At 50.6% G+C, this 70,706-nt stretch overlaps 2 protein-coding genes and 3 pseudogenes across 2 annotated transcripts; all 5 read right to left on the bottom strand.

Moving 5' to 3' along the window:
* Nucleotides 1-4,193: 4,193 nt before the first annotated feature.
* On the bottom strand, nt 4,194-10,724 carry LOC141991083 (interferon-induced protein with tetratricopeptide repeats 2-like; annotated as a pseudogene).
* An 11,980-nt stretch (nt 10,725-22,704) lies between these two features.
* LOC141991146 (interferon-induced protein with tetratricopeptide repeats 2-like) lies at nt 22,705-34,917 on the bottom strand (annotated as a pseudogene).
* On the bottom strand, nt 34,380-37,707 carry LOC141991190 (interferon-induced protein with tetratricopeptide repeats 5-like). The gene is made up of 2 exons (XM_074959449.1): nt 37,703-37,707; nt 34,380-36,476 (listed from the first exon to the last, which is right to left on the bottom strand). Exons 1-2 carry the CDS (start codon nt 37,705-37,707, stop codon nt 35,069-35,071), a joined length of 1,413 nt encoding a protein of 470 aa, XP_074815550.1. The 3' UTR covers nt 34,380-35,068.
* Nucleotides 37,708-47,635: 9,928 nt separating this feature from the next.
* LOC141991249 (interferon-induced protein with tetratricopeptide repeats 2-like) lies at nt 47,636-56,035 on the bottom strand. The gene is made up of 2 exons (XM_074959583.1): nt 56,031-56,035; nt 47,636-49,493 (listed from the first exon to the last, which is right to left on the bottom strand). Exons 1-2 carry the CDS (start codon nt 56,033-56,035, stop codon nt 48,188-48,190), a joined length of 1,311 nt encoding a protein of 436 aa, XP_074815684.1. The 3' UTR covers nt 47,636-48,187.
* Nucleotides 56,036-68,314: 12,279 nt separating this feature from the next.
* Nucleotides 68,315-70,157, bottom strand: LOC141991334 (interferon-induced protein with tetratricopeptide repeats 2-like; annotated as a pseudogene).
* Nucleotides 70,158-70,706: the final 549 nt, after the last annotated feature.

A 70,706-nucleotide genomic window follows, 5' to 3' on the forward strand; every position in this document is an offset into this window, starting at 1 on the left:
TCCAACCTCTTGTGTTGATGCAGTATAAGGCCAGTGTAAGAATAGCTTATACCCCTTCCCACAGGAGAACATGCTATGCCAGTGTGAATGCATGTAATTGGGGAAGGGGTGCAGAGGTAACACGTATAACTCCATTACACCCCCCTTTTTCCTGCTCCTCACCTCAACACAGGCCACAATTCTGTCTTTTCCCAAAGCATTACACAGAGTTAAACCTCAGGGCCGGGGTAGGTAAAACCGGGAACGTAGCTGTTACCAGTTCCCAGTCTGCTTCAAAGACAGAGAATCGGACAATTCCTTAGTAAAGAAACATTTAATGCACACCGTGACAGGGTGAACCAGCCCTGCACTGGCTCGGCAGCGGTTAATCACGCTCTGTGGGGCAAGGAGGCAAAGCTCCCCCGGATCCAGCTGGAACCCGGATATAAAAGGGAGGAACTCAGCTCAGTCTGGGCGGACCGCTGAAGGGAATGGAGGCGCGCTGCTGGTTCCCACGGAGGGAGCGCTGATACTCCAAGATGCAGAGGCCAGCCAGACTGTGATGACCAATGACTCCCAGGCACCACAGAGGAAGAGGAGGCTGTGGGACCCCCCGATATGGCTAACTATAGAGGAATGGGTAGGAAGTAATCCAGGGAAACTTGATGGGGAACTGGTCATAGAACCGGGGCTTGGCTCAGTGTGTTATGGCAGGATCCCCACTGAGCAGGTGGCAGGGAAACCCTCCACCGCTAGGGGCCTGGGTTGGAACCCGGTGGCGTAGGGAGGGCCCAGGTCCCCCAAACCCAGCTGCCACCCACCGTGAGGCAGTGGCCCACTTCCCCAGCCACTCTGGCCATGGGGCCACACAGCCCTGACGAGGAGGGCGGCCATGTTGATTCTGGGCACTAGCCCCGCAGCCCTGCAAGGAAGCGCTGCCTTATTGTCTCTGGCCACTAGGCCACATTGCCCTGAGGCTTATGGTGCTCAGTTGGATTGAACTGTGGGGCTATAATGCCTGCCTCCGTTCCCAAAGGGGAACAGAGTGTACCAGCCCTGCGACACACACAAATATGGTGAACCATTTTTGGAATACTTACGAATAATTTTAAAAACAAAAGCTATTAAGTTCTTATACAGATTCCCCCTCCCCCTTTGTTGCTGTTTGTGTACATTTAAACGCAAGGTTCCAACATCCAACCTACCCTTCAGCACCCCCCTACAAACCCATTCCCCTCTGATCTTCTCTCAGGGATGATTTCTCACTCTCTATAGTGCCACCAAAGCATGCAGCTTGTGTCACCTGGATTCTTCCTAGCTGGAGCAGAAGGAAGTGTTTGAAGAGACTGAGATACCACCAGAGCCTTGTCAGCAAGTCAAAGTTTGCAACTGGCATGGGCCACTGTGGGAAGACAAGATACGGGGCTAGACGGACCATTGGCCATTCGTATGTTCTTAAGTCGGGGGTCCTCGCAGCTCGCAGTATCCCAGCCCTTGGGTTAAGAGTTTTGTGACAGGCTCAATTGCCGGTGGAAGAGAAATGTGTAGCAAGTATCCCAAGTGGTGCAGGGATTGGGATCAACACAGAAAATATCCATTCCCTGGACTTCTCTCAGGCTGTCACTAGAGGGCACTACCTTCCCCCCAGAAGCCCAGCAAAGTCAGGTTAAAAATGTACAAACCCTCCCTTCGAAAAGTGCTGCCCCATTCTCTCATGAAGTGAGACAACAGGGTCCCAGGTTAACACAGTTACAGCAGCTACCTGTAAGTTCCATAAGCCCCTTCGCCTGAGGGGAACAAATGCTTTCCTCCTGGCTCTTCCGTCCATAAAGCACTCCAAAGCGGACCAGACGTTATCTCAGTGGAGGCTCCCTAGTAAATGAAACTGGAACAGCGCTGACCTGTATCCAAAGTGGTACAGGGACTGGTCCCAGCCCTCACAGGGGCCCCACCTGTAGATCCTGCATCACTCAGCTGCTGACTCCCCCATGCTGTCTGTAACTCCTGTATTTATTTATAACCTTCCTCTCCACACAGATCATAGAATCTCAGGGTTGGAAGGGTCCTCAGGAGGTCATCTAGTCCAACCCCCTGCTCAAAGCAGGACCCATCCCCAATTTAATTGATTTATTTTGCCCCAGATCCCTAAATGGCCCCCTCAAGGACTGAACTCACAACCCAGAGTTTAGCAGGCCAATGCTCAAATCACTGAGCTATCCCTCTCAGATACCATTCCCTCAAAGCAGAGTAAGCTGGAGTGAAGGGAAGTGCAGGTAGGGTTTATAATTTTGGTGGGGTCTGTGTATTTCTCATGTGATTAAGCAAAGAGAGTTAACAGGGCACACTCGCCTCTTGAGCACCACCTGCTGCTGCGAGCAGTACTGCAGCCCTTTCCCTGCTCCTGGCACCCCCCACCTCGATTGGTGGGTCTTCAGTAGCTGAGCCCCCCAGCCACGTGACGGAATCAAAATGAAACCCTTTCCAGGTAACAGAAGTCCAGCAAAACTATCTGCCCTCACCAGCGTCTTCAGCCCTGGCTCTGAGCCCTTTAATTTCAGCCTTTCGCTTGGGCCTCCAAATGAAATTTGTCCCCTTCTTGGGGATACCACTTTGCTGGTGGGGGAACCTGGGCCCAAAGACTAGCCCAGGTTCTGACCCAGGGACACTCTGCACAGCAGCCGTGCGCCACTCACTGCAATTCGTTGCTGCTACTTCCCTGCCCCCCTCATAGCTCAGGGTTAAAATTCTCAGAGCTTCTCTCTTCCCAGCTTCAGCAAATGCGGCTAGAACGAAACTCGGGTTGTCCCCAGAGTTGCTTTGGCCAGAGAGGAGTGTGAGTGCCCCTGTGGTCCCAGCCAGACACTGCCCTGTTAGCACCCGCAGCTCCTGTCACCTGAGCCTGCTGGGCTCTGATTGGCTGCTTCCATGGGGCCGCTCTCGGCAGCCCTTTGCTGCTCTTTTCCTGGGGCAGGATGTGATAGGACCACGGGGCCTCCAGTAGGGGCCACAAAGGCCTGGTGCAGCCTGTCTCACGCGCCCATGAGCCATGGGGCCCCACTTTCAAGAAGGGGTGCCAGATCCAGAGTCTAGGACCACGGAGTGAGCCTCGAGGTCAAAGAAGCAGGCAGTGCTAAGGCCTGTCCAGAATCCAGGGAGATCGGCACCGACTCCGTGGGTGCTCAGCAGCCACTGGCAGCCCTGTGAATCAGCTCCTTCCCCCCCCCCCCACTAGCAGGTGCTGCCAATCAGCCCCTCCTGCACGCCGCAATCAGCTGTTCAGCCACACGCAGGAGGTGCTGGGGTGAGGGGGAGGAGCGGAGGCAGGAAGAGGTGGGGTAGGCGTGGGGGCTTGGGGAAGGGCTGGAATGGGCGTGGGGCCTGGGGCGGCGAAGGGGTTGAGCCCGCCCCCCGGGGAACTCAGGAAGTCGGCACCTCTGCCGAGGGATATCAGAAATACACCCATCCAGTTCTGGGAGCCAGTCCCAGCAGCCTGGTAAGCGTCCAGCACAGGTGACCTCAACCACGGCGGGGAGAACTGGCCTAACAGTGGCAGCCACCCTGGAGGGCTGTACCAATGGAGCGAAAGCAGCTCCGTGTTTGTGTGTAGACAAGCCCTTAGCAACAGACTGAAAACGTAATAAAGTGTCACAAGGCCTGATCCTCATTTACTTCTCACTGACACCGCTCTGGCACTTCTGAAACGTCAGCCTTGGCTCTTAAGTACATAAGAACGGCCATACTGAGTCAGACCAATGGTCCATCTAGCCCAGTCTCCTGTCTTCTGACAGCGGCCACCGCCAGGTGCTTCAGAGGGAATGAGCAGAACAGGTCATCATCAAGTGATCCATCCCCTGTCGCCCATTCCCAGTTTCTGGCAAACAGAGGCTAGGGACACCATCCCTGCCCATCCTGGCTAATAGCCACTGATGGTCCTATCCTCCAGGAACTTCTCTAGTTCTTTTTTGAACCCTGTTATAGTCTTGGCGTTGACAACAAAGAGATCCACAGGTTGACTGTGCATTGGGTGAAGAAATATTTCCTTTTGTTTGTTTTAAACCTGCTGCCTATTCATTTCATTTGGCGACCCCTAGCTCTTGGGTTATGAGACGGAGTAAATAACACTTCCTTATTTACTTTCTCCACACTAGTCATGATTTTATAGACCTCTATCATTTCCCCTCTTAGTCATCTCTTTTCCAAGCTGAAAAGTCCCAGTCTTATTAATCCCTCCCCATATGGAAGCCGTTCCATACCCCTAGTCATTTTTGTTGCCCTTTTCTGAAACTTTTCCAATTCCAATCGATCTTTTTTGAGATGGGGGAACCACATCTGCATGCAGTATTCAAGGTGTGGGCGTACCATGGATTTAAAGAGAGGCAATAAAGTATTTTGTGTCTTCTTATCTATCCTTCTCCTAACGATTCCCAACATTCTGTTCGCTTTTTTTGACTGTCGCTGCACACTGAGTGGATGTTTTCAGAGAACTCTCCACAATGACTCCAAGATCTTTCTTGAATGGTAACAGCTAATTTAGACCCCATCATTTTCTATGTATAGTTGGGATTATGTTTTCCAATGTGCATTACTTTTCATTTATCAACATTGAATTTCATCTGCCATTTTGTTGCCCAGTCACCCAGTTTTGTGAGATCTCTTTGTGAGAGGACCTTCCCTCTTATCCCATGACAGGTTACTTTGCTTAAGAGCCTTTGGTGAGGGACCTTGCCAAAGGCTTTCTGAAAATCTAAATACATGTTGACACTTTCCCAGCAAATCATGTTCATCAATGTGTCTGATAATTCTGTTCTTTCCTATAGTTAGTTTCAACCAGTTTGCCTGGTACTGAAGTCAAGTTTACCGGCCTGTAATTGCCAGAATCATTTCTGGAGCCTTTAAAAAAAATGGCCTCACATTCGCTGTCGTCCAGTCATCTGGTAAAGAAGCCGATTTAAATGATCGGTTACAGACGACAGTTAGTAGTTCTGCAATGTCGCATTTGAGTTCCTTCAGAACTCTTGGGTGATGCCATCTGGTCCTGGTGACTTATTATGGTTTAGTTTATCAATTTGTTCCAAACCCTCCTGTAATGACACCTCAATGTGGGACAGTTCGTGTTCTGTTAGTGACTGTCCTGGTGCTTTACTGTGAGCTCGACACGCCTGTAGGGTCCTATGTGTGCTGCTCAGCCCGATGCAATCTAGAGGCAGGAGAAGCAATGTTTCAACACAAAGAGATTGATTTATTTCTGTTTTCTCTGTAACTTATGTTTTTACTTCATTTACAATAAATCAGATCCATGACAAGCTGGGGAAACTGGTGCCATGTAAATGTGAGTCATGGTCAGGGTGAGGTGCGGAAAGCAAAGATGTGTCTATATAATTATTCCCATTACAGGCACTCATCTATGCAAATACAAAAACTCAACGCTGTTAGAAGAAACTCCACACCTATATGCTGCGTGGATGTTGGAAGGCCGCAGAGCTGGAGGGTAGGTTTGCGTAGAGACAAGGATGGTCGCACCGTCCCCTCTGAGTAGAAACAGCTGCTCAGTATCAGAAGCTAAACTGTCCTCTGCAGTGATACTTACAAAACACTTGACAATGGCTGGGTAGCTGGTGGGCTGAGGCCACTGTCCATTTTGCTGACCAGTATTGTCTCCCTGTGCTCCCCTGTCCGTCTGCTGGTTTGCTCCTGTTGTCCCTTGTTGCAGACTGTAGACTCTTTGGAGCCAGACACAATGGGGTCCTGGTCCATGTCTGGGCTCCTAGGCGTGACCACAAGACAGGTAGCTAGTAATAATTAGCAGCAGCAGCAGCAGCATGTGCCATAGTCTGAATCATTTGCAACACGAATGTCATTGTTACACAGGTGGGGAAAGTGACTCACTTCAGAAGGAGGTCTTGGTGTGTCCAGGGAAGGGAAAGGACCCCCATTTTCTCCACATCTCCAGTCTCCTGCTCTGTTGTTGCCACAAGTTGACTTCCTCCTTTATTCAAGAGAATGACTTTCAGTCTCGTGAATGAAGTCACGTATGGCCTCAGCCTCAGTGGTTTGGGAGTTCTGCTGGAATATTTCTGCCACCTTTTCCAACTTCCTTTTCAGTTGTTGCCTCTCCGGGTAGTTGTCTGGAATGGCAAAACCTGCTTTGTACATCTCAGCTGCCTTCTGCACACTGTTCTTCTTGTAGAAGAGGAAATTTCCCCAGTGAAGGCAGACTGCCTGCTGACACTTCTTGCTGAGGCTGGGCATTGCACTCACGAGATTGAGATAAATCTCTTCTCGGAAGTGAGGTGTGTTTTCTCCATACATTTCAGCTAAAGCTAGCCTTGAAAACACAGAGGTTGGATCTTTCTGCACAGCCTTTTTGAAGGCCTCAATAGCTGCTGCCAATATTTCTTCTCTTCTGCTGGATTTGGCCCCCCACAACTGCATCTTGTAGCAGATGCCAAGGTCATAGTGAAGGAGATGGTAATTGGGGTTCAGAGAGATTGCTCGCTCTAGAATAGAAATTTTTTTTTCTACGAATTCCCATTCAAAGATCTTGGCTGCACGTCTCAGGACCTCAGGGTCCAGGCTATTCTGAACAACATCTTCTAAGAGGGCTTCTGCTTGCTGTCTATCCGATTCCTTAAGGATCTCGGCTAAATACACCTTAGCTTCATAGTTTTGCGGCTGTTCAGGGATAATGTCTTCCAACTTCTCTCTGGCTTCATTCCAAGACGTAGAATTGTATGAGTGATCCCATGATGCAAAGGCTGCGATTGCCAACCCAGCAAGAAATTCCCCATTCGCTTCGTCTTCTCCTAATGCCATTTGGAAACACTCTGTGGCTTCTTTGCCATTGCGGAAGCCTGCTGCCAGGAGAGACCAGCCTTTCTGTGCATGTATCTCAGGGAGCTGAGCTGCATGTGGAGAGCGGCTCTTCAGGGAGCTGCAGATCTTTCTAACCTTGTCCAGGTAAAGTTCAACCAAATCATAGTGGGCCAAGTGATAATAGATCCAGGCGTAGTTTCCGTAAATGACCAGGACCTGCCGGGGGAAGTTATCTGGGTGATCTCTTTGCAGAATCTTTTCGGCTTCTCTAAGGCTTTGCAGAGCTTCTTCATATTGCCCTTACAGGTGGCAGAGATAAGCCTGCATGGCAAGGAGCGTGGGCTGGTTCTGGTAGTGAGTGTGGGCAATCCTGAGAGCCAGAGTTTGGAGGAGATGAACTGCATCTACCTGGTCTCTGATTTCAAAGTTCCAGGTGAAGTGGCACTGGAGGGCCTGCAGCTTCTCCTTCAGACGCAGGGTGCTGCAAAGAGAGGGAAAAATGAGACTCCATTTGGGCTGAATGAATTTCCACTATATGCTACAATCCTGGGGTAGTGATTACAGAGTGACAGGGCTTCTTTCCGGTTAAAAGCAAATTGCTAAGTGGCAACAAAGAACTAAGCCTGGATTTCAGTGTCTGACGTCCTCACTCTCCCATGCATGGGACCAGTATGAATGGGTTGAATCTAACCTTTGTGAAATCCTCTTAGTACTTCCTGTGTCCTAGAAAGCAACACTGCCAAACCCCCATGACTCATTGCAATAGATGCAGCCTGTGGTATTTGTTATGTCACAGAAAGCTCCCCGCTTGGTAACGTCAGGAGAATTTCTCAGGGGAGTGTAAAGGTTCCTCCCCCCCTCTGAACGCTAGGGTACAGATGTGGGGACCTGCATGAAAACCTCCTAAGCTTATCTTTACCAGCTTAGGTCAAAAACTTCCCCAAGGTCCAAAATATTCCACCATTTGCCTTGGATTGGCCGCTACCACCACCAAACAAATACTGGTTACTGGGGAAGAGCTGTTTGGAAACGTCTTTCCCCCCAAAATACTTCCCAAAACCTTGCACCCCACTTCCTGGACAAGGTTTGGTAAAAAGCCTCAACAATTTGCCTGGGTGACTACAGACCCAGACCCTTGGATCTTAAGAACAATGAACAATCCTCCCAACACTTGCACCCCCCCCTTTCCTGGGAAATGTTGGAAATTAGGTGACCACAGACCCAAACCCTTGGATCTGAGAGCAATGAAAAAGCATTCAGTTTTCTTACAAGAAGACTTTTAATAGAAATAGGAGTAAATAGAAGTAAAGAAATCCCCTCTGTAAAATCAGGATGGTAGATACCTTACAGGGTAATTAGATTAAAAAGATAGAGAATCCCTCTAGGCAAAACCTTAAGTTGCAAAAAAGATACACAGACAGAAATAGTTATTCTATTCAGCACAATTCTTTTCTCAGCCATTTAAAGAAATCATAATCTAACACATACCTAGCTAGATTACTTATTAAAAGTTCTAAGACTCCATTCCTGGTGTATCCCCAGCAAAAGCAGCATACAGACAGACAGAGACCCTTTGTTTCTCTCCCTCCTCCCAGCTTTTGAAAGTATCTTGTCTCCTCATTGGCCATTTTGGTCAGGTGCCAGCGAGGTTACCTTTAGCTTCTTAACCCTTTACAGGTGAGAGGAGTTTTCCTCTGGCCAGGAGGGATTTTAAAGGGGTTTACCCTTCCCTTTATATTTATGACAGGGGGAAATAACAATGTACAACGTTTGTTCAAAATGTGTTTACCTGTTTGAATGCTCCTCCAGCACCAGAGCTGCTAAGTGAGAGTATTTAGAAGTGATTATTTTGTTGTGCAGTTCACCTTTAGGGCCGAAGCTAGCTATTAACTGGAATATTTGATGCGTGTTATTCCAAGCCAAAATGTACATCATGATGTCACAAAACAGAGCCCACAAAACAAAGGGATTTCCCATGTAAGAACTTGGTGAATGTGGAGCTAAGGTTGCAAATGCAGTCTGGACCAATAATGTAAGGTATGGGGGTTAACCTTAATAGAAATGTAACTTTTAAGGAGCTGATATCTAGAAAACTGAATCTTCAGGGAGCGCTTAAACCCCCTCAAACATTGGAAATCATCTGGCTGCCCACTGGGGTCATTTATGTCCTGGGATACGTATATGTGTGTGTGGAGAGAGAGTCTCGCACTGACTTCAACGGGGGCCATTTATCCAAGGAGACAGGAAGGGCCTGACTCTCATTTACACAAAGGCTAGTTCCCAGCACGCTGGCAGCGTAAAGCGAGTGTAAATGGAAAGGCCCCTTTGCACGGCCAGGGTGCTGTGAAATGGCCGCAGGGTGTGTCTACCCTGCAGTGAGAGGTGGGACCGTAGCATGGGCTGCCCTACCCGCACTAGCTGTAACCTAGATATCACAGCTAAAGACAGCAGTGACACTTGGCGGTGCAGGACCTGCAAGCCCATCTGGCCCCCCAGGTACGTACTTGTGTTTCTAGGCCACATCCGGATCTGCGCCACTGCGGCTTCACTGCTCGGTTTAGTCCCACTAGCTAGATTAAAGCTCGCATGGGGATGCCTACCTGAGCTAGACACACCTGCGACTGCACTGTAGCCATAACCTTAGTATCAATGGGAACGGGGCCCACTCTAGTCAGCAGGCAGGAGAGAAATGTAATGGGGAGATGCTGACAGTCAGGCAGAATGTAAATATTCTGTCTCTGGCCATTTAACTGAGACAATGGAGGCCTGTTACACCACTCCCCCTGCTGTGCATCCTGCATGCAGATGTGGTTGCCCCATCTCAAAACAGATATATTGGAATTGGAAAAGGTTTAGAAAAGGGCAACAAAAATGATTAGGGGTATGGAACGGCTTCCATGTTAGGAGAGATTAATAAGACTGGGACTGCTCATCTTGGAAAAGAGACGACTAAGGGGGGATATGATTGAGGTCTATACAGTCATGACTGGTGTGGAGAAAGTAAATAAGGAAGTGTTTTTGGGAACCTGAAATATGGTCACCCTGGAACAAGCACCACACTGAACAATAGAACAACCCCCCCCCCCATCTTGTTAGACTCACAGGACTCCCCCCCCTTTGCCTTGCTAGACACACAGCCTTCCCCCCCCCCCCCCTCCAGCTGTCCCTGCGCTCTGGTCTGGTGCCGGTGCCCTGCGCTCAGGGTGGTGCTGGGGGGGCAGTGGGGTTACGTGGTCTCAGCTCCAGGCTGAGCGTTCACAAGAGCCCCCCCGCCCCCTTGCAAGCAGCTGGTTCCCCTCCCAGCAGCCTCCCCTGCGCTGTAGCTCCGGGCTCCTGCTGCTGCTGCCTTTTCTCTCTGCATCTCCTGGGCTGGTCCCGTCCCGCCCCCCAGCTGCCCCTTGGCTCCAGCTCCCCAGGGATCAGAGTTAATCTCTCCCCCCCCCCCCCGCCCCACACCAGCAGCCAGGTTTCCTGAGCTGTAGCTCAGGAAAGCTTATGCTCAAACAAATTGGTTCGTTTCTAAGGTGCCACAAGTCCTCCTTTTCTCTTTGTGAATACAGACTAACAGGGCTGCTCCTCTGAAACACAACGGAGAGGGGGCACAGGGCTGGGGGGGGGCACTCTCTTACCGGCTCCTCCGTTGATGCGGAGCGAAGCCGGAGTGACAGCTGGCCAGAGGGGGAGTTCTCCGTGAAGGTACAGCGAGGGGAGCTCGCAGGGGAGGTGTCAACAGTGACCTGCACTAGCCCTGAGAGGCACCAGCCTGGAGAGTCAACAGGACGCAGAATCACCCCAGAGTGACCGCGCCCCAGAGATTTAAAAGCCGGAGATTTACAGCCCAGAAATGCGCAGAGGGGGGTGGCAAGCTGTCTGACTTTAGCCCTCGCTGGAAATGTCCCCCCCGCCCAGCGACCCCAATGCTCCTACCTCATTGCGATCCGCTGAGTCCCAGGCAGGGGAGGTGACGGCTCCTTTCACTGCCCCGGGTTTCTTCCCACGGTGTGGAAGTGCCCGGTTCAGGGAGAGACCCGAGTTCTGCCCGGGCAGGACGGACTGTGGCCGCCCGGGCGATGCTGCCCTTCATACGCAGGGCGGGTTGCTCGCTGGGGATCTCGCTGGTTTGGCTGGGGAGCTGCCTTTCCCCAGGAAGCGAGAGTGAGCAGGAGAAAAGGAAACTGAAACTTAACTTTCACTTCCCCTTGTCATCTTCAGCGTCCGCCCAGCCCGAGTCGCCACCTGCAGCTCCATGGGTGACATGGGGCTAGTTATGGGGTGTGTGTGTGTGTGTGTGTGTGTGCGCACACACGCGCTTGCACACGTACAATCCTGGCCTGGGCTTCCCAGCACACAGACGGGGTCACTCACCATCACCACGCCGCGGCGCGCTCCCCGCTACGCCCCCAACCAGCTCCACAGCCCCCTGCCCCGAACCGGTTGCCCGTGTCCCGGCCCCGGCCAGCCCTTCCCCACCACCGAGGGGTGTTCGTATCGCCCTCATGCACTTCCAGGGCCCTGCCTGGGCACAGAGCAGCGAGGAGCAGAGGGCGATGACGGAGGCAGGGCAATTAGCCAAAGGTGAGAGCTTTGTACCTGCTCCCCCAGGTCTCCTCCTCTCCCCGAACCCTCCCCCAGCTTTATCCGCGCAGGGTGCGATTTTCCAAAGGCCACCCCCGCGGTTTAGACACCCAGGCCCCATTGGCTGCCAGCGTGAGCCATGCTCCTCAGTCACTTCGGCACTTTTGAAAATGCCTCCCCCACATAGAAATTAAACCCTCTAAAGTGAGGAAATAATAGTCAGGTTGTGACGTTATTGACATGACCTGTGACCGTATAGATCATTGTTGCAACCACTGTTATATATTTGCAGCAAATATGGTACAGAGGTTGTCGTGTGAGGTGTCTATGGAGAGGTTAGGATTGGCTGGGTAGGATTATGCTGTCTGTCTGGGCGTATCGTTGTTGTGGCTGAAGTGATGAACATTGGCTATGTACTTGTATCTCAATGTGCTTGATTCTAAGTAGCCTCAGGGAAGCATTTGGTCAGCTTCTTGAGAAGGGACTATTCTCGGTAAGTGCCCAGTCAAGAAACACTTAACGGACAGTGGACCTTGGGAGACTCCAATTCACATGAGAAGTCTTCCTGGGAATGTTCAAGGTAGCATGTGAGCAATGGCTGCTCTCCCTGTAAAAGAATTGAGTCATGCAGGGACATGTGGCTTGCCCATGTGACTCCAAACGCCATCTTGCTGCTGTGATTTTCCACAGTAAGAACAAAGGGGTGTCCTTCCACACGGCAGAGGATATAAAAGGCCCTGGAAATCCCTCCATTTTATCTTCAATCCTGTTTCTTACCTTTGGAGAGACTTTGCGACACTGAAGCTCTGAACAAAGGACTGAATGACCCATCCCAGCTGGGGACGTTCTCCAGAGACTTGATTTGAACCTGCCATTTATTCCATCACTGTGACATGCCTGAACCAAGAACTTTGCCATCACTGTATATCATTGATTCCATTTAACCAATTTTAGCTCTCATCTATATTTCTTTCTTTCTTTCAATGAGTAAACTTTTAGATTCTAAAGGATTGGCAACAGTGTGATTTGTGGGTGAGATCTGACTTGTATATTGACCTGGGTGTGGGGCTTGGTCCTTTAGGTTTGGGAGAACCGTTTTTCTTTTACTGGGGTATTGGTTTTCATAACCAGTCGTCCCCATAACGAGTGGCCCTGGTGGTGATACTGGGGAAGTGGAGTGTCTAAGGGAATTGCTTGTGTGACTTATGGTTAGCCAGTGGGGTGAGACCGAAGTGATCTGTTTGGCTGGTTTGGTGTGCCTTAATAGTAAAGGAAACTCAACCGTGGGCTGTAACTGCCCTGCTCTAAGCAATTTGTCCTGAACTGATACTCTCAGCTGTGTCCCGCCAGAGGCTGCATCGTTACCCAGGTTCCCTGTGCAGCCTCATCTCTTCCCTTTGTAGTGCCGCATGCTGGTGCGCTCTTCAATGACACGATCGCGTTCTATCTCCGTGGGCCCCTGCCTGGTTCACTGCGCTGTGGGGACAGTGTGGGGGTGTCTTCTGTTCAGTCCTACATGGGTTCTTACTCTCTGCTCCTCATTGCAGTGTCTGAGCGCTTTCCAGCTGTGCATTAAGTACTGTGACTCACACCTGTCACATGTTTGGTTTCTCCTCTCCCAGAGGGAGAAGCGTCTTTCCGTAGGGTTTTTTAAATATACATTTTGTTTTGTTTCAGAAGGTGGAGGATGTAAAGGGGGGAAGGCCGGTGGCTAGTTGCCATTTCCTTCTCACTAATAGGGAGGAGCTGGCTGTGAACCTGAAGGTGGAAGGCAACTTGGGTGAAAGTGACTACACAGCGATAAAGAGTTTGTGATCCTAGGGGAAGGAAGCAGGGGGAGCAGCAGCATAAAGACAATACACTTAAAAAGCCGATTTCAACAAACTCAGGGAATCGTTTGCCTGGTTCTCTGCCCTCGATCGGTAGGGGGGACTGTCCCATCATTGAGGGGTGAGGGGGGAACAGCCAGCACCCTAGGGCCACATCTAGAGCAATTTATTTAAAGGGGATGCAAAGCCGCAGTTGCTTTTTGTTGGGGGGTGTCGGTGCCTGAGGCCTGGGCTTGCGAGGGTTAACGGGCCCTGACCAGCTCCCAGCTGAGAGCCCCTTGCTGGAGATGCATAAAGGGCTCCTTAAAGGCACAAATCCCATCATGTCCCATGTGCTCCCCAGCCCCGGTCATCCGAGGCTCTCAGAGCAGCCTGAGGCCTTGCCAGCCGAATGCATTCTCCCCAGAGTGAGGCAGGCTGGCCGGGGGTGGGGCCTCACCATAGCCTGCTGTGTTTCCTGGCCCAGCTCTTTCTGATTCCTCACGCTCCCTTTAGGTTTCATTTCTCTGGGTTTCAGCTTCCTGATCTCTGTGCAAAGAGCTGGCAGGTGCCCAGGACAGGGAGCGGGGACAGCAGGAGAGACGTCACCCACCCTTCCCCTCTGAACATTCCCCTCCCCACACCCTCCTCCTGCGAACACTTGCACGACTCACATGCATGCCCCTGTGAACATATTCCCCTCCCAACCCCACACACCCACACACACAGCCACCCACTGCTGTGCTGGGGCTGATCCTGGCTCTGTGGGGCCCCGCAGAGGGTTGCAGGGGTTGGGTGGCATAGAAGCAGGGCTGCGACTGCCCCCCTCATGCCTGGTCTCTGTGCAGGGTTGAGTGACTGGGGTGCCCAGCTGGTGGGAGGGAGCCGCGTTCCCCATGGGCTGTTAACCCTCTGAATCCCTTCCTGTTGTCAGCTCCCAGTGGCTATGTGAGCAGGGAATGACTGAGATCTCCTGTAACATCTAGTGATGGGCTGGGGGAAAACGACTTCTGTATTTACATGAGTACATAAAAGGTTGTTACAAGGAGGCGGGAGAAAAATTGTTTTTCTTAACCTCTGAGGACAGGAGAAGAAGCAGTGGGCTTAAATTGCAGCCAGGGAGGTTTAGGTTGGACATAAACTTCCTAGCTGTCAGGGTGGTTAAGCACTGGAATAAATTGGCTAGGGAGGTTGTGGACTCTCCATCATTGGGGATTTTTAAGAGCCGGTTAAACGCCTGCCAGGGATGGTCTAGACTCTAGATCATACCTAGCCCTGCCTTGAGTGCAGGGGACTGGGCTAGATGACCTCTCGAGGTCCCTTCCAGTCCTACGATTCTATGAACTCACCTTCTCTGCCTCGATATCCAGCAGACAGAGCTGCCGTGCCAAAGGGAGCAGTGTTGGCTGCTGGTGGGTTACAAATCACTTTACTATTGAATGCAGGGGAATGACAGGTTGTTACCTTGTTGTATGAGTAAAGGGCAGCAGAAGTGGGCTGAGCCTGTCCTGATGCAGGCCACCACCCTCCAGTGAAGAGCTCTCGTGAAGCAGGGTGTAGGCAGCGTCTCTGGAGACCCGTGGTGCTGGAGCCAGCTCTTGTCAGTGCAGGCAGCTGAGGCATTGGGTCCCCAGGGCATTCCCCTGGGCAGCTCTCCCACTCCTGTCTGGCCGGGGCACGGGGAGCCTGGGACTCCACAGCCACAGGGGAGTTCCCAACCCACCTTCCCCAGGGTGGGCTTTGCTGAAGGGCCGCACTCGCTGTTTACAGTTGCTGTAACTACAGGGTTTGGCAGCTCCCTGGCACGGTGAGTCGCTCCTGCGCAGAGCATAAGACTAGGAGCAACGTCCGGGTCAAATTGTCGTACAGACATCCACCTTTTACCAAAAAAGCCAAAGAAACAACAAAAAAGATAAGAACGTTCAAAGCAGCTTATTTGTGTTTCTATTGCATTTGGGTCTAGTAAACAATAGAGACACCTGTACATTGTTTTTATTCTTGAGTCTGCAAAATACAAATCCTACATTTAGATAAATTACAATGGCGTGGACGTGTCCATGTGCATATTTGTTTGTTTTTCCTAAAGTTAATTAAGTCTTTTAGGAAAAATTGTCAGAGCGGCCACCAGCAAGAGTTGGTGATGAGCTCTAGCGGCCGAGCCATCGACCTGGTGCGGGACGGTGGTGCAGGGAAAGAGAGCGCCCGAGCAGTGAGGTTTCCCGCTACTCACCGAGCGCTGGGTTCAGTGGTGGGACCTGAGAACGTGGCATCGCAGAGAGCGGCGGGTGGTGGCAGAGAAGCAGCAGCAGCGCCGGGGTGACCGATGGTGGCAGAGGGAAGGGTGGCAGCAGGGTCCGTTGTGCTCAATGCACGTCCTGGGTGGGGGTGGGAGGGAACCCACATGAAGGCCCCTCTGAGCTCTGGGTCTTTGCTGACCAAGGATGGCCAACTGTGAGTGGGGTGCAGTGGAGGGAGAGGGGAGCGATGTGCTAATGGGACATTCATTCCTCAGACTTTCCCACCAGCAGCTGGGAAACTGAGGCAAAAGACACTGCCCTTTGTTAAAGGGGGAAAGGACTGAAAGGCAAAGGAGGAGTGTGTGTGTGTGATAAGAAAAGAGATCCTTATGCTTTCAGTCTCCCTAGGTTCGGCCTCCCTGTCCAGCATCTGTCATGTGGTAGGATCCCTTCTCCTGCAAAGAGGACCCCTCCCACCCTAAATAATGAGGAGTCAATCAGTAAAGGTAAAATCAAATAAAGTGTATTGAAGGGTTTATAACAAAGAGTGGGACAAATAAGAAGGGGAATAAAGAGCAAAATTGCGCAATACAGTGATTACCCCCAAACTCAACCCTACAAAACAGATATAAAATCCGTCTTGGCAGATCAAAGCGACAGCAGGTGCTTGGGACCTCAATCCTCTGGCTAACGGCAAGGCTTTGGAGAGGAGCTCCAAGGAGTCCCTTGATGTTCCTTCGGGGCCCCAGGAAAACAGAAGAAATGGTACGCTCAGGAGCACAGCGATGGACGATGACAAAGGTAAGTGCTGTTTCTTCTCCTCTCTTCTCTTTAGAGGTGAGGAAGCTGTAGGAGGAAAATCCCTAGGATGGATAGATGTCTGCAGGTAAGACCCATGACCCGTGACCGTCCCTGGCTGCCACTCAGTTGGACAGCCCTGAGGCCATGTTCGGGCCAGCTTTTTATACACTTGCCTGGGAAACCCCTTAGAAAAGGCGGGAAGCCCCTTCTGGGAAACCCCTTAGGAAAACCAGTTCTGACTGGAAGTTGTTTACAACTCCAGGAGAAATAAAAGAGCGGGAAAATGGACCTATAGCTCACGTGGGCATAAAATTCCATTTTGAAACCAACATGGATTCCTGTAGTCACAAAACATACGAAAATGAACCCACCTAACAAAAGTGTGCTGTGGGGTTGGCTTGGCTTAGAATCATAGAATCACAGAATCATAGAATATCAGGGTTGGAAGGGACCTCGGGAGGTCATCTAGTCCAACCCCCTGCTCAAAGCAGGACCAATCCCCAATCAAATCATCCCAGCCAAGGCTTTGTCAAGCCTGACCTTAAAAACTTCCAAGGAAGGAGATTCTACCACCTCCCTAGGTAACGCATTCCAGTGTTTCACCACCCTCCTAGTGAAAAAGTTTTTCCTAATATCCAACCTAAACCTCCCCCACTGCAACTTGAGACCATTACTCCTTGTCCTGTCCTCTTCTACCACTGAGAATAGTCTAGAACCATCCTCTATGGAACCACCTCTCAGGTAGTTGAAAGCAGCTATCAAATCCCCCCTCATTCTTCTCTTCTGCAGACTAAACAATCCCAGTTCCCTCAGCCTCTCCTCATAAGTCATGTGTTCCAGACCCCTAATCATTTTTGTTGCCCTTCGCTGGACTCTCTCCAATTTATCCACATCCTTCTTGTAGTGTGGGGCCCAAAACTGGACACAGTACTCCAGATGAGGCCTCACCAATGTCGAATAGAGGGGAACAATCACGTCCCTCAATCTGCTGGCTATGCCCCTACTTATACATCCCAAAATGCCATTGGCCTTCTTGGCAACAAGGGCACACTGCTGACTCATATCCAGCTTCTCGTCCACTGTAACCCCTAGGTCCTTTTCCGCAGAACTGCTGCCTAGCCATTCGGTCCCTAGTCTGTAGCTGTGCATTGGGTTCTTCCGTCCTAAGTGCAGGACCCTGCACTTATCCTTATTGAACCGCATCAGGTTTCTTTTGGCCCAATCCTCCAATTTGTCTAGGTCCCTCTGTATCCTATCCCTGCCCTCCAGCGTATCTACCACTCCTCCCAGTTTAGTATCATCCGCAAATTTGCTGAGGGTGCAATCCACCCCATCCTCCAGATCATTTATGAAGATATTGAACAAAACCGGCCCCAGGACCGACCCCTGGGGCACTCCACTTGACACCGGCTGCCAACTAGACATGGAGCCATTGATCACTACCCGTTCAGCCCGACAATCTAGCCAACTTTCTACCCACCTTATAGTGCATTCATCCAGCCCATACTTCTTTAACTTGCTGACAAGAATACTGTGGGAGACCGTGTCAAAAGCTTTGCTAAAGTCAAGAAACAATACATCCACTGCTTTCCCTTCATCCACAGAATCAGTAATCTCATCATAGAAGGCTATTAGATTAGTCAGGCATGACCTACCCTTGGTGAATCCATGCTGACTGTTCCTGATCACTTTCCTCTCGTGTAAGTGCTTCAGGATTGATTCCTTGAGGACCTGCTCCATGATTTTTCCGGGGACTGAGGTGAGGCTGACTGGCCTGTAGTTCCCAGGATCCTCCTTCTTCCCTTTTTTAAAGATTGGCACTACATTAGCCTTTTTCCAGTCATCTGGGACTTCCGCCGTTCGCCACGAGTTTTCAAAGATAATGGCCAATGGCTCTGCAATCACATCCGCCAATTCCTTTAGCACTCTCGGATGCAACTCGTCCGGCCCCATGGACTTGTGCACGTCCAGCTTTTCTAAATAGTCCCTAACCTTATGATCACAGCTTATGATCACATGTGTTTGAATGTGGTTGTGATGTTTTCCCAAACTAATGCTGCGTTCCCTTTCCCTTTCAATAGCAGTTCTCTTTTGTAAAACACAGACTCAGTGCCTGTGAGTGGGGATGTATTGTCTCTTGGAGGCGCCTGGGGCGGTGTTAAGTTTTCCCAGATTACTGCGGTGGGGGGGCTCGAGCCAGTTCTGCACACACAGTGGTGCGGAATTCCCCCAGGAGTAGTAACATAACCCAGTCACTGTCCAACACTGACCAGTTGGAAAAAGGTCCAAGGGGTGGTATTCACGGAGCTCAGCCTGCTTAGTACTGTGGCAAATGCTTCCAGCTCTGGTGGGGCCTGATGATTACACAACCGCTAGAAACGTCCCTGCTTTGTGTCTGAGTGGAGATAAGACCAAGAGGAGGTGGGTGGGCCAGAAGAGAGAAGAAACTCTGGTTATTGCAGATATCTAGAGGGAGACGAAGTCCTGTCCCTTATCCAAAAGGCCAGGCCCATCCTGCCTCCCTCTGAGGGTCCCCTTCCTCTCCTCCACTGAGATCTGGGCAGTTCAGGACACAGTCAGAGGGGGCTGGATGGACGCCTCTATGCAGGGCCAGGATTGGGACAGAGGAGACACACACAGAACTGCATGCTCAGGAGAGTTTATTCTTGTTGTGGGCTGCAGCCACTGAGGGGAAGGGGCAGGAATGTAACTAGAATAGATACACTTCGGGGAAGAGAGTTTGCAGCTGGGGAAGTGAGATCTGGTCTTTCAGGAAGGGAGAGGACTGTCCCTTGATGCAGCAAAGGCATCGGAAAGTCTGGGACCTTGTCTGATCATGCCCAAGGAGCCCAGTTCTTTTGCATCCCAGGCACTGAGCTCCCCCTTTAGGCGCAGGCGAGCGACTCTCCTCGCTAGGGTCGATACTTGCAAACGTAGCCGTTTTTCATATGACAGTCTTTATCATTCCAGTTCTTAAAATCTAGATGGCAAAACCAATCAGTGGGGCAATGGAAGGGCGAGTGGGGCCATTCCTGCCCTTACAGTGATGTCCCTCCTCATTGCACACTGCTGAGAGAAGACCCCAGCTCCTGTGCATGAGGCTGCAAGGATGAGGAGGCTGGAGATGAAGGCCCATGTGCCTCAGACAGGGACAGGCTCCATTGTTCCATGAGGGACGCTGTGTCCAGCAAAACTATCTGCCCTCACCAGCGTCTTCAGCCCTGGCTCTGAGCCCTTTAATTTCAGCCTTTCGCTTGGGCCTCCAAATGAAATTTGTCCCCTTCTTGGGGATACCACTTTGCTGGTGGGGGAACCTGGGCCCAAAGACTAGCCCAGGTTCTGACCCAGGGACACTCTGCACAGCAGCCGTGCGCCACTCACTGCAATTCGTTGCTGCTACTTCCCTGCCCCCCTCATAGCTCAGGGTTAAAATTCTCAGAGCTTCTCTCTTCCCAGCTTCAGCAAATGCGGCTAGAACGAAACTCGGGTTGTCCCCAGAGTTGCTTTGGCCAGAGAGGAGTGTGAGTGCCCCTGTGGTCCCAGCCAGACACTGCCCTGTTAGCACCCGCAGCTCCTGTCACCTGAGCCTGCTGGGCTCTGATTGGCTGCTTCCATGGGGCCGCTCTCGGCAGCCCTTTGCTGCTCTTTTCCTGGGGCAGGATGTGATAGGACCACGGGGCCTCCAGTAGGGAGTGCTAAGTGCAAAGAAGCAGGCAGTGCTAAGGCCTGTCCAGAATCCAGGGAGATCGGCACCGACTCCGTGGGTGCTCAGCAGCCACTGGCAGCCCTGTGGATCAGCTCCTCCCCCCCCCCCCACTAGCAGGTGCTGCCAATCAGCCCCTCCTGCACGCCGCAATCAGCTGTTCAGCCACATGCAGGAGGTGCTGGGGTGAGGGGGAGGAGCGGAGGCAGGAAGAGGTGGGGTAGGCGTGGGGGCTTGGGGAAGGGCTGGAATGGGCGTGGGGCCTGGGGCGGGGAAGGGGTTGAGCCCGCCCCCCGGGGAACTCAGGAAGTCGGCACCTCTGCCGAGGGATATCAGAAATACACCCATCCAGTTCTGGGAGCCAGTCCCAGCAGCCTGGTAAGCGTCCAGCACAGGTGACCTCAACCACGGCGGGGAGAACTGGCCTAACAGTGGCAGCCACCCTGGAGGGCTGTACCAATGGAGAGAAAGCAGCTCCGTGTTTGTGTGTAGACAAGCCCTTAGCAACAGACTGAAAACGTAGTAAAGTGTCACAAGGCCTGATCCTCATTTACTTCTCACTGACACCGCTCTGGCACTTCTGAAACGTCAGCCTTGGCTCTTAAGTACATAAGAACGGCCGTACTGAGTCAGACCAATGGTCCATCTAGCCCAGTCTCCTGTCTTCTGACAGCGGCCACCACCAGGTGCTTCAGAGGGAATGAGCAGAACAGGTCATCATCAAGTGATCCATCCCCTGTCGCCCATTCCCAGTTTCTGGCAAACAGAGGCTAGGGACACCATCCCTGCCCATCCTGGCTAATAGCCACTGATGGTCCTATCCTCCAGGAACTTCTCTAGTTCTTTTTTGAACCCTGTTATAGTCTTGGCGTTGACAACAAAGAGATCCACAGGTTGACTGTGCATTGGGTGAAGAAATATTTCCTTTTGTTTGTTTTAAACCTGCTGCCTATTCATTTCATTTGGCGACCCCTAGCTCTTGGGTTATGAGACGGAGTAAATAACACTTCCTTATTTACTTTCTCCACACTAGTCATGATTTTATAGACCTCTATCATTTCCCCTCTTAGTCATCTCTTTTCCAAGCTGAAAAGTCCCAGTCTTATTAATCCCTCCCCATATGGAAGCCGTTCCATACCCCTAGTCATTTTTGTTGCCCTTTTCTGAAACTTTTCCAATTCCAATCGATCTTTTTTGAGATGGGGGAACCACATCTGCATGCAGTATTCAAGGTGTGGGCGTACCATGGATTTAAAGAGAGGCAATAAAGTATTTTGTGTCTTCTTATCTATCCTTCTCCTAACGATTCCCAACATTCTGTTCGCTTTTTTTGACTGTCGCTGCACACTGAGTGGATGTTTTCAGAGAACTCTCCACAATGACTCCAAGATCTTTCTTGAATGGTAACAGCTAATTTAGACCCCATCATTTTCTATGTATAGTTGGGATTATGTTTTCCAATGTGCATTACTTTTCATTTATCAACATTGAATTTCATCTGCCATTTTGTTGCCCAGTCACCCAGTTTTGTGAGATCTCTTTGTGAGAGGACCTTCCCTCTTATCCCATGACAGGTTACTTTGCTTAAGAGCCTTTGGTGAGGGACCTTGCCAAAGGCTTTCTGAAAATCTAAATACATGTTGACACTTTCCCAGCAAATCATGTTCATCAATGTGTCTGATAATTCTGTTCTTTCCTATAGTTAGTTTCAACCAGTTTGCCTGGTACTGAAGTCAAGTTTACCGGCCTGTAATTGCCAGAATCACTTCTGGAGCCTTTAAAAAAAATGGCCTCACATTCGCTGTCGTCCAGTCATCTGGTAAAGAAGCCGATTTAAATGATCGGTTACAGACGACAGTTAGTAGTTCTGCAATGTCGCATTTGAGTTCCTTCAGAACTCTTGGGTGATGCCATCTGGTCCTGGTGACTTATTATGGTTTAGTTTATCAATTTGTTCCAAACCCTCCTGTAATGACACCTCAATGTGGGACAGTTCGTGTTCTGTGACAGTTCGTGTTCTGTGTTCTGTGTTCTGTGTTCAGTTCGTGTTCTCGACACGCCTGTAGGGTCCTATGTGTGCTGCTCACCCCGATGCAATCTAGAGGCAGGAGAAGCAATGTTTCAACACAAAGAGACTGATTTATTTCTGTTTTCTCTGTAACTTATGTTTTTACTTCATTTACAATAAATCAGATCCATGACAAGCTGGGGAAACTGGTGCCATGTAAATGTGAGTCATGGTCAGGGTGAGGTGCGGAAAGCAAAGATGTGTCTATATAATTATTCCCATTACAGGCACTTATCTATGCTAATGCAAAAACTCAACGCTGTTAGAAGAAACTCCACACCTATTTGCTGCGTGGATGTTGGAAGGCCGCAGAGCTGGAGGATAGGTTTGCGTAGAGACAAGGATGGTCGCACCGTCCCCTCTGAGTAGAAACAGCTGCTCAGTATCAGAAGCTAAACTGTCCTCTGCGGTGATACTTACAAGACACTTGACAATGGCTGGGTAGCTGGTGGGCTGAGGCCACTGTCCATTTTGCTGACCAGTATTGTCTCCCTGTGCTCCCCTGTCCGTCTGCTGGTTCGCTCCTGTTGTCCCTTGTTGCAGACTGTAGACTCTTTGGGGCCAGACACAATGGGGTCCTGGTCCATGTCTGGGCTCCTAGACGTGACCACAAGACAGGTACCTAATAATAATTAGCAGCAGCAGCAGCAGCATGTGCCATAGTCTGAATCATTTGCAACACGAATGTCATTGTTACACAGGTGGGGAAAGTGACTCACTTCAGAAGGAGGTCTTGGTGTGTCCAGGGAAGGGAAAGGATCCCCCATTTTCTCCACATCTCCAGTCTCCTGCTCTGTTGTTGCCACGAGTGGACTTCCTCCTTTATTCAAGAGAATGACTTTCAGTCTCGTGAATGAAGTCACGTATGGCCTCAGCCTCAGTGGTCTGGGAGTTCTGCTGGAATATTTCTGCCACCTTTTCCAACTTCCTTTTCAGTTGTTGCCTCTCCGGGTAGTTGTCTGGAATGGCAAAACCTGCTTTGTACATCTCAGCTGCCTTCTGCACACTGTTCTTCTTGTAGAAGAGGAAATTTCCCCAGTGAAGGCAGACTGCCTGCTGACACTTCTTGCTGAGGCTGGGCATTGCACTCACGAGATTGAGATAAATCTCTTCTCGGTAGTGAGGTGTGTTTTCTCCATACATTTCAGCTAAAGCCAGCCTTGAAAACACAGAGGCTGGATCTTTCTGCACAGCCTTTTTGAAGGCCTCAATAGCTGCTGCCAATATTTCTTCTCTTCTGCTGGATTTGGCTCCCCAGAACTGCATCTTGTAGCAGACGCCAAGGTCATAGTGAAGGAGATGGTAATTGGGGTTCAGAGAGATTGCTCGCTCTAGAATAGAAAATTTTTTTTCTACGAATTCCCGTTCAAAGAACTTGGCTGCACGTCTCAGGACCTCAGGGTCCAGGCTGTTCTGAACAACATCTTCTAAGAGGGCTTCTGCTTGCTGTCTATCCGATTCCTTAAGGATCTCGGCTAAATACACCTTAGCTTCATAGTTTTGCGGCTGTTCAGGGATAATGTCTTCCAACTTCTCTCTGGCTTCATTCCAAGACGTAGAATTGTATGAGTGATCCCATGATGCAAAGGCTGCGATTGCCAACCCAGCAAGAAATTCCCCATTCGCTTCGTCTTCTCCTAATGCCATTTGGAAACACTCTGTGGCTTCTTTGCCATTGCGGAAGCCTGCTGCCAGGAGAGACCAGCCTTTCTGTGCATGTATCTCAGGGATCTGAGCTGCATGTGGAGAGCGGCTCTTCAGGAAGCTGCAGATCTTTCTAACCTTGTCCAGGTAAAGTTCAACCAAATCATAGTGGGCCAAGTGATAATAGGTCCAGGCGTAGTTTCCGTAAATGACCAGGACCTGCCGGGGGAAGTTATCTGGGTGATCTCTTTGCAGAATCTTTTCGGCTTCTCTAAGGCTTTGCAGAGCATCTTCATATTGCCCCTGCAGGTGGCAGAGATAAGCCTGCATGGCAAGGAGCGTGGGCTGGTTCTGGTAGTGAGTGTGGGCAATCCTGAGAGCCAGAGTTTGGAGGAGGTGAACTGCATCTACCTGGTCTCTGATTTCAGAGTTCCAGGTGAAGTGGCACTGGAGGGCCTGCAGCTTCTCCTTCAGACGCAGGGTGCTGCAAAGAGAGGGAAAAATGAGACTCCATTTGGGCTGAATGAATTTCCACTATATGCTACAATCCTGGGGCAGTGATTACAGAGTGACAGGGCTTCTTTCCGGTTAAAAGCAAATTGCTAAGTGGCAACAAAGAACTAAGCCTGCATTTCAGTGTCTGACGTCCTCACTCTCCCATGCATGGGACCAGTATGAATGGGTTGAATCTAATCTTTGTGAAATCCTCTTAGTACTTCCTGTGTCCTAGAAAGCAACACTGCCAAACCCCATGACTCATTGCAATAGATGCAGCCTGTGGTATTTGTTATGTCACAGAAAGCTCCCCACTTGGTAACGTCAGGAGAATTTCTCAGGGGGTGTCAAGGTTCCTCCCCCCCTCTGAACGCTAGGGTACAGATGTGGGGACCTGCATGAAAACCTCCTAAGCTTATCTTTACCAGCTTAGGTCAAAAACTTCCCCAAGGTCCAAAATATTCCACCATTTGCCTTGGATTGGCCGCTACCACCACCAAACAAATACTGGTTACTGGGGAAGAGCTGTTTGGAAACGTCTTTCCCCCCAAAATACTTCCCAAAACCTTGCACCCCACTTCCTGGACAAGGTTTAGTAAAAAGCCTCAACAATTTGCCTAGGTGACTACAGACCCAGACCATTGGATCTTAAGAACAATGAACAATCCTCCCAACACTTGCACCCCCCCCTTTCCTGGGAAATGTTGGAAATTAGGTGACCACAGACCCAAACCCTTGGATCTGAGAACAATGAAAAAGCATTCAGTTTTCTTACAAGAAGACTTTTAATAGAAATAGGAGTAAATAGAAGTAAAGAAATCCCCTCTGTAAAATCAGGATGGTAGATACTTTACAGGGTAATTAGATTCAAAAGATAGAGAATCCGTCTAGGCAAAACCTTAAGTTACAAAAAAGATACACAGACAGAAATAGTTATTCTATTCAGCACAATTCTTTTCTCAGCCATTTAAAGAAATCATAATCTAACACATACCTAGCTAGATTACTTACTAAAAGTTCTAAGACTCCATTCCTGGTCTATCCCTGGCAAAAGCAGCATATAGACAGACAGAGACCCTTTGCTTCTCTCCCTCCTCCCAGCTTTTGAAAGTATCTTGTCTCCTCATTGGTCATTTTGGTCAGGTGCCAGCGAGGTTACCTTTAGCTTCTTAACCCTTTACAGGTGAGAGGAGTTTTCCTCTGGCCAGGAGGGATTTTAAAGGGGTTTACCCTTCCCTTTATATTTATGACAGGGGGAAATAACAATGTACAACGTTTGTTCAAAATGTGTTTACCTGTTTGAATGCTCCTCCAGCACCAGAGCTGCTAAGTGAGAGTATTTAGAAGTGATTATTTTGTTGTGCAGTTCACCTTTAGGGCCGAAGCTAGCTATTAACTGGAATATTTGATGCGTGTTATTCCAAGCCAAAATGTACATCATGATGTCACAAAACAGAGCCCACAAAACAAAGGGATTTCCCATGTAAGAACTTGGTGAATGTGGAGCTAAGGTTGCAAATGCAGTCTGGACCAATAATGTAAGGTATGGGGGTTAACCTTAATAGAAATGTAACTTTTAAGGAGCTGATATCTAGAAAACTGAATCTTCAGGGAGCGCTTAAACCCCCTCAAACATTGGAAATCATCTGGCTGCCCACTGGGGTCATTTATGTCCTGGGATATGTATATGTGTGTGTGGAGAGAGAGTCTCGCACTGACTTCACTGGGGGCCATTTATCCAAGGAGACAGGAAGGGCCTGACTCTCATTTACACAAAGGCTAGTTCCCAGCACGCTGGCAGCGTAAAGCGAGTGTAAATGGAAAGGCCCCTTTGCACGGCCAGGGTGCTGTGAAATGGCCGCAGGGTGTGTCTACCCTGCAGTGAGAGGTGGGACCGTAGCATGGGCTGCCCTACCCGCACTAGCTGTAACCTAGATATCACAGCTAAAAACAGCAGTGACACTTGGCGGTGCAGGACCTGCAAGCCCATCTGGCCCCCAGGTACATACTTGTGTTTCTAGGCCACATCCGGGTCTGCGCCACTGCGGCTTCACTGCTCGGTTTAGTCCCACTAGCTAGATTAAAGCTCGCATGGGGATGCCTACCTGAGCTAGACACACCTGCGACTGCACTGTAGCCATAACCTTAGTATCAATGGGAACGGGGCCCACTCTAGTCAGCAGGCAGGAGAGAAATGTAATGGGGAGATGCTGAGGGTCGGCAGAATGTAAATATTTTGTCTCTGGCCATTTAATTGAGACAATGGAGGCCTGTTACACCCCTCCCCCTGCTGTGCATCCTGCATGCAGATGTGGTTGCCCCATCTCAAAACAGATATATTGGAATGGGAAAAGGTTTAGAAAAGGGCAACAAAAATGATTAGGGGTATGGAACGGCTTCCATGTTAGGAGAGATTAATAAGACTGGGACTGCTCATCTTGGAAAAGAGACGACTAAGGGGGGATATGATTGAGGTCTATACAGTCATGACTGGTGTGGAGAAAGTAAATAAGGAAGTGTTATTTACTCCTCATAACCCAAGAACTATCGGTCACCAAATGAAATGAATAGGCAGCAGGTTTCAAAGAAAGAAATGGAAGTATTTCTTCCCACGATGCACAGTCAACCTGTGGAACTCTTTGTTGTGAAGGCCAATAAAGAACTAGAGACATTCATGGAGGACAGGTCCATCAATGACTATTAGCCAGGATGGGCAGGGATGGTGTCCCTGCCTCTGTTTGCCAGAAGCTGGGAATGGGTGACAGGGGATGGATCACCTGAGGATTCCCTGTTCTGTTCATTCCCTCTGGGGCACCTGCCGTTGGCCACTGTTGGAAGACAGGACAATGGGCTAGATTGACCTTTGGTCTGACCCACTGTGGCCGTTCTTATGGACTCTGTGGATGCAATGTCTGTTCTTTGTTCTGGAATTGGCCTGGATACAGCTGAAACCCTAAGAATTGAAGGCATAAACACACCTGAGAGTTATTTCTATGAGACTTTCTGATTCCTTCCTTTTCTTGAACTCAGAACAAAAACTGATGACACTATGTTTTTCAGTTAAAATGTAAAATTGCACAGCAGCCATTGCTCTACAACCCAGCACGGGACAGAACCTGCCACCCCTTGGGAGTTAAATGATCTCCTCTCACCTAACTCTCATTCTCCATCCTTTCTGACCTCTGTGCTGCTTTTCATACTGTCAACCATGACATCCATCCCAACCTCCTGGGACCTCATGAAGAGGTTACATAAGAGTGGCCCTATTGGGTCAGACCAAAGGTCCATCTAGCCCAGTGTCCTGTCTTCTGACAGTGGCCAATGCCAGGTGCCCCAGAGGGAATGGACAGAACAGGGAATCATCAAGTGATCCATCCCCTGCTGCCCATTCCCAGCTTCTGGCAATCGGAGGCAAGTTACACTTAGAGCTTGGTGTTGCATCCCTGCCCATCCTGTCAATAGCCCTTGATGGACCTGTCCTCCATGAACTTACCTAGTTCTTTTTTGAACCCTACTATTGTTTTGGCCTCACAACATCCCCTGGCAACCAGTTCCACAGGTTGACTGTACGTTATATAAAGAAATACTTCCTTTTGTTTGTTTTAAACCTGCTGCCTATTAATTTCATTGGGTGATCCCTAGTTATTGTGTTATGTAAAGGACTAAATAACACTTCCTTATTCACTTTCTCCACACCAGTCAAGATTTTATAGACCTTTATCATATTCCCCCCTTAGCCATCTCTTTTCCAAGCTGAAAACTCCCAGTTTTTTTAATCTCTCCTCAGATGGAAGCTGTTTCATACCCCTAATCATTTTTGTTGCCCTTCTCTCTACCTTCTCTATTGCAGTATATCTTTTTTGAGCTGGGGCAACCAGATCTGCATGCAGTATTTAAGATATGGGTGTGCCATGAATTTATATAGGGGTATTATCATATTTTCTATTTGATCTATCCCTTTCCTAATGGTTTTTAACATTCTGTCAGCCTTTTTTGACTGCCATCGCACAGTGAGCAGATACTTTCAGAGAGGTATCCACAATGACTCCAAAGTCTTTCTTGAGTGGTAACAGTTAATTTAGAACCCAGCATTTTGTATGTGTAGTTGGGATTATGTTTTCCAATGTGCATTTCTTTGCACTTATCAACATAGAATTTCATCTGCCATTTTGTTGCGCAGTCACCCTGTTTTGTGAGATCCTTTTAACTCTTCTCAGTCTGCTTTGGACTTAACTATCTTGAGTAATTTTATATCATCCGCAAATTTTGCCACATCACTGTTTACCCCCTTTTCCAGATTATTTATGAAAACGTTAAACAGTCCTGTCCCAGTACTGACCCTTGGGGAACACCGCTACTCACCTCTCTCCATTCTAAAAACTGACCATTTATTCCTGCCCTTTGTTTCCTGTCTTTTCATTGGTTACTGATCCATGAGAGGACCTTCCTTCTTATCTCATAACAGCTTCCTTTGCTTATGAGCCTGTGGTGAGGGACCTTGTCAAAGGCTTTCTGAAAGTGCAAGTACACTACTTCCCCTGGATCAGCCTTGTCCATATATTTGTTGACCTCCTCCAAGAATTGTAATAGGTTGGTGAGGCATGATTTCCCTTGACAAAACCCATGTTGACTCTTCCGCAACAAATAGGATGTATTAGCAGGAGCGTCGTAAGCAAGACACAAGAAGTAATTTTTCTGCTCTACTCCACGCTGATACAGCTTCAGCTGGAGCATTGCGTCCAGCTCTGGGCGCCACATTTCAGGAAAGATGTGGACAAATTGGAGAAAGTCCAGAGGAGAGCAACAAAAATGATTCAAGGTCTATAAAAGATGACTTATGAGGAAAGATTGAAAAAGCTGGGTTTAGTCTGGAGAAGAGAAGACTGGGAGGGGACATTTATGCACTTGAAAACGGTTATAAAGATTGTTACAAGGAGGAGGGAGAAAAATTATTCTTGTTAACCTCTGAGGATAGGGTAAGAATCAATGGACTTAAATTGCAGCCAGGGTGTTTTAGGTTGGACATTAGGAAAAACTTCCTGACTGTCAGGGTGGTTATGCACTGGAATAAAGTGCCTAGGGAGTGTGATGGCGTGGCTGCCTGCCACTGGCAGAAATGGGGTTAAAAGCAGCCCTACGGAGAGTGAGCTGTAGGCAGCCAATTAGAAAGGGGCTGAGAGAAGCAGACAATCATGACCTGGCAGGCGCATATAAGAAGGGCTGCACGGCATAGCAGAGTTCAGTAGCTGAATGGAGTTTGTGGGGAGAAGACCAGGCTCTGAGCAGGAAGAAGGAGTGCCAGCACCTGGGATAGAGCAGTGCTGCAAGCAGGGGCTGGGGGAGCTAGAGAGAGCTCTGGGCTGGTTGCTACAACCTGCAGGCTGAGGACCTGAGGTATGGGCAGAAAAGGGTGCTGCAGCTACATGGGAAGTGGCCCTGGGACAATGGACTGAAGTTGCCACTGGAGGAGTGGCTGAACAGAGACCGTGGGTCCCCCGGAAGGGGGAGAACACAGAGGGTGGCAAGCCAGGGGGCAGTGTCACTGAAGAGGACTCTACAGTTCTGGGAGCGGCGTGGGTGTCACGGAGTCCCCGGGCGATGCTCTGGAACTGCTCCCTACAAAGCCAGGCAGGACTCTGGGGCAGTCGCCTTTTTTCAGGACACACAGCTTCCACCTTCCTGGGTCTGACCTCGGAGCATTCAGCATCCTCTCCCCTCCGTGCGCTTCCCCCAGCGAGCCTGCCCAGGCGGGGTCCTGGGGAAGCCAGAGGGTCCTGCCCCCCAACTTCGCAGTCGGACGTGACTCTCAGCCAGCCAGTAAAAACAGAAGGTTTATTAGACGACAGGAACATGGTCTAAAACAGAGCTTGTAGGTGCAGAGAACAGGACCCCTCAGCTGGGTCCATTTTGGGGGGCAGTGAGCCAGACAACCATGTCTGTACTTCACTCCATGTCTCCAGCCAGCCCCAAACTGAAACTCCCTCCAGCCGCACCTCCTCTGGGCTTTGTCCCTTTCCTGGGCCAGGAGGTCACCTGATTCCTTTGTTCTCCAACCCTTTAGCTCTCACCTTGCAGGGGGGAAGGGCCCAGGCCATCAGTTACCAGGAAACAGGGTGTCGGCCATTCTCTGTGTCCAGACCCCTGCACACACCTGCCCTCTAGGGCTCTGCAGTGATCATACACCCTTACTCCACCACCAAGATACTCAAGAACTGTATAGGGGAAACTGAGGCACCCCCACACTATTCAGAGGAAACATTAAGAAGAGTCCCACTTCGTCACAGTGGGTCCTGGATCAAAAGTGATGGCAACAAGGCACCACCAGAGGAGGGGGCCCTGGTGAGTAGAGCTAATTCCTATCACAGCCAGCAGGAGGCGCCACAGTGGCGAATCCCATCCCATCACAGGGAGGTTGTGGAATCTCTGTCAAAAAGTAGGTTAGACAATCCCCTGTCAGTGATGGTCTAGATAATACTTAGTCCTGCCTTGAGTGCAGGGCACTGAACTAGAAGACCTCTCGAGGTCCCTTCCAGTCCTATGATTCTATGAAATTGTGTTCATCTGTGTCTGATAATTCTGTTCCTCATTATAGTTTCAATCACTTTGCCTGGTAGTGAAGTGAGGCTTACTGGACTGTAATTGCCAGGATCACCTCTGGAGCTTTTTTAGAAATTGGTGTCACATTAGCTATCCTCTAGTCATCTGGTACAGAAGCTGGTTTAAATGATAGGTTACATACATAGGTTTTAGGACTGGACATTTCATTTCTGTTTAACTAGCTTCCTCATTTTTGTGTAGTTCCCCTTTCTGAAATTAAATGCTCCTGTGTTGGACTTCTTTGGTGGTCCCCTCCCCCCAGATATGTTCAATTTAATTATTTTATGGATGCTATCACAAAGCGGTTCAGCTAGATTCACCTCTTGGGCTGGATCCTGTGCTCCCGTTTAGAACTAAATCAAGCATGTAGAAGCACTTGTCCAGACTCTAGGGAGATGGGGATAAAAATCTCGGAGCAGAAGGAATTATGGTCCTTTTATCCTGTTAAGATTCTCAGGGGCAAAGATTCCTAAACACAAGCAAGAGATCCGCAGGACTAACCTGGGTTAGCCCTAATGGACACATCGAGCTGGCATATTTCATCAGCTCTGGCACCATGTGAATCCTAAGACTGCAACACGTTTTTGTGTGTATGGTTACTTGTTTTAACTTTGTAAATAATGCTCTTATTTCTTTTTCCTGGTTAATAAATCCTAGTTTACTAGAGAAATGTCTACAAGTGTTGTCTTTGGTGTGAGATCTAAGGTGCAAATTGAGCTGAGTGTAAGTGAATGGTCCTTTGTGAGTGAGACTAACCTGAATATTTTGTGATCTTTGGTGTAAAGCAACCATGTGCCACAGAGCAAGCTTGCCTGGGTTGCAAGAGAGATTGGAATGCCCCAGGGGACTGTCTGTGGCCCCACGGTAAAGCTGCCTAGAGCCTGAGGGGTTCAAACTTGTCACTTGGTTGGTGAAATCGAAGTATAGAACTCCCAGCCAGTTTGGGGTTTGTGCTGTGGTTCTTAAAAGTCTGCCTTGAGGCTGGTATTCTCACTCATGAGCCACTCCAGCAAGTGTGACAATAAATACGCTTCCCCATGGCCCTGCGGAGCCGCCTCCGGGCTCTCACGGCACAAGGGGGCTTGGAGCTCCGATGGACACAGTTCTCCATAGCCCTGCAGAGCCACCCCTGTGACTGGCACAGCCTCCATCCCTGACACAGAGGGTCGCTCAGGGCCGCATTGCCCTCTAGGCCCTGCCCTCACCAGCCACACTGCCAATGGGTGAAGTTTTCCGCAGCCATTTTGGCTGCTATCTCCCATTACTCTCAATGGGGCTGAAGGCAGCAAGATGGCTGCCATTTCCCTACAGGCTGTCTGCACGTGGCAGGGAAGTTGCCTGTAATGAAGAGGGCAGCCATCTCCGACTGTGTTCAGTGAGACCCAAGCCCGGTGCAGCAGAGTGACCACCTTTGTTGGATGGAAGAAAGGGGGAAAAAAACCGCAGGAGAATTAAGTTATGGATGGTCATCATAAGGGCCGAATCAATGAAATAAGGGACAGTCCTATAAAATAAAGAACGGGTGGTCATCCTAACACTGAGAGGCAAAATGTCTGGCGCTCCATGAGGGTTGCGTTGGGGGCTAGCCAGGACATGGTTACGTCTCAGGAACAGCAGAGCCCTGTAAAGGGAGGGTGGAGAAGCTCTCGGGGGCAGGAGGCAGATTTAAGGTTTGTAGGGAATGGGGGGGTAGGAGGCGGGGCGGGGGACAGGAAAGAGGCTGGTGGTGCAGGTGAAAGGATAGGGATGGGATGGGAGAGAGATGGAGGGGATCAGCTTGTGTGTCAGCTGGGGGAGAGCAGGAAGCCGTCCCGGTGTAAGGGGGCTGCTGGCCCCGCACTGACACTGAGTGGGGTTGTTTGGCTGCCCTCTGCCAATAGCGGGGAAGGGCCACGGAGAAATTAGAATCCTGAGACTGGCAGTCCCTGGGGCCAATGGGCAGGGGTCAATACTCTAGGTCAGGCTGATTGACAGGGCGGGCAGGCCAATGAGGGAGTCAGGAGCCTGGGGGCCTGTCCTCCGTGTGCGCTGGAGCTCCCTGAGCCAGGGCAGGGCTGAGCTAAGGGGAGAGCAGCCGCCAGAGCTGGGCAGGAGGCAGAGCTGCAGCAGCCAGGGGGCCGGAGCTGGGGAGCTGGAGCGGGGGTGGTGGTGGAGAGGATGCTGGAGCGGGGGCTGGCGCTGGAGCCCGAGCAGCCCGGGGGTGGGGTGGGGTGGGGGGGCGCTGGAGCCGGAGCACCCTGGGTTTGGGGGTGTTTACACAGGGGAGGAGCAGGAAGGGCTGGGAGAGGAATACCCCACAGCTGCTGGGTTGAGGTCCTTGGACTGGCATCCGGGGCAGAGGGCGGGCCGGATTCCCCCACCAGTCAGTGCTGGGGTGACACATGAGGGAGAGCCCCTGGGGGCGGTGGGGGCCGTCTGGAGCAGCCTGCGATGACACCCGGCCGGGGCAGAACGTTAACGTGAGGTGATCGGGGGGGCTCAGGGAGAGGGAAGCGCGGCTGCTCCCAGCGCGTGAGAGGCCAGGGCGTGACCAAGGGGCTCGACGGGCTGAGTAAGCACGGGAAGGGGCATCCGAGCTAATTCCCCAGATGAGCCAGAAGACGGTGCTGCCCAGGGGTGAGTAGCACCAACCCTGTCACGCCATCTCAGCTCTCCACTGTGCCCACAGAATGGTCGCTCTGGTCCCCATAAAACTGCCTGAACCCCCGTAGCTGGGTCTACGTGGCTCCTTTCCAGCTCTGAGTGGTGATACATCCATCCACAAACAGCTGCTGGGAGGGGCCCCCAACCCCGGACAGCCCTGGGGCAGGTACCTGCTGACTGCCCAGGTTTGCTGTGGAAAGGGATTGCGGCTGGAAGCAGGGCACCTGCTCTGCGTGCAAAGCAGCCCCAAACCAGATAAGAGCTTTCCTGTGTTTTGCCCCTTCCCCAAGCTCCCCGTGGATCTACGCCCCGTCCCCTCCAGCATCCCCCGACAGGGCAAACCTGCCAGTTCCAACCCCCCTCTCACTCACTCACACCCAGCCTGCCCTGGCTGTCTGCTTATCCCTTCATCGCAGCGCAAAGGGGCCCGTGGTGTTTGGACGCGCCTGGCCAGCTGGCAGCGCTGGGGTGAGCGTGTTCACCTGCACCTGATGGGGTCGCTGTGCCTGAGGGGTTGGAGCACACAGGACCCCTGGGAGGGCTTTTGAACGTGCCAGGTAAGGAGCCTTTACCCCTGCCCCACCCCTTTGTCCACCTCACCCACCTGAGAGTTTAGGGTCCTTTATGGTAATCCCTTGAGTGCCCAGCAGACCTCAAAGGTACCCCCTTAGCTGTCTAAGCGTCTATGGCTGCTTTTCCAAAGGGCTAGCAGTGTCTACTGAAAACCATGGAGAATCTTCCTCACCCTACCCCATTGAGAACAATAGAGGATTCCACCGCCCACCCCCCACCCCCCTGAGAATACTGCAGGGGTCTTGGACCCCAGCTGAGAACAATGGGAGCTGCTGTGTGCTGAGCTCTTTGGTAAATCTGGACACTCATTTCCACCAAGCGAGCTTCTGAAACTCCAGCCTTGGCTCCAGCTCTATTAGTGACTGTCACGGTGGTTTACTGTGAGTTCGAAGCGCCCGTGGGGTCCTGTGTGTGCTGCTCACCCTGATGCAATCTAAGGGCACGGAAAGGAATGTTCCAAGATGGTGTAATTGACTGATTTCTGTTTTCTCAGTTACTTTTATTGTAAATGAAATAAAACCATAGCAGATCAGTGACAAGCTGGGGATGAAGGTGCCATGTCAATGTGAGTCATTGTCAGTGAGAGGTGCTGAAAGCAAAGATGGGACTCATGATATAGACACACTACAGGCACTCAGCCATGCAAATACAAAAACTCAACGCTGTTAGAAGAAACTCCATTCTTATTTGCTGCGTGGACGTTAGAAGGCAGCAGAGCTGGAAGGTAGGTTTGCTTAGAGACAAGGATGGTCGCACTGTCCCCTCTGAGTAGAAACAGCTGCTCAGTGTCAGAAGCTAAACTGTCCTCTGCGGTGATACTTACAAAACACTTGACAACGGCTGGTGGGCTGAGACCACTGTCATTTTGCTGACCAGTATTGTCTCTTTGTGCTCCTCCGTCTGTCTGCCGGTTCCCTCCTGTTGTCTCTCGTTGCAGACGGTAGACTCTTTGGGGCCAGACGCAATGGGGTCCTGGTCCATGTCTGGGCTTCTAGGTGCTATCAGAAGAAAGGTAGCTAATAATAATGATAAGAAACAGCAGCAAGATGTGCTGTGGTCTGAACAATTCAGGGAACCCAGAATCATTTGCATCACGAATATCACTGTTACACAGGTGGGGAAAGTGACTCACTTAAGAAAGAGGTCGTGGTGTGTCCACGGAAGGGAAGGGAAAGGATCCCGCATTTTCTCTCCTTCTCCAGTCTCCTGCTCTGTTGTTGCCACCAGTGGATCTCCCCATGTACCACGGACTTTCATTCTCTTGAATGAAGTAATGTATGGCCTCAGCCTCTGTGGTTTGGAAGCTCTGCTGGAATTCTCCTGACACCTCTTCCAACCTGCTTTTCAGTTGTTGCCTCTCCAGGTAGTTGTCTGGAATGGCAAAACCTGCTTTGTACATCTTAGCTGCCTCCCACACTGACTTCTGCTTGTAGAAGAGGAAATCCCCCCAGTGAAGGTAGACTGCCTGCTGACACTTCTTGCTGAGGCTGGGCATTTCACTCAGGAGATTGAGATAAATCTCTTCTTGGTAGTGAGGTGTGTTTTCTCCATACATTTCAGCTAAAGCCAGCCTTGAAAACACAGAGGCTGGATCTTTCTGCACAGCCTTTTTGAAGGCCTCAATAGCTGCTGCCAATATTTCTTCTCTTCTGCCTGACTTGGCCTGCTCCAGTTGTTTCTTGTAGCAGACGCCAAGGTCATAGTGAAGGAGATGATAATTGGGGTTCAGAGAGATTGCTTGCTCTAGAACAGAGATTGCTTTTTCTATGAATTCTGGTTGAAAGAACTTGGCTGCATGTCTCAGGACCTCAGGGTCCAGGCTATTCTGAACAACATCTTCTAAGAGGGCTTTGGCTTGCTGTCTATCACACTTCTTAAGGATCTTGGCTAAATACACCTTAGCTTCATAGTTTTGCTGCTGTTCATGGAGAATGGCAACCAACTTCTTTTTGGCTGCTTCCCGAAGTACAGGCTTGTGTGAGTGAGTCCACGATGCAAAGACCGCAATTGCCAACCCAGCAAGAAATTCCCCATTTGCTTCGTCTTCTCTTAATGCAATTTGGAAACACTTTGTGGCTTCAGTGCCATTGCGGAAGCCTGCTGCCAGGAGAGACCAGCCTTTCTGTGCATGTATCTCAGGGATCTGAGCTGCATGTGGAGAGCGGCTCTTCAGGGAGCGGCAGATCTCTCTAACCTTGTCCAGGTAAAGCTCAACCAAATCATAGTGGGCCAAGTGATAATAGATCCAGGCGTAGTTTCCATAAATGACCAGGACCTGCCGGGGGAAGTTATCTGGGTGATCTCTTTGCAGAATCTCTTCGGCTTCTCTAAGGCTTTGCAGAGCGTCTTCATATTGCCCTTGCAGGTGGCAGAGATAAGCCTGCATGGCAAGGAGCGTGGGCTGGTTCTGGTAGTGAGTGTGGGCAATCCTGAGAGCCAGAGTTTGGAGGAGGTGAACTGCATCTACCTGGTCTCTGATTTCAAAGTTCCAGGTGAAGTGGCACTGGAGGGCCTGCAGCTTCTCCTTCAGACGCAGGGTGCTGCAAAGAGAGGGGAAAATGAGACTCCATCTGGGCTGAATGAATTTCCACTACATGCTGCAATCATCCCCACCACCATGACAGGGAGCGACACTGCCCCCCACCTCCAGTGAGTACCCCTGCTGCAGGTATCCCCTTCAGCACCCACCAATTGTACCCCCACCCCCACATTCCCTCCCCCTCCCCACTCGGCAGTGTCCTCTTTTTGGGAACCTGAAATATGGTCACCCTGGAACAAGCACCACACTGAACAATAGAACAACCTTCCCCCCCCCCCCGCCTTGTTAGACTCACAGGACCACCCCCCCCGCCTTGCTAGAGACACAGCCCCCCCCACCCCCCAGCTGTCCCTGCGCTCTGGTCTGGTGCCGGTGCCCTGCGCTCAGGGTGGTGCTGGGGGGGCAGTGGGGCTACGTGCAGCTGGTTCCCCTCCCAGCAGCCTCCCCCGCGCTGTAGCTCCGGGCTCCTGCTGCTGCTGCCTTTTCTCTCTGCATCTCCTGGGCTGGTCCCGTCCCGCCCCCCAGCTGCCCCTTGGCTCCAGCTCCCCAGGGATCAGAGTTAATCTCTCCCCCCCGCCCCACACGCACCCGCAGCCAGGTTTTGCAGAGGGGCGCGGAGGGGAGCAGGAGTTACAAGGCCAGTGAATAGTCTGGTAACAGCCACGTGGATGTTAGAAACTACAACAGAGAGAAGGAGGACTTGTGGCACCTTAGAGACGAACCAATTTATTTGAGCATAAGCTTTCGTGGGCTAGAGAATGCATCCGATGAAGTGAGCTGTAGCTCAGGAAAGCTTATGCTCAAACAAATTGGTTCATCTCTAAGGTGCCACAAGTCCTCCTTTTCTCTTTGTGAATACAGACTAACAGGGCTGCTCCTCTGAAACACAACGGAGAGGGGGCACAGGGCTGGGGGGGGCACTCTCTTACCGGCTCCTCCGTTGATGCGGAGCGAAGCCGGAGTGACAGCTGGCCAGAGGGGGAGTTCTCCGTGAAGGTACAGCGAGGGGAGCTCGCAGGGGAGGTGTCAACAGTGACCTGCACTAGCCCTGAGAGGCACCAGCCTGGAGAGTCAACAGGACGCAGAATCACCCCAGAGTGACCGCGCCCCAGAGATTTAAAAGCCGGAGATTTACAGCCCAGAAATGCGCAGAGGGGGGTGGCAAGCTGTCTGACTTTAGCCCTCGCTGGAAATGTCCCCCCCGCCCAGCGACCCCAATGCTCCTACCTCATTGCGATCCGCTGAGTCCCAGGCAGGGGAGGTGACGGCTCCTTTCACTGCCCCGGGTTTCTTCCCACGGTGTGGAAGTGCCCGGTTCTGGGAGAGACCCGAGTTCTGCCCGGGCAGGACGGACTGTGGCCGCCCGGGCGATGCTGCCCTTCATACGCAGGGCGGGTTGCTCGCTGGGGATCTCGCTGGTTTGGCTGGGGAGCTGCCTTTCCCCAGGAAGCGAGAGTGAGCAGGAGAAAAGGAAACTGAAACTTAACTTTCACTTCCCCTTGTCATCTTCAGCGTCCGCTCAGCCCGAGTCGCCACCTGCAGCTCCATGGGTGACATGGGGCTAGTTATGGGGTGTGTGTGTGTGTGTGTGTGTGTGTGCGCACACACGCGCTTGCACACGTACAATCCTGGCCTGGGCTTCCCAGCACACAGACGGGGTCACTCACCATCACCACGCCGCGGCGCGCTCCCCGCTACGCCCCCAACCAGCTCCACAGCCCCCTGCCCCGAACCGGTTGCCCGTGTCCCGGCCCCGGCCAGCCCTTCCCCACCACCGAGGGGTGTTCGTATCGCCCTCATGCACTTCCAGGGCCCTGCCTGGGCACAGAGCAGCGAGGAGCAGAGGGCGATGACGGAGGCAGGGCAATTAGCCAAAGGTGAGAGCTTTGTACCTGCTCCCCCAGGTCTCCTCCTCTCCCCGAACCCTCCCCCAGCTTTATCCGCGCAGGGTGCGATTTTCCAAAGGGGGGTCCCCCTCCCCCCGGTTTAGACACCCAGGCCCCACTGGCTGCCAGCGTGAGCCATGCTCCTCAGTCACTTCGGCACTTTTGAAAATGCCTCCCCCACATAGAAATTAAACCCTCTAAAGTGAGGAAATAATAGTCAGGTTGTGACCGTATAGATCATTGTTGCAACCACTGTTATATATTTGCAGCAAATATGGTACAGAGGTTGTCGTGTGAGGTGTCTATGGAGAGGTTAGGATTGGCTGGGTAGGATTATGCTGTCTGTCTGGGCGCATCGTTGTTGTGGCTGAAGTGATGAACATTGGCTATGTACTTGTATCTCAATGTGCTTGATTCAAAGTAGCCTCAGGGAAGCATTTGGTCAGCTTCTTGAGAAGGGACTATTCTCAGTAAGTGCCCAGTCAAGAAACACTTAACGGACAGTGGACCTTGGGAGACTCCAATTCACATGAGAAGTCTTCCTGGGAATGTTCAAGGTAGCATGTGAGCAATGGCTGCTCTCCCTGTAAAAGAATTGAGTCATGCAGGGACATGTGGCTTGCCCATGTGACTCCAAACGCCATCTTGCTGCTGTGATTTTCCACAGTAAGAACAAAGGGGTGTCCTTCCACACGGCAGAGGATATAAAAGGCCCTGGAAATCCCTCCATTTTATCTTCAATCCTGTTTCTTACCTTTGGAGAGACTTTGCGACACTGAAGCTCTGAACAAAGGACTGAATGACCCATCCCAGCTGGGGACGTTCTCCAGAGACTTGATTTGAACCTGCCATTTATTCCATCACTGTGACATGCCTGAACCAAGAACTTTGCCATCACTGTATATCATTGATTCCATTTAACCAATTTTAGCTCTCATCTATATTTCTTTCTTTCTTTCAATGAGTAAACTTTTAGATTCTAAAGGATTGGCAACAGTGTGATTTGTGGGTAAGATCTGACTTGTATATTGACCTGGGTGTGGGGCTTGGTCCTGGTGGTGATACTGGGGAAGTGGAGTGTCTAAGGGAATTGCTTGTGTGACTTATGGTTAGCCAGTGGGGTGAGACCGAAGTGATCTGTTTGGCTGGTTTGGTGTGCCTTAATAGTAAAGGAAACCCAACCGTGGGCTGTAACTGCCCTGCTCTAAGGAATTTGTCCTGAACTGATACTCTCAGCTGTGTCTCGCCAGAGGCTGCATCGTTACCCAGGTTCCCTGTGCAGCCTCATCTCTTCCCTTTGTAGTGCCGCATGCTGGTGCGCTCTTCAATGACACGATCGCGTTCTATCTCCGTGGGCCCCTGCCTGGTTCACTGCGCTGTGGGGACAGTGTGGGGGTGTCTTCTGTTCAGTCCTACATGGGTTCTTACTCTCTGCTCCTCATTGCAGTGTCTGAGCGCTTTCCAGCTGTGCATTAAGTACTGTGACTCACACCTGTCACATGTTTGGTTTCTCCTCTCCCAGAGGGAGAAGCGTCTTTCCGTAGGGTTTTTTAAATATACATTTTGTTTTGTTTCAGAAGGTGGAGGATGTAAAGGGGGGAAGGCCGGTGGCTAGTTGCCATTTCCTTCTCACTAATAGGGAGGAGCTGGCTGTGAACCTGAAGGTGGAAGGCAACTTGGGTGAAAGTGACTACACAGCGATAAAGAGTTTGTGATCCTAGGGGAAGGAAGCAGGGGGAGCAGCAGCATAAAGACAATACATTTAAAAAGCCGATTTCAACAAACTCAGGGAATCGTTTGCCTGGTTCTCTGCCCTCGATCGGTAGGGGGGCCTGTCCCATCATTGAGGGGTGAGGGGGGAACAGCCAGCACCCTAGGGCCACATCTAGAGCAATTTATTTAAAGGGGATGCAAAGCCGCGGTTGCTTTTTGTTGGGGGGTGTCGGTGCCTGAGGCCTGGGCTTGCGAGGGTTAACGGGCCCTGACCAGCTCCCAGCTGAGAGCCCCTTGCTGGAGATGCATAAAGGGCTCCTTAAAGGCACAAATCCCATCATGTCCCGTGTGCTCCCCAGCCCCGGTCATCCGAGGCTCTCAGAGCAGCCTGAGGCCTTGCCAGCCGAATGCATTCTCCCCAGAGTGAGGCAGGCTGGCCGGGGGTGGGGCCTCACCATAGCCTGCTGCGTTTCCCGGCCCAGCTCTTTCTGATTCCTCACGCTCCCTTTAGGTTTCATTTCTCTGGGTTTCAGCTTCCTGATCTCTGTGCAAAGAGCTGGCAGGTGCCCAGGACAGGGAGCGGGGACAGCAGGAGAGACGTCACCCACCCTTCCCCTCTGAACATCCCACTCCCCACACCCTCCTCCTGCGAACACTTGCACGACTCACATGCATGCCCCTGTGAACATATTCCCCTCCCAACCCCACACACCCACACACACAGCCACCCACTGCTGTGCTGGGGCTGATCCTGGCTCTGTGGGGCCCCGCAGAGGGTTGCAGGGGTTGGGTGGCATAGAAGCAGGGCTGCGACTGCCCCTCATGCCTGGTCTCTGTGCAGGGTTGAGTGACTGGGGTGCCCAGCTGGTGGGAGGGAGCCGCGTTCCCCATGGGCTGTTAACCCTCTGAATCCCTTCCTGTTGTCAGCTCCCAGTGGCTATGTGAGCAGGGAATGACTGAGATCTCCTCTAACATCTAGTGATGGGCTAGGGGAAAACGACTTCTGTATTTACATGAGTACATAAAAGGTTGTTACAAGGAGGCGGGAGAAAAATTGTTTTTCTTAACCTCTGAGGACAGGAGAAGAAGCAGTGGGCTTAAATTGCAGCCAGGGAGGTTTAGGTTGGACATAAACTTCCTAGCTGTCAGGGTGGTTAAGCACTGGAATAAATTGGCTAGGGAGGTTGTGGACTCTCCATCATTGGGGATTTTTAAGAGCCGGTTAAACGCCTGCCAGGGATGGTCTAGACTCTAGATCATACCTAGCCCTGCCTTGAGTGCAGGGGACTGGGCTAGATGACCTCTCGAGGTCCCTTCCAGTCCTACGATTCTATGAACTCACCTTCTCTGCCTCGATATCCAGCAGACAGAGCTGCCGTGCCAAAGGGAGCAGTGTTGGCTGCTGGTGGGTTACAAATCACTTTACTATTGAATGCAGGGGAATGACAGGTTGTTACCTTGTTGTATGAGTAAAGGGCAGCAGAAGTGGGCTGAGCCTGTCCTGATGCAGGCCGTCACCCTCCAGTGAAGTGCTCTCGTGAAGCAGGGTGTAGGCAGCGTCTCTGGAGACCCGTGGTGCTGGAGCCAGCTCTTGTCAGTGCAGGCAGCTGAGGCATTGGGTCCCCAGGGCATTCCCCTGGGCAGCTCTCCCACTCCTGTCTGGCCGGGGCACGGGGAGCCTGGGACTCCACAGCCACAGGGGAGTTCCCAACCCACCTTCCCCAGGGTGGGCTTTGCTGAAGGGCCGCACTCGCTGTTTACAGTTGCTGTAACTACAGGGTTTGGCAGCTCCCTGGCACGGTGAGTCGCTCCTGCCCAGAGCACAAGACTAGGAGCAACGTCCGGGTCAAATTGTCGTACAGACATCCACCTTTTACCAAAAAAGCCAAAGAAACAACAAAAAAGATAAGAACGTTCAAAGCAGCTTATTTGTGTTTCTATTGCATTTGGGTCTAGTAAACAATAGAGACACCTGTACATTGTTTTTATTCTTGAGTCTGCAAAATACAAATCCTACATTTAGATAAATTACAATGGCGTGGATGTGTCCATGTGCATATTTGTTTGTTTTTCCTAAAGTTAATTAAGTCTTTTAGGAAAAATTGTCAGAGCGGCCACCAGCAAGAGTTGGTGATGAGCTCTAGCGGCCGAGCCATCGACCTGGTGCGGGACGGTGGTGCAGGGAAAGAGAGCGCCCGAGCAGTGAGGTTTCCCGCTACTCACCGAGCGCTGGGTTCAGTGGTGGGACCTGAGAACGTGGCATCGCAGAGAGCGGCGGGTGGCGGCAGAGAAGCAGCAGCAGCGCCGGGGTGACCGATGGTGGCAGAGGGAAGGGTGGCAGCAGGGTCCGTTGTGCTCAATGCACGTCCTGGGTGGGGGTGGGAGGGAACCCACATGAAGGCCCCTCTGAGCTCTGGGTCTTTGCTGACCAAGGATGGCCAACTGTGAGTGGGGTGCAGTGGAGGGAGAGGGGAGCGATCTGCTAATGGGGCATTCATTCCTCAGACTTTCCCACCAGCAGCTGGGAAACTGAGGCAAAAGACACTGCCCTGTGTTAAAGGGGGAAAGGACTGAAAGGCAAAGGAGGAGTGTGTGTGTGTGATAAGAAAAGAGATCCTTATGCTTTCAGTCTCCCTAGGTTCGGCCTCCCTGTCCAGCATCTGTCATGTGGTAGGATCCCTTCTCCTGCAAAGAGGACCCCTCCCACCCTAAATAATGAGGAGTCAATCAGTAAAGGTAAAATCAAATAAAGTGTATTGAAGGGTTTATAACAAAGAGTGGGACAAATAAGAAGGGGAATAAAGAGCAAAATTGCGCAATACAGTGATTACCCCCAAACTCAACCCTACAAAACAGATATAAAATCCGTCTTGGCAGATCAAAGCGACAGCAGGTGCTTGGGACCTCAATCCTCTGGCTAACGGCAAGGCTTTGGAGAGGAGCTCCAAGGAGTCCCTTGATGTTCCTTCGGGGCCCCAGGAAAACAGAAGAAATGGTACGCTCAGGAGCACAGCGATGGACGATGACAAAGGTAAGTGCTGTTTCTTCTCCTCTCTTCTCTTTAGAGGTGAGGAAGCTGTAGGAGGAAAATCCCTAGGATGGATAGATGTCTGCAGGTAAGACCCATGACCCGTGACCCGTGACCGTCCCTGGCTGCCACTCAGTTGGACAGCCCTGAGGCCATGTTCGGGCCAGCTTTTTATACACTTGCCTGGGAAACCCCTTAGAAAAGGCGGGAAGCCCCTTCTGGGAAACCCCTTAGGAAAACCAGTTCTGACTGGAAGTTGTTTACAACTCCAGGAGAAATAAAAGAGCGGGAAAATGGACCTATAGCTCACGTGGGCATAAAATTCCATTTTGAAACCAACATGGATTCCTGTAGTCACAAAACATACAAAAATGAACCCACCTAACAAAAGTGTGCTGTGGGGTTGGCTTGGCTTATGATCACATGTGTTTGAATGTGGTTGTGATGTTTTCCCAAACTAATGCTGGGTTCCCTTTCCCTTTTAATAGCAGTTCTCTTTTGTATATCACAGACTCAGTGCCTGTGAGTGGGGACGTATTGTCTCTTGGAGGCACCCGGGGCGGTGTTAAGTTTTCCCAGATTACTGCGGTGGGGGGGCTCGAGCCAGTTCTGCACACACAGTGGTGCAGAATTCCCCCAGGAATAGTAACATAACCCAGTCACTGTCCAACACTGACCAGTTGGAAAAAGGTCCAAGGGGTGGTATTCACGGACCTCAGCCTGCTGAGTACTGTGGCAAATGCTTCCAGCTCTGGTGGGGCCTGATGTTTACACAACTGCTAGAAACGTCCCTGCTTTGTGTGTCTGAGTGGAGATAAGACCAGGAGGAGATGGGTGGGCCAGAAGAGAGAAGAAACTCTGGTTATTGCAGATATCTAGAGGGAGACGAAGTCCTGTCCCTTATCCAAAAGGCCAGGCCCATCCTGCCTCCCTCTGAGGGTCCCCTTCCTCTCCTCCACTGAGATCTGGGCAGTTCAGGACACAGTCAGAGGGGGCTGGATGGACGCCTCTATGCAGGGCCAGGATTGGGACAGAGGAGACACACACAGAACTGCATGCTCAGGAGAGTTTATTCTTGTTGTGGGCTGCAGCCACTGAGGGGAAGGGGCAGGAGTGTAACTAGAACAGACACACTTCGGGGAAGAGAGTTTGCAGCTGGGGAAGTGAGATCTGGTCTCTCAGGGAGGGCGGGGACTGTCTCTTGATGCAGCAAAGGCATCGGAAAGTCTGGGACCTTGTCTGATCATGCCCAAGGAGCCCAGTTCTTTTGCATCCCAGGCACTGAGCTCCCCCTTTAGGCGCAGGCGAGCGACTCTCCTCGCTAGGGTCGATACTTGCAAACGTAGCCGTTTTTCATATGACAGTCTTTATCATTCCAGTTCTTAAAATCTAGACGGCAAAACCAATCAGTGGGGCAATGGAAGGGCGAGTGGGGCCATTCCTGCCCTTACAGTGATGTCCCTCCTCATTGCACACTGCTGAGAGAAGACCCCAGCTCCTGTGCATGAGGCTGCAAGGATGAGGAGGCTGGAGATGAAGGCCCATGTGCCTCAGACAGGGACAGGCTCCGTTGTTCCATGAGGGACGCTGTGTCCAGCAAAACTATCTGCCCTCACCAGCGTCTTCAGCCCTGGCTCTGAGCCCTTTAATTTCAGCCTTTCGCTTGGGCCTCCAAATGAAATTTGTCCCCTTCTTGGGGATACCACTTTGCTGGTGGGGGAACCTGGGCCCAAAGACTAGCCCAGGTTCTGACCCAGGGACACTCTGCACAGCAGCCGTGCGCCACTCACTGCAATTCGTTGCTGCTACTTCCCTGCCCCCCTCATAGCTCAGGGTTAAAATTCTCAGAGCTTCTCTCTTCCCAGCTTCAGCAAATGCGGCTAGAACGAAACTCGGGTTGTCCCCAGAGTTGCTCTGGCCAGAGAGGAGTGTGAGTGCCCCTGTGGTCCCAGCCAGACACTGCCCTGTTAGCACCCGCAGCTCCTGTCACCTGAGCCTGCTGGGCTCTGATTGGCTGCTTCCATGGGGCCGCTCTCGGCAGCCCTTTGCTGCTCTTTTCCTGGGGCAGGATGTGATAGGACCACGGGGCCTCCAGTAGGGGCCACAAAGGCCTGGTGCAGCCTGTCTCACGCGCTCATGAGCCATGGGGCCCCACTTTCAAGAAGGGGTGCCAGATCCAGAGTCTAGGACCAGGGAGTGAGCCTAGAGGTCAAAGAAGCAGGCAGTGCTAAGGCCTGTCCAGAATCCAGGGAGATCGGCACCGACTCCGTGGGTGCTCAGCAGCTGCTGGCAGCCCTGTGGATCAGCTCCTTTCCCCACCCCCCCACCCACTAGCAGGTGCTGCCAATCAGCCCCTCCTGCACGCCGCGATCAGCTGTTCAGCCACATGCAGGAGGTGCTGGGGTGAGGGGGAGGAGCGGAGGCAGGAAGAGGTGGGGTAGGCGTGGGGGCTTGGGGAAGGGCTGGAGTGGGCGTGGGGCCTGGGGCGGGGAAGGGGTTGAGCCCGCCCCCCGGGGAACTCAGGAAGTCGGCACCTCTGCCGAGGGATATCAGAAATACACCCATCCAGTTCTGGGAGCCAGTCCCAGCAGCCTGGTAAGCGTCCAGCACAGGTGACCTCAACCACGGCGGGGAGAACTGGCCTAACAGTGGCAGCCACCCTGGACGGCTGTACCAATGGAGCGAAAGCAGCTCCGTGTTTGTGTGTAGACAAGCCCTTAGCAACAGACTGAAAACGTAGTAAAGTGTCACAAGGCCTGATTCTCATTTACTTCTCACTGATACCGCTCTGGCACTTCTGAAACGTCAGCCTTGGCTCTTAAGTACATAAGAACGGCCATACTCAGTCAGACCAATGGTCCATCTAGCCCAGTCTCCCGTCTTCTGACAGCGGCCACCGCCAGGTGCTTCAGAGGGAATGAGCAGAACAGGTCATCATCAAGTGATCCATCCCCTGTCGCCCATTCCCAGTTTCTGGCAAACAGAGGCTAGGGACACCATCCCTGCCCATCCTGGCTAATAGCCACTGATGGTCCTATCCTCCAGGAACTTCTCTAGTTCTTTTTTGAACCCTGTTATAGTCTTGGCGTTGACAACAAAGAGATTCACAGGTTGACTGTACGTTGGGTGAAGAAATATTTCCTTTTGTTTGTTTTAAACCTGCTGCCTATTCATTTCATTTGGCGACCCCTAGTTCTTGGGTTATGAGACGGAGTAAATAACACTTCCTTATTTACTTTCTCCACACTAGTCATGATTTTATAGACCTCTATCATTTCCCCTCTTAGTCATCTCTTTTCCAAGCTGAAAAGTCCCAGTCTTATTAATCCCTCCCCATATGGAAGCCGTTCCATACCCCTAGTCATTTTTGTTGCCCTTTTCTGAAACTTTTCCAATTCCAATATATCTTTTTTGAGATGGGGGAACCACATCTGCATGCAGTATTCAAGATGTGGGCATACCATGGATTTAAAGAGAGGCAATAAAGTATTTTGTGTCTTCTTATCTATCCTTCTCCTAACGATTCCCAACATTCTGTTCGCTTTTTTTGACTGTCGCTGCACACTGAGTGGATGTTTTCAGAGAACTCTCCACAATGACTCCAAGATCTTTCTTGAATGGTAACAGCTAATTTAGACCCCATCATTTTCTATGTATAGTTGGGATTATGTTTTCCAATGTGCATTACTTTTCATTTATCAACATTGAATTTCATCTGCCATTTTGTTGCCCAGTCACCCAGTTTTGTGAGATCTCTTTGTGAGAGGACCTTCCCTCTTATCCCATGACAGGTTACTTTGCTTAAGAGCCTTTGGTGAGGGACCTTGCCAAAGGCTTTCTGAAAATTTAAATACATGTTGACACTTTCCCAGCAAATCATGTTCATCAATGTGTCTGATAATTCTGTTCTTTCCTATAGTTAGTTTCAACCAGTTTGCCTGGTACTGAAGTCAGGTTTACCGGCCTGTAATTGCCAGAATCACTTTTGGAGCCTTTAAAAAAAACAGCCTCACATTCGCTGTCATCCAGTCATCTGGTAAAGAAGCCGATTTAAATGATCGGTTACAGACGACAGTTAGTAGTTCTGCAATGTCGCATTTGAGTTCCTTCAGAACTTTTGGGTGATGCCATCTGGTCCTGGTGACTTATAATGGTTTAGTTTATCAATTTCTTCCAAACCCTCCTGTAATGACACCTCAATGTGGGACAGTTCGTGTTCTGTTAGTGACTGTCCTGGTGCTTTACTGTGAGCTCGACACGCCTGTAGGGTCCTATGTGTGCTTCCCACCCCGATGCAATCTAGAGGCAGGAGAAGCAATGTTTCAACACAAAGAGACTGATTTATTTCTGTTTTCTCTGTAACTTATGTTTTTACTTCATTTACAATAATTCAGATCCATGACAAGCTGGGGAAACTGGTGCCATGTAAATATGAGTCATGGTCAGGGTGAGGTGCGGAAAGCAAAGATGTGTCTATATAATTATTCCCATTACAGGCACTCATCTATGCAAATACAAAAACTCAATGCTGTTAGAAGAAACTCCACACCTATTTGCTGCGTGGATGTTGGAAGGCCGCAGAGCTGGAGGATAGGTTTGCGTAGAGACAAGGATGGTCGCACCGTCCCCTCTGAGTAGAAACAGCTGCTCAGTATCAGAAGCTAAACTGTCCTCTGCGGTGATACTTACAAGACACTTGACAATGGCTGGGTAGCTGGTGGGCTGAGGCCACTGTCCATTTTGCTGACCAGTATTGTCTCCCTGTGCTCCCCTGTCCGTCTGCTGGTTCGCTCCTGTTGTCCCTTGTTGCAGACTGTAGACTCTTTGGAGCCAGACACAATGGGGTCCTGGTCCATGTCTGGGCTCCTAGGCGTGACCACAAGACAGGTAGCTAATAATAATTAGCAGCAGCAGCATGTGCCATAGTCTGAATCATTTGCAACACGAATGTCATTGTTACACAGGTGGGGAAAGTGACTCACTTCAGAAGGAGGTCTTGGTGTGTCCAGGGAAGGGAAAGGATCCCCCATTTTCTCCACATCTCCAGTCTCCTGCTCTGTTGTTGCCACGAGTGGACTTCCTCCTTTATTCAAGAGAATGACTTTCAGTCTCGTGAATGAAGTCACGTATGGCCTCAGCCTCAGTGGTCTGGGAGTTCTGCTGGAATATTTCTGCCACCTTTTCCAACTTCCTTTTCAGTTGTTGCCTCTCCGGGTAGTTGTCTGGAATGGCGAAACCTGCTTTGTACATCTCAGCTGCCTTCTGCACACTGTTCTTCTTGTAGAAGAGGAAATTTCCCCAGTGAAGGCAGACTGCCTGCTGACACTTCTTGCTGAGGCTGGGCATTGCACTCACGAGATTGAGATAAATCTCTTCTTGGTAGTGAGGTGTGTTTTCTCCATACATTTCAGCTAAAGCCAGCCTTGAAAACACAGAGGCTGGATCTTTCTGCACAGCCTTTTTGAAGGCCTCAATAGCTGCTGCCAATATTTCTTCTCTTCTGCTGGATTTGGCCCCCCACAACTGCATCTTGTAGCAGATGCCAAGGTCATAGTGAAGGAGATGGTAATTGGGGTTCAGAGAGATTGCTCGCTCTAGAATAGAAATTTTTTTTTCTACGAATTCCCGTTCAAAGAACTTGGCTGCACGTCTCAGGACCTCAGGGTCCAGGCTATTCTGAACAACATCTTCTAAGAGGGCTTCTGCTTGCTGTCTATCCGATTCCTTAAGGATCTCGGCTAAATACACCTTAGCTTCATAGTTTTGCGGCTGTTCAGGGATAATGTCTTCCAACTTCTCTCTGGCTTCATTCCAAGACGTAGAATTGTATGAGTGATCCCATGATGCAAAGGCTGCGATTGCCAACCCAGCAAGAAATTCCCCATTCGCTTCGTCTTCTCCTAATGCCATTTTGAAACACTCTGTGGCTTCTTTGCCATTGCGGAAGCCTGCTGCCAGGAGAGACCAGCCTTTCTGTGCATGTATCTCAGGGATCTGAGCTGCATGTGGAGAGCGGCTCTTCAGGGAGCTGCAGATCTTTCTAACCTTGTCCAGGTAAAGTTCAACCAAATCATAGTGGGCCAAGTGATAATAGATCCAGGCGAAGTTTCCGTAAATGACCAGGACCTGCCGGGGGAAGTTATCTGGGTGATCTCTTTGCAGAATCTTTTCGGCTTCTCTAAGGCTTTGCAGAGCATCTTCATATTGCCCTTGCAGGTGGCAGAGATAAGCCTGCATGGCAAGGAGCGTGGTCTGGTTCTGGTAGTGAGTGTGGGCAATCCTGAGAGCCAGAGTTTGGAGGAGATGAACTGCATCTACCTGGTCTCTGATTTCAAAGTTCCAGGTGAAGTGGCACTGGAGGGCCTGCAGCTTCTCCTTCAGACGCAGGGTGCTGCAAAGAGAGGGAAAAATGAGACTCCATTTGGGCTGAATGAATTTCCACTATATGCTACAATCCTGGGGCAGTGATTACAGAGTGACAGGGCTTCTTTCCGGTTAAAAGCAAATTGCTAAGTGGCAACAAAGAACTAAGCCTGGATTTCAGTGTCTGACGTCCTCACTCTCCCATGCATGGGACCAGTATGAATGGGTTGAATCTAACCTTTGTGAAATCCTCTTAGTACTTCCTGTGTCCTAGAAAGCAACACTGCCAAACCCCATGACTCATTGCAATAGATGCAGCCTGTGGTATTTGTTATGTCACAGAAAGCTCCCCGCTTGGTAACGTCAGGAGAATTTCTCAGGGGGTGTCAAGGTTCCTCCCCCCCTCTGAACGCTAGGGTACAGATGTGGGGACCTGCATGAAAACCTCCTAAGCTTATCTTTACCAGCGTAGGTCAAAAACTTCCCCAAGGTCCAAAATATTCCACCATTTGCCTTGGATTGGCCGCTACCACCACCAAACAAATACTGGTTACTGGGGAAGAGCTGTTTGGAAACGTCTTTCCCCCCAAAATACTTCCCAAAACCTTGCACCCCACTTCCTGGACAAGGTTTAGTAAAAAGCCTCAACAATTTGCCTAGGTGACTACAGACCTAGACCATTGGATCTTAAGAACAATGAACAATCCTCCCAACACTTGCACCCCCCCCTTTCCTGGGAAATGTTGGAAATTAGGTGACCACAGACCCAAACCCTTGGATCTGAGAACAATGAAAAAGCATTCAGTTTTCTTACAAGAAGACTTTTAATAGAAATAGGAGTAAATAGAAGTAAAGAAATCCCCTCTGTAAAATCAGGATGGTAGATACCTTACAGGGTAATTAGATTCAAAAGATAGAGAATCCCTCTAGGCAAAACCTTAAGTTACAAAAAAGATACACAGACAGAAATAGTTATTCTATTCAGCACAATTCTTTTCTCAGCCATTTAAAGAAATCATAATCTAACACATACCTAGCTAGATTACTTATTAAAAGTTCTAAGACTCCATTCCTGGTCTATCCCCGGCAAAAGCAGCATATAGACAGACAGAGACCCTTTGCTTCTCTCCCTCCTCCCAGCTTTTGAAAGTATCTTGTCTCCTCATTGGCCATTTTGGTCAGGTGCCAGCGAGGTTACCTTTAGCTTCTTAACCCTTTACAGGTGAGAGGAAAAAGAAAAGGAGTACTTGTGGCACCTTAGAGACTAACCAGTTTATTTGAGCATGAGCTTTCGTGAGCTACAGCTCACTTCATCGGATGCATAGCATATCGTGGAAACTGCAGAAGACATTATATACACACAGAGACCATGAAACAAAACTTCCTCCCACCCCACTCTCCTGCTGGTAACAGCTTATCTAAAGTGATCATCAAGGAGGGCCATTTCCAGCACAAATCCAGGTTTTCTCACCCTTCCCCCCCCCCCCCCCACAGACACACATTCAAACTCACTCTCCTGCTGGTAATAGCCCATCCCTCTTTGAAACCTCTCTTTATAATGCGCATGATAATCAAGGTGGGTCATTTCCAGCACTAATCCAGGTTTTCTCACCCCCCCCCCCACACACCCCCCTCCAAAAACCACACACACAAACTCACTCTCCTGCTGGCAATAGCTCATCTTACAATGTGCACAGCAATAACCCAAGTTTAACCAGAACGTCTTGGGGGGGGGTTTGTAGGAAAAAAACAAGGGGAGATAGGCTACCTTGCATAATGACTTAGCCACTCCCAGTCTCTATTCAAGCCCAAATTAATAGTATCCAATTTGCAAATGAATTCCAATTCAGCAGTTTCCTGGCATTGTGTTCTGCATGGCTGAGGTTATGGTAACAATGCCATCCACAGCCTCAGAAACAACTCTGACATCATAATCAAAAAGGCTGACAAAGGAGGTGCTGTTGTCATCATGAATAGGTCGGAATATGAACAAGAGGCTGCTCGGCAGCTCTCCAACACCACTTTCTACAAGCCATTACCCTCTGATCCCACTGAGAGTTACCAAAAGCATCTACAGCATTTGCTCAAGAAACTTCCTGAAAAAGCACAAGATCAAATCCGCACAGACACACCCCTGGAACCCCGACCTGGGATATTCTATCTACTACCCAAGATCCATAAACCTGGAAATCCTGGGCGCCCCATCATCTCAGGCATTGGCACCCTGACAGCAGGATTGTCCGGCTATGTAGACTCACTCCTCAGGCCCTACGCTACCAGCACTCCCAGCTACCTTCGAGACACCACTGACTTCCTGAGGAAACTACAATCCATTGGTGATCTTCCTGATAACACCATCCTGGCCACTATGGATGTAGAAGCCCTCTACACCAACATTCCACACAAAGATGGACTACAAGCCATCAAGAACACTATCCCCGATAATGTCACGGCTAACCTGGTGACTGAACTTTGTGACTTTGTCCTTACCCATAACTATTTTACATTTGGGGACAATGTATACCTTCAGATCAGCGGCACTGCTATGGGTACCCGCATGGCCCCACAGTAGGCCAACATTTTTATGGCTGATTTAGAACAACGCTTCCTCAGCTCTCGTCCCCTAACGCCCCTACTTTACTTGCGCTATATTGATGACATCTTCATCATCTGGACCCATGGAAAAGAAGCCCTTGAGGAATTCCACCATGATTTCAACAATTTCCATCCCACCATCAACCTCAGCCTGGTCCAGTCCACACAAGAGATCCACTTCCTGGACACTACAGTGCTAATAAATGATGGTCACATCAACACCACCCTATACCGGAAACCTACTGACCGCTATTCCTACCTACATGCCTCCAGCTTTCACCCTGACCACACCACACGATCCATCGTCTACAGCCAAGCTCTGCGATACAACCGCATTTGCTCCAACCCCTCAGACAGAGACAAACACCTACAAGATCTCTATCAAGCATTCTTACAACTACAATACCCACCTGCGGAAGTGAAGAAACAGATTGATAGAGCCAGAAGAGTTCCCAGAAGTCACCTACTACAGGACAGGCCTAACAAAGAAAATAACAGAACGCCACTCGCCGTCACCTTCAGCCCCCAACTAAAACCCCTCCAACACATTATTAAGGATCTACAACCTATCCTGAAGGATGACCCAACACTCTCACAAATCTTGGGAGAAAGGCCAGTCCTTGCCTACAGACAGCCCCCCAACCTGAAGCGAATACTCACCAACAACCACATACCACACAACAGAACCACTAACCCAGGAACCTATCCTTGCAACAAAGCCCGTTGCCAACTGTGCCCACATATCTATTCAGGGGACACCAACACAGGGCCTAACAACATCAGCCACACTATCAGAGGCTCGTTCACCTGCACATCCACCAATGTGATATATGCCATCATGTGCCAGCAATGCCCCTCTGCCATGTACATTGGTCAAACTGGACAGTCTCTACGTAAAAGAATAAATGGACACAAATCAGATGTTAAGAATTATAACATTCATAAACCAGTCGGAGAACACTTCAATCTCTCTGGTCACGCAATCACAGACATGAGGGTCGCTATCTTAAAGCAAAAAAACTTCAAATCCAGACTCCAGCGAGAAACTGCTGAATTGGAATTCATTTGCAAATTGGATACTATTAATTTGGGCTTGAATAGAGACTGGGAGTGGCTAAGTCATTATGCAAGGTAGCCTATCTCCCCTTGTTTTTTTCCTACAACCCCCCCCCCCCAAGACGTTCTGGTTAAACTTGGATTATTGCTGTGCACATTGTAAGATGAGCTATTGCCAGCAGGAGAGTGAGTTTGTGTGTGTGGTTTTTGGAGGGGGGTGTGTGTGGGGGGGAGGGGTGAGAAAACCTGGATTAGTGCTGGAAATGACCCACCTTGATTATCATGCGCATTATAAAGAGAGGTTTCAAAGAGGGATGGGCTATTACCAGCAGGAGAGTGAGTTTGTATGTGTGTCTGTGGGGGGGGAGGGGGAAGGGTGAGAAAACCTGGATTTGTGCTGGAAATGGCCCTCCTTGATGATCACTTTAGATAAGCTGTTACCAGCAGGAGAGTGGGGTGGGAGGAAGTTTTGTTTCATGGTCTCTGTGTGCATATAATGTCTTCTGCAGTTTCCACGATATGCTATGCATCCGATGAAGTGAGCTGTAGCTCACGAAAGCTCATGCTCAAATAAACTGGTTAGTCTCTAAGGTGCCACAAGTACTCCTTTTCTTTTTTCTTTTTACGAATACAGACTAACACGGCTGTTACTCTGAAACCTGTCAGGTGAGAGGAGTTTTCCTCCGGCGAGGAGGGATTTTAAAGGGGTTTACCCTTCCCTTTATATTTATGACAGGTGGAAATAACAATGTACAACGTTTGTTCAAAATGTGTTTACCTGTTTGAATGCTCCTCCAGCACCAGAGCTGCTAAGTGAGAGTATTTAGAAGTGATTATTTTGTTGTGCAGTTCACCTTTAGGGCCGAAGCTAGCTATTAACTGGAATATTTGATGCGTGTTATTCCAAGCCAAAATGTACATCATGATGTCACAAAACGGAGCCCACAAAACAAAGGGATTTCCAATGTAAGAACTTGGTGAATGTGGAGCTAAGGTTGCAAATGCAGTCTGGATCAATAATGTAAGGTATGGGGGTTAACCTTAATAGAAATGTAACTTTTAAGGAGCTGACATCTAGAAAACTGAATCTTCAGGGAGCGCTTAAACCCCCTCAAACATTGGAAATCATCTGGCTGTCCACTGGGGTCATTTATGTCCTGGGATACGTATATGTGTGTGTGGAGAGAGAGTCTCGCACTGACTTCAACGGGGGCCATTTATCCAAGGAGACAGGAAGGGCCTGACTCTCATTTACACAAAGGCTAGTTCCCAGCACGCTGGCAGCGTAAAGCGAGTGTAAATGGAAAGGCCCCTTTGCACGGCCAGGGTGCTGTGAAATGGCCGCAGGGTGTGTCTACCCTGCAGTGAGAGGTGGGACCGTAGCATGGGCTGCCCTACCCGCACTAGCTGTAACCTAGATATCACAGCTAAAGACAGCAGTGACACTTGGCGGTGCAGGACCTGCAAGCCCATCTGGCCCCCAGGTACGTACTTGTGTTTCTAGGCCACATCCGGATCTGCGCCACTGCGGCTTCACTGCTCGGTTTAGTCCCACTAGCTAGATTAAAGCTCGCATGGGGATGCCTACCTGAGCTAGACACACCTGCGACTGCACTGTAGCCATAACCTTAGTATCAATGGGAACGGGGCCCACTCTAGTCAGCAGGCAGGAGAGAAATGTAATGGGGAGATGCTGAGGGTCGGCAGAATGTAAATATTCTGTCTCTGGCCATTTAACTGAGACAATGGAGGCCTGTTACACCCCTCCCCCTGCTGTGCATCCTGCATGCAGATGTGGTTGCCCCATCTCAAAACAGATATATTGGAATTGGAAAAGGTTTAGAAAAGGGCAACAAAAATGATTAGGGGTATGGAACGGCTTCCATGTTAGGAGAGATTAATAAGACTGGGACTGCTCATCTTGGAAAAGAGACGACTAAGGGGGGATATGATTGAGGTCTATACAGTCATGACTGGTGTGGAGAAAGTAAATAAGGAAGTGTTTTTGGGAACCTGAAATATGGTCACCCTGGAACAAGCACCACACTGAACAATAGAACACCCCCCCCCCCCGTCTTGTTAGACTCACAGGACTCCCCCCCCCTTTGCCTTGCTAGACACACAGCCTTCCCCCCCTCCCCCCCTCTCCAGCTGTCCCTGCGCTCTGGTCTGGTGCCGGTGCCCTGCGCTCAGGGTGGTGCTGGGGGGGCAGTGGGGTTACGTGGTCTCAGCTCCAGGCTGAGCGTTCACAAGAGCCCCCCCGCCCCCTTGCAAGCAGCTGGTTCCCCTCCCAGCAGCCTCCCCTGCGCTGTAGCTCCGGGCTCCTGCTGCTGCTGCCTTTTCTCTCTGCATCTCCTGGGCTGGTCCCGTCCCTCCCTCCAGCTGTCCCTTGGCTCCAGCTCCCCAGGGATCAGAGTTAATCTCTCCGCCCCCCCGCCCCACACCAGCAGCCAGGTTTCCTGAGCTGTAGCTCAGGAAAGCTTATGCTCAAATAAATTGGTTCATCTCTAAGGTGCCACAAGTCCTCCTTTTCTCTTTGTGAATACAGACTAACAGGGCTGCTCCTCTGAAACGCAACGGAGAGGGGGCACAGGGCTGGGGGGGGCACTCTCTTACCGGCTCCTCCGTTGATGCGGAGCGAAGCCGGAGTGACAGCTGGCCAGAGGGGGAGTTCTCCGTGAAGGTACAGCGAGGGGAGCTCGCAGGGGAGGTGTCAACAGTGACCTGCACTAGCCCTGAGAGGCACCAGCCTGGAGAGTCAACAGGACGCAGAATCACCCCAGAGTGACCGCGCCCCAGAGATTTAAAAGCCGGAGATTTACAGCCCAGAAATGCGCAGAGGGGGGTGGCAAGCTGTCTGACTTTAGCCCTCGCTGGAAATGTCCCCCCCGCCCAGCGACCCCAATGCTCCTACCTCATTGCGATCCGCTGAGTCCCAGGCAGGGGAGGTGACGGCTCCTTTCACTGCCCCGGGTTTCTTCCCACGGTGTGGAAGTGCCCGGTTCTGGGAGAGACCCGAGTTCTGCCCGGGCAGGACGGACTGTGGCCGCCCGGGCGATGCTGCCCTTCATACGCAGGGCGGGTTGCTCGCTGGGGATCTCGCTGGTTTGGCTGGGGAGCTGCCTTTCCCCAGGAAGCGAGAGTGAGCAGGAGAAAAGGAAACTGAAACTTAACTTTCACTTCCCCTTGTCATCTTCAGCGTCCGCTCAGCCCGAGTCGCCACCTGCAGCTCCATGGGTGACATGGGGCTAGTTATGGGGTGTGTGTGTGTGTGTGTGTGTGTGCGCACACACGCGCTTGCACACGTACAATCCTGGCCTGGGCTTCCCAGCACACAGACGGGGTCACTCACCATCACCACGCCGCGGCGCGCTCCCCGCTACGCCCCCAACCAGCTCCACAGCCCCCTGCCCCGAACCGGTTGCCCGTGTCCCGGCCCCGGCCAGCCCTTCCCCACCACCGAGGGGTGTTCGTATCGCCCTCATGCACTTCCAGGGCCCTGCCTGGGCACAGAGCAGCGAGGAGCAGAGGGCGATGACGGAGGCAGGGCAATTAGCCAAAGGTGAGAGCTTTGTACCTGCTCCCCCAGGTCTCCTCCTCTCCCCGAACCCTCCCCCAGCTTTATCCGCGCAGGGTGCGATTTTCCAAAGGCCCCCCCCGCCCCCGGTTTAGACACCCAGGCCCCATTGGCTGCCAGCGTGAGCCATGCTCCTCAGTCACTTCGGCACTTTTGAAAATGCCTCCCCCACATAGAAATTAAACCCTCTAAAGTGAGGAAATAATAGTCAGGTTGTGACGTTATTGACATGACCTGTGACCGTATAGATCATTGTTGCAACCACTGTTATATATTTGCAGCAAATATGGTACAGAGGTTGTCGTGTGAGGTGTCTATGGAGAGGTTAGGATTGGCTGGGTAGGATTATGCTGTCTGTCTGGGTGTATCGTTGTTGTGGCTGAAGTGATGAACATTGGCTATGTACTTGTATGTCAATGTGCTTGATTCAAAGTAGCCTCAGGGAAGCATTTGGTCAGCTTCTTGAGAACTTTGCCATCACTGTATATCATTGATTCCATTTAACCAATTTTAGCTCTCATCTATATTTCTTTCTTTCTTTCAATGAGTAAACTTTTAGATTCTAAAGGATTGGCAACAGTGTGATTTGTGGGTAAGATCTGACTTGTATATTGACCTGGGTGTGGGGCTTGGTCCTTTAGGTTTGGGAGAACCGTTTTTCTTTTCCTGGGGTATTGGTTTTCATAACCAGTCGTCCCCATAACGAGTGGCCCTGGTGGTGATACTGGGGAAGTGGAGTGTCTAAGGGAATTGCTTGTGTGACTTATGGTTAGCCAGTGGGGTGAGACCGAAGTGATCTGTTTGGCTGGTTTGGTGTGCCTTAATAGTAAAGGAAACCCAACCGTGGGCTGTAACTGCCCTGCTCTAAGCAATTTGTCCTGAACTGATACTCTCAGCTGTGTCCCGCCAGAGGCTGCATCGTTACCCAGGTTCCCTGTGCAGCCTCATCTCTTCCCTTTGTAGTGCCGCATGCTGGTGCGCTCTTCAATGACACGATCGCGTTCTATCTCCGTGGGCCCCTGCCTGGTTCACTGCGCTGTGGGGACAGTGTGGAGGTGTCTTCTGTTCAGTCCTACATGGGTTCTTACTCTCTGCTCCTCATTGCAGTGTCTGAGCGCTTTCCAGCTGTGCATTAAGTACTGTGACTCACACCTGTCACATGTTTGGTTTCTCCTCTCCCAGAGGGAGAAGCGTCTTTCCGTAGGGTTTTTTAAATATACATTTTGTTTTGTTTCAGAAGGTGGAGGATGTAAAGGGGGGAAGGCCGGTGGCTAGTTGCCATTTCCTTCTCACTAATAGGGAGGAGCTGGCTGTGAACCTGAAGGTGGAAGGCAACTTGGGTGAAAGTGACTACACAGCGATAAAGAGTTTGTGATCCTAGGGGAAGGAAGCAGGGGGAGCAGCAGCATAAAGACAATACACTTAAAAAGCCGATTTCAACAAACTCAGGGAATCGTTTGCCTGGTTCTCTGCCCTCGATCGGTAGGGGGGACTGTCCCATCATTGAGGGGTGAGGGGGGAACAGCCAGCACCCTAGGGCCACATCTAGAGCAATTTATTTAAAGGGGATGCAAAGCCGCGGTTGCTTTTTGTTGGGGGGTGTCGGTGCCTGAGGCCTGGGCTTGCGAGGGTTAACGGGCCCTGACCAGCTCCCAGCTGAGAGCCCCTTGCTGGAGATGCATAAAGGGCTCCTTAAAGGCACAAATCCCATCATGTCCCGTGTGCTCCCCAGCCCCGGTCATCCGAGGCTCTCAGAGCAGCCTGAGGCCTTGCCAGCCGAATGCATTCTCCCCAGAGTGAGGCAGGCTGGCCGGGGGTGGGGCCTCACCATAGCCTGCTGTGTTTCCTGGCCCAGCTCTTTCTGATTCCTCACGCTCCCTTTAGGTTTCATTTCTCTGGGTTTCAGCTTCCTGATCTCTGTGCAAAGAGCTGGCAGGTGCCCAGGACAGGGAGCGGGGACAGCAGGAGAGACGTCACCCACCCTTCCCCTCTGAACATTCCCCTCCCCACACCCTCCGCCTGCGAACACTTGCACGAATCACATGCATGCCCCTGTGAACATATTCCCCCCCCCACCCCCCCACACCCACAGCCTCCCACTGCTGTGCTGGGGCTGATCCTGGCTCTGTGGGGCCCCGCAGAGGGTTGCAGGGGTTGGGTGGCATAGAAGCAGGGCTGCGACTGCCCCTCATGCCTGGTCTCTGTGCAGGGTTGAGTGACTGGGGTGCCCAGCTGGTGGGAGGGAGCCGCGTTCCCCATGGGCTGTTAACCCTCTGAATCCCTTCCTGTTGTCAGCTCCCAGTGGCTATGTGAGCAGGGAATGACTGAGATCTCCTGTAACATCTAGTGATGGGCTGGGGGAAAACGACTTCTGTATTTACATGAGTACATAAAAGGTTGTTACAAGGAGGCGGGAGAAAAATTGTTTTTCTTAACCTCTGAGGACAGGAGAAGAAGCAGTGGGCTTAAATTGCAGCCAGGGAGGTTTAGGTTGGACATAAACTTCCTAGCTGTCAGGGTGGTTAAGCACTGGAATAAATTGGCTAGGGAGGTTGTGGACTCTCCATCATTGGGGATTTTTAAGAGCCGGTTAAACGCCTGCCAGGGATGGTCTAGACTCTAGATCATACCTAGCCCTGCCTTGAGTGCAGGGGACTGGGCTAGATGACCTCTCGAGGTCCCTTCCAGTCCTACGATTCTATGAACTCACCTTCTCTGCCTCGATATCCAGCAGACAGAGCTGCCGTGCCAAAGGGAGCAGTGTTGGCTGCTGGTGGGTTACAAATCACTTTACTATTGAATGCAGGGGAATGACAGGTTGTTACCTTGTTGTATGAGTAAAGGGCAGCAGAAGTGGGCTGAGCCTGTCCTGATGCAGGCCACCACCCTCCAGTGAAGTGCTCTCGTGAAGCAGGGTGTAGGCAGCGTCTCTGGAGACCCGTGGTGCTGGAGCCAGCTCTTGTCAGTGCAGGCAGCTGAGGCATTGGGTCCCCAGGGCATTCCCCTGGGCAGCTCTCCCACTCCTGTCTGGCTGGGGCATGGGGAGCCTGGGACTCCACAGCCACAGGGGAGTTCCCAACCCACCTTCCCCAGGGTGGGCTTTGCTGAAGGGCCGCACTCGCTGTTTACAGTTGCTGTAACTACAGGGTTTGGCAGCTCCCTGGCACGGTGAGTCGCTCCTGCGCAGAGCACAAGACTAGGAGCAACGTCCGGGTCAAATTGTCGTACAGACATCCACCTTTTACCAAAAAAGCCAAAGAAACAACAAAAAAGATAAGAACGTTCAAAGCAGCTTATTTGTGTTTCTATTGCATTTGGGTCTAGTAAACAATAGAGACACCTGTACATTGTTTTTATTCTTGAGTCTGCAAAATACAAATCCTACATTTAGATAAATTACAATGGCGTGGACGTGTCCATGTGCATATTTGTTTGTTTTTCCTAAAGTTAATTAAGTCTTTTAGGAAAAATTGTCAGAGCGGCCACCAGCAAGAGTTGGTGATGAGCTCTAGCGGCCGAGCCATCGACCTGGTGCGGGACGGTGGTGCAGGGAAAGAGAGCGCCCGAGCAGTGAGGTTTCCCGCTACTCACCGAGCGCTGGGTTCAGTGGTGGGACCTGAGAACGTGGCATCGCAGAGAGCGGCGGGTGGCGGCAGAGAAGCAGCAGCAGCGCCGGGGTGACCGATGGTGGCAGAGGGAAGGGTGGCAGCAGGGTCCGTTGTGCTCAATGCACGTCCTGGGTGGGGGTGGGAGGGAACCCACATGAAGGCCCCTCTGAGCTCTGGGTCTTTGCTGACCAAGGATGGCCAACTGTGAGTGGGGTGCAGTGGAGGGAGAGGGGAGCGATGTGCTAATGGGATATTCATTCCTCAAACTTTCCCACCAGCAGCTGGGAAACTGAGGCAAAAGACACTGCCCTGTGTTAAAGGGGGAAAGGACTGAAAGGCAAAGGAGGAGTGTGTGTGTGTGATAAGAAAAGAGATCCTTATGCTTTCAGTCTCCCTAGGTTCGGCCTCCCTGTCCAGCATCTGTCATGTGGTAGGATCCCTTCTCCTGCAAAGAGGACCCCTCCCACCCTAAATAATGAGGAGTCAATCAGTAAAGGTAAAATCAAATAAAGTGTATTGAAGGGTTTATAACAAAGAGTGGGACAAATAAGAAGGGGAATAAAGAGCAAAATTGCGCAATACAGTGATTACCCCCAAACTCAACCCTACGAAACAGATATAAAAACCATCTTCACAGATCAAAGCGACAGCAGGTGCTTGGGACCTCAATCCTCTGGCTAACGGCAAGGCTTTGGAGAGGAGCTCCAAGGAGTCCCTTGATGTTCCTTCGGGGCCCCAGGAAAACAGAAGAAATGGTACGCTCAGGAGCACAGCGATGGACGATGACAAAGGTAAGTGCTGTTTCTTCTCCTCTCTTCTCTTTAGAGGTGAGGAAGCTGTAGGAGGAAAATCCCTAGGATGGATAGATGTCTGCAGGTAAGACCCATGACCCGTGACCGTCCCTGGCTGCCACTCAGTTGGACAGCCCTGAGGCCATGTTCGGGGCAGCTTTTTATACACTTGCCCGGGAAACCCCTTAGAAAAGGCGGGAAGCCCCTTCTGGGAAACCCCTTAGGAAAACCAGTTCTGACTGGAAGTTGTTTACAACTCCAGGAGAAATAAAAGAGCGGGAAAATGGACCTATAGCTCACGTGGGCATAAAATTCCATTTTGAAACCAACATGGATTCCTGTAGTCACAAAACATACGAAAATGAACCCACCTAACAAAAGTGTGCTGTGGGGTTGGCTTGGCTTAGAATCATAGAATCACAGAATCATAGAATATCAGGGTTGGAAGGGACCTCAGGAGGTCATCTAGTCCAACCCCCTGCTCAAAGCAGGACCAATCCCCAATCAAATCATCCCAGCCAAGGCTTTGTCAAGCCTGACCTTAAAAACTTCCAAGGAAGGAGATTCTACCACCTCCCTAGGTAACGCATTCCAGTGTTTCACCACCCTCCTAGTGAAAAAGTTTTTCCTAATATCCAACCTAAACCTCCCCCACTGCAACTTGAGACCATTACTCCTTGTCCTGTCCTCTTCTACCACTGAGAATAGTCTAGAACCATCCTCTATGGAACCACCTCTCAGGTAGTTGAAAGCAGCTATCAAATCCCCCCTCATTCTTCTCTTCTGCAGACTAAACAATCCCAGTTCCCTCAGCCTCTCCTCATAAGTCATGTGTTCCAGACCCCTAATCATTTTTGTTGCCCTTCGCTGGACTCTCTCCAATTTATCCACATCCTTCTTGTAGTGTGGGGCCCAAAACTGGACACAGTACTCCAGATGAGGCCTCACCAATGTCGAATGTGAGGCCTCATCTGGAGTACTGTGTCCAGTTTTGGGCCCCACACTACAAGAAGGATGTGGATAAATTGGAGAGAGTCCAGCGAAGGGCAACAAAAATGATTAGGGGTCTAGAGCACATGACTTATGAGGAGAGGCTGAGGGAGCTGGGATTGTTTAGTCTGCAGAAGAGAAGAATGAGGGGGGATTTGATAGCTGCTTTCAACTACCTGAAAGGGGGTTCCAAAGAGGATGGCTCTAGACTGTTCTCAATGGTAGCAGATGACAGAACGAGGAGTAATGGTCTCAAGTTGCAATGGGGGAGGTTTAGATTGGATATTAGGAAAAACTTTTTCACTAAGAGGGTGGTGAAACACTGGAATGCGTTACCTAGGGAGGTGGTAGAATCTCCTTCCTTAGAGGTTTTTAAGGTCAGGCTTGACAAAGCCCTGGCTGGGATGATTTAACTGGGAATTGGTCCTGCTTCGAGCAGGGGGTTGGACTAGATGACCTTCTGGGGTCCCTTCCAACCCTGATATTCTATGATTCTATGATTCTATGAATAGAGGGGAACGATCACGTCCCTCGATCTGCTGGCTATGCCCCTACTTATACATCCCAAAATGCCATTGGCCTTCTTGGCAACAAGGGCACACTGCTGACTCATATCCAGCTTCTCGTCCACTGTAACCCCTAGGTCCTTTTCCGCAGAACTGCTGCCTAGCCATTCGGTCCCTAGTCTGTAGCTGTGCATTGGGTTCTTCCGTCCTAAGTGCAGGACCCTGCACTTATCCTTATTGAACCGCATCAGGTTTCTTTTGGCCCAATCCTCCAATTTGTCTAGGTCCCTCTGTATCCTATCCCTGCCCTCCAGCGTATCTACCACTCCTCCCAGTTTAGTATCATCCGCAAATTTGCTGAGGGTGCAATCCACCCCATCCTCCAGATCATTTATGAAGATATTGAACAAAACCGGCCCCAGGACCGACCCCTGGGGCACTCCACTTGACACCGGCTGCCAACTAGACATGGAGCCATTGATCACTACCCGTTCAGCCCGACAATCTAGCCAACTTTCTACCCACCTTATAGTGCATTCATCCAGCCCATACTTCTTTAACTTGCTGACAAGAATACTGTGGGAGACCGTGTCAAAAGCTTTGCTAAAGTCAAGAAACAATACATCCACTGCTTTCCCTTCATCCACAGAATCAGTAATCTCATCATAGAAGGCTATTAGATTCGTCAGGCATGACCTACCCTTGGTGAATCCATGCTGACTGTTCCTGATCACTTTCCTCTCGTGTAAGTGCTTCAGGATTGATTCCTTGAGGACCTGCTCCATGATTTTTCCGGGGACTGAGGTGAGGCTGACTGGCCTGTAGTTCCCAGGATCCTCCTTCTTCCCTTTTTTAAAGATTGGCACTACATTAGCCTTTTTCCAGTCATCTGGGACTTCCGCCGTTCGCCACGAGTTTTCAAAGATAATGGCCAATGGCTCTGCAATCACATCCGCCAATTCCTTTAGCACTCTCGGATGCAACTCGTCCGGCCCCATGGACTTGTGCACGTCCAGCTTTTCTAAATAGTCCCTAACCTTATGATCACAGCTTATGATCACATGTGTTTGAATGTGGTTGTGATGTTTTCCCAAACTAATGCTGAGTTCCCTTTCCCTTTCAATAGCAGTTCTCTTTTGTAAAACACAGACTCAGTGCCTGTGAGTGGGGATGTATTGTCTCTTGGAGGCGCCTGGGGCGGTGTTAAGTTTTCCCAGATTACTGCGGTGGGGGGGCTCGAGCCAGTTCTGCACACACAGTGGTGCGGAATTCCCCCAGGAGTAGTAACATAACCCAGTCATTGTCCAACACTGACCAGTTGGAAAAAGGTCCAAGGGGTGGTATTCACGGAGCTCAGCCTGCTTAGTACTGTGGCAAATGCTTCCAGCTCTGGTGGGGCCTGATGATTACACAACCGCTAGAAACGTCCCTGCTTTGTGTCTGAGTGGAGATAAGACCAAGAGGAGGTGGGTGGGCCAGAAGAGAGAAGAAACTCTGGTTATTGCAGATATCTAGAGGGAGACGAAGTCCTGTCCCTTATCGAAAAGGCCAGGCCCATCCTGCCTCCCTCTGAGGGTCCCCTTCCTCTCCTCCACTGAGATCTGGGCAGTTCAGGACACAGTCAGAGGGGGCTGGATGGACGCCTCTATGCAGGGCCAGGATTGGGACAGAGGAGACACACACAGAACTGCATGCTCAGGAGAGTTTATTCTTGTTGTGGGCTGCAGCCACTGAGGGGAAGGGGCAGGAATGTAACTAGAATAGATACACTTCGGGGAAGAGAGTTTGCAGCTGGGGAAGTGAGATCTGGTCTTTCAGGGAGGGAGAGGACTGTCCCTTGATGCAGCAAAGGCATCGGAAAGTCTGGGACCTTGTCTGATCATGCCCAAGGAGCCCAGATCTTTTGCATCCCAGGCACTGAGCTCCCCCTTTAGGCGCAGGCGAGCGACTCTCCTCGCTAGGGTCGATACTTGCAAACGTAGCCGTTTTTCATATGACAGTCTTTATCATTCCAGTTCTTAAAATCTAGATGGCAAAACCAATCAGTGGGGCAATGGAAGGGCGAGTGGGGCCATTCCTGCCCTTACAGTGATGTCCCTCCTCATTGCACACTGCTGAGAGAAGACCCCAGCTCCTGTGCATGAGGCTGCAAGGATGAGGAGGCTGGAGATGAAGGCCCATGTGCCTCAGACAGGGACAGGCTCCATTGTTCCATGAGGGACGCTGTGTCCAGCAAAACTATCTGCCCTCACCAGCGTCTTCAGCCCTGGCTCTGAGCCCTTTAATTTCAGCCTTTCGCTTGGGCCTCCAAATGAAATTTGTCCCCTTCTTGGGGATACCACTTTGCTGGTGGGGGAACCTGGGCCCAAAGACTAGCCCAGGTTCTGACCCAGGGACACTCTGCACAGCAGCCGTGCGCCACTCACTGCAATTCGTTGCTGCTACTTCCCTGCCCCCCTCATAGCTCAGGGTTAAAATTCTCAGAGCTTCTCTCTTCCCAGCTTCAGCAAATGCGGCTAGAACGAAACTCGGGTTGTCCCCAGAGTTGCTCTGGCCAGAGAGGAGTGTGAGTGCCCCTGTGGTCCCAGCCAGACACTGCCCTGTTAGCACCTGCAGCTCCTGTCACCTGAGCCTGCTGGGCTCTGATTGGCTGCTTCCATGGGGCCGCTCTCGGCAGCCCTTTGCTGCTCTTTTCCTGGGGCAGGATGTGATAGGACCACGGGGCCTCCAGTAGGGGCCACAAAGGCCTGGTGCAGCCTGTCTCACGCGCTCATGAGCCATGGGGCCCCACTTTCAAGAAGGGGTGCCAGATCCAGAGTCTAGGACCAGGGAGTGAGCCTAGAGGTCAAAGAAGCAGGCAGTGCTAAGGCCTGTCCAGAATCCAGGGAGATCGGCACCGACTCCGTGGGTGCTCAGCAGCTGCTGGCAGCCCTGTGGATCAGCTCCTTTCCCCACCCCCCCACCTACTAGCAGGTGCTGCCAATCAGCCCCTCCTGCACGCCGCGATCAGCTGTTCAGCCACATGCAGGAGGTGCTGGGGTGAGGGGGAGGAGCGGAGGCAGGAAGAGGTGGGGTAGGCGTGGGGGCTTGGGGAAGGGCTGGAGTGGGCGTGGGGCCTGGGGCGGGGAAGGGGTTGAGCCCGCCCCCCGGGGAACTCAGGAAGTCGGCACCTCTGCCGAGGGATATCAGAAATACACCCATCCAGTTCTGGGAGCCAGTCCCAGCAGCCTGGTAAGCGTCCAGCACAGGTGACCTCAACCACGGCGGGGAGAACTGGCCTAACAGTGGCAGCCACCCTGGAGGGCTGTACCAATGGAGCGAAAGCAGCTCCGTGTTTGTGTGTAGACAAGCCCTTAGCAACAGACTGAAAACGTAGTAAAGTGTCACAAGGCCTGATTCTCATTTACTTCTCACTGATACCGCTCTGGCACTTCTGAAACGTCAGCCTTGGCTCTTAAGTACATAAGAACGGCGATACTCAGTCAGACCAATGGTCCATCTAGCCCAGTCTCCTGTCTTGTGACAGCGGCCACCGCCAAGTGCTTCAGAGGGAATGAGCAGAACAGGTCATCATCAAGTGATCCATCCCCTGTCGCCCATTCCCAGTTTCTGGCAAACAGAGGCTAGGGACACCATCCCTGCCCATCCTGGCTAATAGCCATTGATGGTCCTATCCTCCAGGAACTTCTCTAGTTCTTTTTTGAACCCTGTTATAGTCTTGGCGTTGACAACAAAGAGATTCACAGGTTGACTGTACGTTGGGTGAAGAAATATTTCCTTTTGTTTGTTTTAAACCTGCTGCCTATTCATTTCATTTGGTGACCCCTAGTTCTTGGGTTATGAGACGGAGTAAATAACACTTCCTTATCTACTTTCTCCACATCAGTCATGATTTTATAGACCTCTATCATTTCCCCTCTTAGTCATCTCTTTTCCAAGCTGAAAAGTCCCAGTCTTATTAATCCCTCCCCATATGGAAGCCGTTCCATACCCCTAGTCATTTTTGTTGCCCTTTTCTGAAACTTTTCCAATTCCAATCGAACTTTTTTGAGACGGGGGAACTACATCTGCACGCAGTGTTCAAGATGTGGGCGTACCATGGATTTAAAGAGAGGCAATAAGATATTTTGTGTCTTCTTATCTGTCCTTCTCCTAACAATTCCCAACATTCTGTTTGCTTTTTTGACTGTCGCTGCACATTGAGTGGATGTTTTCAGAGAACTCTCCACAATGACTCCAAGATCTTTCTTGAATGGTAACAGCTAATTTAGACCCCATCATTTTCTATGTATAGTTGGGATTATGTTTTCCAATGTGCATTACTTTTCATTTATCAACATTGAATTTCATCTGCCATTTTGTTGCCCAGTCACCCAGTTTTGTGAGATCTCTTTGTGAGAGGACCTTCCCTCTTATCCCATGACAGGTTACTTTGCTTAAGAGCCTTTGGTGAGGGACCTTGCCAAAGGCTTTCTGAAAATCTAAATACATGTTGACACTTTCCCAGCAAATCATGTTCATCAATGTGTCTGATAATTCTGTTCTTTCCTATAGTTAGTTTCAACCAGTTTGCCGGGTACTGAAGTCAGGTTTACCGGCCTGTAATTGCCAGAATCACTTCTGGAGCCTTTTAAAAAAAATGGCCTCACATTCGCTGTCGTCCAGTCATCTGGTAAAGAAGCCGATTTAAATGATCGGTTACAGACGACAGTTAGTAGTTCTGCAATGTCACATTTGAGTTCCTTCAGAACTCTTGGGTGATGCCATCTGGTCCTGGTGACTTATAATGGTTTAGTTTATCAATTTGTTCCAAACCCTCCTGTAATGACACCTCAATGTGGGACAGTTCGTGTTCTGTTAGTGACTGTCCTGGTGCTTTACTGTGAGCTCGACACGCCTGTAGGGTCCTATGTGTGCTGCTCACCCCGATGCAATCTAGAGGCAGGAGAAGCAATGTTTCAATACAAAGAGACTGATTTATTTCTGTTTTCTCTGTAACTTATGTTTTTACTTCATTTACAATAAATCAGATCCTTGACAAGCTGGGGAAACTGGTGCCATGTAAATGTGAGTCGTGGTCAAGGTGAGATGGGGAAAGCAAAGATGTGTCTATATAATTATTCCCATTACAGGCACTCATCTATGCAAATGCAAAAACTCAACGCTGTTAGAAGAAACTCCACACCTACTTGCTGCGTGGAGGTTGGAAGGCCACAGAGCTGGAGGGTAGGTTTGCGTAGAGACAAGGATGGTCGCACCGTCCCCTCTGAGTAGAAACAGCTGCTCAGTATCAGAAGCTAAACTGTCTCTGCGGTGATACTTACAAAACACTTGACAATGGCTGGGTAGCTGGTGGGCTGAGGCCACTGTCCATTTTGCTGACCAGTATTGTCTCCCTGTGCTCCCCTGTCCATCTGCTGGTTCGCTCCTGTTGTCCCTTGTTGCAGACTGTAGACTCTTTGGAGCCAGACACAATGGGGTCCTGGTCCATGTCTGGGCTCCTAGGCGTGACCACAAGACAGGTAGCTAATAATAATTAGCAGCAGCAGCAGCAGCATGTGCCATAGTCTGAATCATTTGCAACACGAATGTCATTGTTACACAGGTGGGGAAAGTGACTCACTTCAGAAGGAGGTCTTGGTGTGTCCAGGGAAGGGAAAGGATCCCCCATTTTCTCCACATCTCCAGTCTCCTGCTCTGTTGTTGCCACGAGTGGACTTCCTCCTTTAGTCAAGAGAATGACTTTCAGTCTCGTGAATGAAGTCACGTATGGCCTCAGCCTCAGTGGTTTGGGAGTTCTGCTGGAATATTTCTGCCACCTTTTCCAACTTCCTTTTCAGTTGTGGCCTCTCTGGGAGTTGCCTGGAATGGCGAAACCTGCTTTGTACATCTCAGCTGCCTTCTGCACACTGTTCTTCTTGTAGAAGAGGAAATTTCCCCAGTGAAGGCAGACTGCCTGCTGACACTTCTTGCTGAGGCTGGGCATTGCACTCACGAGATTGAGATAAATCTCTTCTCGGTAGTGAGGTGTGTTTTCTCCATACATGTCAGCTAAAGCCAACCTTGCAAACACAGAGGCTGGAACTTTCTGCACAGCCTTTTTGAAGGCCTCAATAGCTGCTGCCAATATTTCTTCTCTTCTGCTGGATTTGGCCCCCCACAACTACATCTTGTAGCAGATGCCAAGGTCATAGTGAAGGAGATGATAATTGGGGTTCAGAGAGATTGCTCGCTCTAGAATAGAAATTTTTTTCCCTACAAATTCTAGTTGAAAGAACTTGGCTGCATGTCTCAGGACCTCAGGGTCCAGGCTATTCTGAACAACATCTTCTAAGAGGTCTTCTGCTTGCTGTCTATCCGATTCCTTAAGGATCTCGGCTAAATACACCTTAGCTTCATAGTTTTGCTGCTGTTCATGGAGAATGGCAACCAACTTCTTTTTGGCTGCTTCCCGAAGAACAGGCTTGTGTGAGTGAGTCCATGATGCAAAGACCGCAATTGCCAACCCTGCGAGAAATTCCCCATTTGCTTCATCTTCTCCTAATGCCATTTGGAAACACTTTGTGGCTTCAATGCCATTGCGGAAGCCTGCTGCCAGGAGAGACCAGCCTTTCTGTGCATATATCTCAGGGACCTGAGCTGCATGTGGAGAGCGGCTCTTCAGGGAGCTGTATATCTCTCTAACCTCGTCCAGGTAAAGCTCAACCAAATCATAGTGGGCCAAGTGATAATAGATCCAGGCATAGTTTCCGTAAATGACCAGGACCTGCCGGGGGAAGTTATCTGGATGATCTCTTTCCAGAATCTCTTCTGCTTCTCTAAGGCTTTGCAGAGCATCTTCATATTGCCCTTGCAGGTGGCAGAGATAAGCCTGCATGGCAAGGAGCGTGGGCTGGTTCTGGTAGTGAGTGTGGGCAATCCTGAGAGCCAGAGTTTGGAGGAGGTGAACTGCATCTACCTGGTATCTGATTTCAAAGTTCCAGGTGAAGTGGCGCTGGAGGGCCTGCAGCTTCTTCAGATGCAGGGTGCTGCGAAGAAAGGGAAAAATGAGACTCCATCTGGGCTGAATGAATTTCCACTACATGCTACAATGATGGGGCAGTGATTACAGAGTGACAGGGTTTCTTTCTGGTTAAAAGCAAATTGCTAAGTGGCAACAAAGAACTAAGCCTGGATTTCAGTGTCTGACGTCCTCACTCTCCCATGCATGGGATCAGTATGAATGGTTTGAATCTAACCTTTGTGAAATCCTCTTAGTACTTCCTGTGTCCTAGAAAGCAACACTGCCAAACCCCATGACTCATTGCAATAGATGCAGCCTGTGGTATTTGTTATGTCACAGAGAGCTCCCCGCTTGGTAACGTCAGGAGAATTTCTCAGGGGGGAAATAACAATGTACAACGTTTGTTCAAAATGTGTTTACCTGTTTGAATGCTCCTCCAGCACCAGAGCTGCTAAGTGAGAGTATTTAGAAGTGATTATTTTGTTGTGCAGTTCACCTTTAGGGCCGAAGCTAGCTATTAACTGGAATATTTGATGCGTGTTATTCCAAGCCAAAATGTACATCATGATGTCACAAAACAGAGCCCACAAAACAAAGGGATTTCCCATGTAAGAACTTGGTGAATGTGGAGCTAAGGTTGCAAATGCAGTCTGGACCAATAATGTAAGGTATGGGGGTTAACCTTAATAGAAATGTAACTTTTAAGGAGCTGATATCTAGAAAACTGAATCTTCAGGGAGCGCTTAAACCCCCTCAAACATTGGAAATCATCTGGCTGCCCACTGGGGTCATTTATGTCCTGGGATACGTATATGTGTGTGTGGAGAGAGAGTCTCGCACTGACTTCACTGGGGGCCATTTATCCAAGGAGACAGGAAGGGCCTGACTCTCATTTACACAAAGGCTAGTTCCCAGCACGCTGGCAGCGTAAAGCGAGTGTAAATGGAAAGGCCCCTTTGCACGGCCAGGGTGCTGTGAAATGGCCGCAGGGTGTGTCTACCCTGCAGTGAGAGGTGGGACCGTAGCATGGGCTGCCCTACCCGCACTAGCTGTAACCTAGATATCACAGCTAAAGACAGCAGTGACACTTGGCGGTGCAGGACCTGCAAGCCCAT

The sequence above is a fragment of the Natator depressus genome, chromosome 1 (genome assembly GCF_965152275.1).
Source record: "Natator depressus isolate rNatDep1 chromosome 1, rNatDep2.hap1, whole genome shotgun sequence".
NCBI lineage: Eukaryota > Metazoa > Chordata > Testudines > Cheloniidae > Natator > Natator depressus.